Source organism: Euphorbia lathyris, chromosome 5 (assembly GCF_963576675.1).
Source record: "Euphorbia lathyris chromosome 5, ddEupLath1.1, whole genome shotgun sequence".
In the NCBI taxonomy this organism is placed as follows: domain Eukaryota; kingdom Viridiplantae; phylum Streptophyta; class Magnoliopsida; order Malpighiales; family Euphorbiaceae; genus Euphorbia; species Euphorbia lathyris.
The window spans coordinates 53354461-53426549 of record NC_088914.1 but is presented as its reverse complement, the minus strand read 5'-3'; the positions used below and the strand labels follow the sequence as shown (position 1 = coordinate 53426549).

At 34.2% G+C, this 72089-nt stretch overlaps 2 protein-coding genes, 1 long non-coding RNA gene and 3 other non-coding genes across 7 annotated transcripts; all 6 read right to left on the bottom strand.

The window, feature by feature from the left end:
* Window positions 1–20432: 20432 nt before the first annotated feature.
* On the bottom strand, window positions 20433–27611 carry LOC136229751 (ubiquitin carboxyl-terminal hydrolase 27). 2 transcript variants are annotated; one of them, XM_066018645.1, is made up of 10 exons: window positions 27261–27611; window positions 26881–27007; window positions 25102–25202; window positions 24783–25016; window positions 24433–24501; window positions 24185–24313; window positions 23684–23821; window positions 23040–23102; window positions 22615–22899; window positions 20433–20840 (listed from the first exon to the last, which is right to left on the bottom strand). In XM_066018645.1, the coding sequence occupies exons 1-10, from the start codon at window positions 27528–27530 to the stop codon at window positions 20592–20594; spliced, it is 1665 nt and encodes a 554-aa protein (XP_065874717.1). In that variant the 5' UTR covers window positions 27531–27611; the 3' UTR covers window positions 20433–20591. The 2 variants fall into 2 exon arrangements, with proteins under 2 accessions (XP_065874717.1, XP_065874718.1); XM_066018646.1 differs by having other exon boundaries at window positions 27293–27428.
* A 3011-nt stretch (window positions 27612–30622) lies between these two features.
* Window positions 30623–31240, bottom strand: LOC136228859 (uncharacterized). The gene is made up of 2 exons (XM_066017350.1): window positions 31002–31240; window positions 30623–30908 (listed from the first exon to the last, which is right to left on the bottom strand). Exons 1-2 carry the CDS (start codon window positions 31238–31240, stop codon window positions 30623–30625), a joined length of 525 nt encoding a protein of 174 aa, XP_065873422.1.
* Window positions 31241–54993: 23753 nt separating this feature from the next.
* LOC136230400 (uncharacterized) lies at window positions 54994–55827 on the bottom strand. The gene is made up of 2 exons (XR_010689370.1): window positions 55565–55827; window positions 54994–55287 (listed from the first exon to the last, which is right to left on the bottom strand). It is a non-coding gene; the product is annotated as an uncharacterized lncRNA (long non-coding RNA).
* LOC136231742 (small nucleolar RNA SNORD14) lies at window positions 55211–55334 on the bottom strand. Its single transcript, XR_010690107.1, has one exon. It is a non-coding gene; the product is annotated as a small nucleolar RNA SNORD14 (small nucleolar RNA).
* Window positions 55395–55499, bottom strand: LOC136231693 (small nucleolar RNA snoR99). The gene has a single exon (XR_010690062.1). It is a non-coding gene; the product is annotated as a small nucleolar RNA snoR99 (small nucleolar RNA).
* Window positions 55589–55713, bottom strand: LOC136231743 (small nucleolar RNA SNORD14). Its single transcript, XR_010690108.1, has one exon. It is a non-coding gene; the product is annotated as a small nucleolar RNA SNORD14 (small nucleolar RNA).
* Window positions 55828–72089: the final 16262 nt, after the last annotated feature.

Below are 72089 nucleotides of genomic sequence, written 5' to 3'. Positions count from 1 at the left end.
CACTAAAGTGTATAGCCGGTAATATGACCGGTTAATCATAAGTCAATGCGCCACATCAGCATTTTCTATTATACCCATTTAAAAAAGTGGAACCCACTCCTTGTATAATTATTAAAATACCCACATCCCTTATGTAATTACTCAATTGCCATTATCTCCTTCCTTCCATCATTTTATGCAACCATCTCTCTCTCTTTCTCTTTCTCTTTCTCTCTATAGCTCCTCTCTCTCTCTCTCAAACTAGTAAGTGAATCGCCAAGAATAAGGATGATGATTTAAATAATATAGGAAAAAGACATTGCAAGGGCGATTCTTGATGACTATATATCCGTTTTTGCGGATGGTACCAGATTGATGCGTGATGAAGGAGAAACCCATTAACATCCTACTTTCTCTTTAGATGTGTCTAGTGTAGCTTACAATAATACCCATTAATCATACTTTCTTATTATTATATTTTTCCGTTAAGAAACAACCAATTAAGAATAGTTTATTACTGTTGAGTGAAAATGGTGGAGTATCAGCATGGGACCCGCTGGGTCGCCGAATACTATGTCGTTTCTTGAAAACCTTGTTGAGCATGAGTAAGATCAGTTCTTATGGGTCTAATTTACATTTAATCAAAAAAATTGAGAAACCATTTTTGTGAAGAGAAAGGGTTCATGGTACTGTATTACTTTTAGATTTAATCTTATGGAATTAGATTAATCTAAGTAATTAACTAAAACACACTATGCTTATGCAAGTACGAAAATTGGGGAATATGCTTCATTAATGGAACTTGGGGGATTATCTCTAGAATTAGAGAGAGACTTACATAGAGAGAGGGGTTTTAGAGAGAGAAATGGAAAGAGAAAGGGTTGCACAAAATGAAACAAGGAAGGAGATAATGGCAATTTAGTAATTATATAAAGGATAAAATTATTTTAGTAATTATATAAGAAGTGGGTCCCACTTTTTAAATGGGTATAATAAAAATGTTGATGTGGCGCATTGACTTAGGGTTGACCGGTCACAATTACTGGCTATACACTTTAGTGGGAGGTCACCTGAAGGTTGTACAGTTTAGTGTGAAAAAATTTTGGTTGTACACCAAAGTGTGAAAATAGGTAAAGGTTGTACACCACGTAATTAATTTACCCCAAAGATGGGTGAAAGACTCTCTTTAAAACTCATAAGGGTTTGTATGAGTGGCTAGTTATGCCATTCTGGTTGTCTAATGCCATGTACTTTCATTCGTGTGATGAACCAAGATTTGAGGCCTTTTATTGGAAAATTTATTATGGTTTACTTTGATGATATTTTGATTTATAATGTTGATCCGGTAAAGCATAAGCAACATTTGAGGGAGGTTTTGATTGTGTTGAGTCGAGATCTGCTGTATGCCACAAGCTAGAAGTACATCTTTATGGAACCTAAGGTGTTGTTTCTGGGATATGTTGTCTCTGGTGATATATTGCAATTTGAAGAATCTAAGGTTGAAGCAGTTTGACAATGGCCGCTGCCAAGAACTCTCATAGAGGTGCATAGTTTCCATGGATTAGCAACATTTTATTGATGCTTCATTCCTCACTTTAGCAGTATTATGGCACCAATCACAGACTATATGAAGGGTGGGAAGTTTGTTTGGATAGATGAAGCGACACAAGCGTTTCACCAAATCAAAATATCCATTATGTTCGCTCTGATCCTAGTGCTTCCAATTTTTTCACAACCCTTTGAGTTACATATTGATGCTTCCAAGGTTGGTATTGGTGATGTGCTTAGTCAAAGTGCAAGACTAGTGGATTATTTTAATGAGAAATTATTTAGCCCAAAACTTCAGTACAATACCTATGACATGGAATTTTATGCTATTGTACAATCCGTCAAACATTGGTGCCACTATCTTTTCTAGTGGGAGTTTGTATTATATACAGATCACGAGGCATTAAAATATTTAAATAGATAGGACAAAGTGGCCCCTTGCCATGCTCGTTGGGTCTCATATTTGCATCATTTCATGTTTGTGGTGAAGCATAAGGCAAGAGTGAGTAATCGAGTTGCATATACTCTAAGTCGTATGAGTAATTTATTAACTATCATGCGGGTAGAGGTACTTGGTTTTGACTCTTTTCATGGTTTATTTTCTACCCATGCATACTTTGCTGGTATTTTACGAAGGGTCTGAGTAGGCAAACTTACAGATTTTATCGAGCATGATGGATTTCTGTTTCACGGCAATCAATTGTGTATTCCAGATTGTAGTCTACGAGTGAAGATAATTTAGGAACTTTATTATGAAGGACATGTGTGCCATGGTAAGCCCTATAGTGGCTTCAGGCTTTTTACTTTTGGCCTTCGATACGTAAAGAGGTAGACTGGTATGTGAAACATTGTCACATTTTCCAATTATCCAAAGGTATAGCTAGTAACGCAGGTTTATACATGTCGCTACCTATTCTTTCACAACCTTGGGTCGACATCAGCATGGATTTTATTCTCGGGTTACCCCATACACAATGTGGTAACTATTCTTTTTTTTTTTTGTTGATTGTTTTTCCAAGATGGCTCATTTTATCCCTTGTAAGAAGACCACTAATGTAGTCAATGTGGCCCTTTTATTATTTCGTGATGTTTACCGCCTCCATGGGCTGCATGAGTCAATTGTGTCAGATCGTGATACTCGTTTCCTTAGCCATTTTTGGCATAGTTTATGGAATATGGTGGGAACCCAACTGAAGTTCAGTAGTGCCTATCACCCACAGATAAATGGACGCACTAAGATGGTGAATCATTCACTTGGTAATCTGTTACGATGTTTGGTTAGGGATCATTTGAAAAGCTGGGATCATAAGTTGTGCCAAGCTGAGTTCGCACATAATCATCTTGTTAACCGCAACTCAGGTTCTAGTCCATTTTGTATTGTTTATTCTTCTGTGCCTAAAGGTCCTTTGGACTTCGACTATGCCTGACCGTACTCGTCCCTATAGGAAAGATGTTGATTTTGTTACGGGTTTGTAATCTTTTTATGCTGCAATCTATGATAACTTGGAGGAATGTGTTGTTAAATACATATAGGATGTTGACAAGAAACATCGTCATTTAGAATTTGAGGTGGGCGATTTTGTGTGGACTATTCTAACCAAGGATCGTTTTTCTGTTGGTGAGTACAACAAGCTGAATTCCCAAAAAATTAGACATGTCAAGATTCTAGAGAAGATTAATCCAAATTCCTATCGCCTCAAGTTACAAAGTTATATTCACATTGTTGATGTATTCAATGTGAATCATCTTGTTCCATATACAAGTGATTCTTATGATGATGATAATCCAAGGATGAATTCTTTTTACCCTATGAAGAATGATGATGCTGAAGAATTGACTTGCACGTTCTTAGAGAAATTTGATAAATTTTAATTTAGTGGTAGTTTTGTAATTTCTATCAAATTTTGAGTTTCGATTTTTTGAGTTTTCGGAGCCTAATTTGGGTGGAAATGGGTCAACCAGCAAGAATCACTATTTTGTGATGAGGTTTGTGCTTTTTTTTTTGGCAAAATCCATCTGTTTAGACATCCTAAAATGTAAGTTACTGTTTTTGGGGTTTTTTATGTAATTTCCTTTCCAATTCATTTCATATTCTGTAAGTCTTTTCATACTTCATAAGAAACCATTTATGGTTTCATTTTTCCTATTTAAGAAATATTTTCAGTTGTATTAAGACACTTTTGATATTTAATAATACTATTTGTATTTTCCAGCATTATCTGAATTTTTAAAGTTGATTAATATAACGTTCGTTAATGTTTGTGATGTTTTTACTATGTCAGATTCATTCTCTTTTCACCATTACGACGCCTAGTGCGCCGTAATGATAGTAACTTTGCATTGAGCAAAGTTGTTTTGTAATTTAGAACCATTATATGGCATTATAATGAGGTAATTTTTAATCATCCGACTAAAATTAGCCTCTTATAGTGAATTATTTTCCAACCATTCATATATCGAAAATAATTCCCTATAAAAACCTTAAAATTGAGTTTTATGTGTTTTGTGAGAATTATCTACCGATTGGAACTTAAACTTTTTTTATGTAAATATTGTGTTAAATACAAAAAAAAAAAAAAAAAAAAAACTACAAGGAATAAAATCTTATAAAATTCATAAAAGGATGAAGAAAAGGATTCTAATATATGGAATTCAAAGGTAAACGATCATAGCTTTTCAGAAAAATTTAAATATTATGAAAATATGGTAAAATATAACAATATTCTGATGATATTTAAATAATGTAGTATATAGGTTTAAAAGAAAATTAAGGAGTTCTGTCACCGTTGAAATTGAAATATTAATAAGAATCCAATAAAATAATTTGATTTGTATTTTTGTGGGATTTTAATTGCGAGGAGTATGACATAAAATGAATGAAGACAAAGAAGATCCATGAAATTGGGCTGCTAGGAGCAACACAGGCACGTGATCTTGTCCAGAGAAGATAACCTTTTAGGCAACAGCTACCACATATTGCCAAAAATATTCCGAAAATGACCTCAATACTACACCCCAACAACCACATTATTATGATTGTTACTCTTTTCTAAAAATAACCCAAGAAAGTACAAATTCCAAATAAATAGTTTTTTTTGCATTTCTTTGACAATGACCTGCACAGAGTATCATTTTAGGGAATTTCATTTATTTAATATATTATATTTCTTCAAAAAATATATATATATATATTATATAATTAAAAATCGTCAAAAAAAATTTAAAAAAATTCTCCATTTATTGTGATTAAGACCTCGGCATGGGCCGATGAGCCGCCCGCCCGCTCCGAGCCCAAGCCAATTTAGCCGAGGCTGGACACATAAAATTGGTATCAAGCCCGACCCAAGCCCAAATAAACCCACCTAGAAAATGGGTGGGTTTGGGCTATATAAATACCCGTCGGGTCTGGTCCGGCCCGGCCCGTTCTCTCTATATATATTTATAAATTATATATAATATTTATTTACTTTCCAATCAATCTCTTCCTAAGCATTTTGTAATTTTATTTCGAATTTAACTATTAGTTTATTATAATTTTTGTAAGACTTATTAACTATTATGTTTATTATTTTTTATTACAAAAAGTTAGTATTTTATTTTAATTGATTTTTTTTTAATATAGATATGGATTTGGGCGGGCGGGTTTGGAATTCCTTCTTTAGGCCCGAGCCCGAGCCCGAGCCCATGCTGAGGTACCAAAAAATGAAATATTTGTTAAACAAATTAAATCATATACTGTTAATATATATACTAGAAAGTAACCAAAAATATATAACTTTATATGCATAAATTCCAGACTATGGAGTAAACTTCTATTGAAACAAGTTTCGCATAGCCAAATTAAGCTGGATGACATATAAATGCTAAGCCATATGGACCAATAGCAAACAAGTTTCAAATCACACCAACATCAATTCTTGATTGCATACCTGCAATCACAGGATGACAATTAGACCAAACGGAAACTGCTATGAGCTACCATCAGACATTCTCCATTCAAAGGCTAACACGTGTCGTTGAGCTCCATTAGGACATACAATTCGCCAAACTACTAGATTTACCTATGACACTTTATAAACAGAACATATTGTTTGGCAGCAAAAGGTACACATATTCTTCCAACACTAAAACCGTATTCCATACAACCCAATTGACTTTAGCATCGGAATGGAGTCGCCATGTTAGAGATAATATTTGCGACTGGTCAAATAAGTTTAGGATCCTTAATAGTTTTGTTAATTTATAGAATGATTAGAGTCAAATGTAATCATGCTTAATATTAAAAGCTCTTTGAACATCCTGAATTTATAAGGTATCTAGTTAGAATTTTGGAACTTAGTTAAAATAGTATTGATTAACAATTTGAGTCTACTAAAGTTAATAGGGTAAAAGTATGGTATTATAATTGAATGAGAGACATGTAAAATAATAGGAAACTGGAGACAATAATTTTTTTTTCTAACGAGGAGACCACTGAATTTTTTGGATCAAATTAAAGCCTTTAATCAATGTATGGTCGCTCAGGCTGAGGCTAGGAAATGGATGTTGATATGGGCCTGTTCTTAGCTTTTGCTAAGAGGCTTCTACATGGATAAAGTGGGGGGGCAAAACCCATATTTTAGTTGAGTTACTACCTACCTATCTAAGTTACGCCAATATATTATTATTTATTATTTCTAAATTTTATTTCGTGTTATAAAGTTTTTTTTTTTTTTAAGCAAAATATCATTAATGAGCCAAAAGTTGGTAAAAGTTTAACACAAAAAGAAAAAACCCACTAGAAATAATATCAAAGTAACACTGACTAGCAAATTGAGAGGCCGCTCTAACAGAAGCATGAGCTAACCCGTTTGCTTGTCTTCTAATAAAACGAATAGTGTAACTGCTTTGAGATGATAAAAGTGTGCGACATCGTCCAATAATATCACCAAACTCAGACTGATCCAAACTTTCAGAAGTAATAGCTTTAACAGTGGACAAGGAATCAGATTCAAATAGAATTTTATTGTAACCTGCCTCCATGGTCCATTCAAGTGCATTAAAACCGTTTACTTTTGGCCACGATTGCGACCACCCTTATCACGGTCGAGGTATGAAAGGAACGTTAAAAATTAAAGCAAAATTAAACGTGTTTAAAGTTTTAAGTAATGATTGCGTCCACCCATAGCATGGTCGGTACCTCTTAAACGAACACAAAAGCAAATTAATTATTATAAAGTCACGGACGAGACCACCCTTATCACGGGCGTGACTAAGCAAATATATTAAACCTAAGTTCTCAATAAATCTATATTTGTAATAGTTTAGGTTTGGAAAAGGAAATTTTGTGCTTTTAATTGCCTTGAGACGAAAGATTCAAAAACATGCGTGCTTACACCGTCCCGAATACTTCAATATAAAAATTGAGATACAAGACGAATAATATATTTCTTTTACACTAGCTAGTTTGATACTTTGCGTATAAATTTACCATGAAAAGTTTATCTTTCGGTTTAACTAATTTAAAGAGGAATATATGGATATATGTTCTATTTATAAAGAGATTGATTAAAGAATAAATTCAGTGAAATTTTGCTCGGGACTAGCAAAAGTTTAAGTGTGGGAGTTTGTTAAGCCCAAAATATACCTAAAATATCATATATAAATACGTTAAATTTACATTGAAATCGTGCTAAATATATTCATTTTGAATACTTTTACGTCTTTATTTACTTCTTTGATGCAAGGTACTTAATTATTTGGTTAAATTCGAATAGGAGCTAAAACGGAGCTAAAATGGAGGAAAACTTAAAAAACATATCGAGAATACGTATCAGTCAGAAGAACGCTCAAGGAGGACGAGAAGCAGTCGAGAGACGGGGAGATAACTCTCTGTCGCGACTGAGATTTTGATAATCTCAGTCGCGACTTACGAAAGGCGTCACGGAAGAAGAACGAAATCTTCAACTCGCCCTTGTACCCTCTGTCGCGACTGAGATTTTCAGAATCTCAGTCGCGACAGTGAAGTATTCTGCACATAATTCACATGTTTTAATCAGAGAAACGCGTCTGTTCGTTTGGATAAAAGCGACCCTTCACCAACGGACACAACCCATCATTTACAACCCTTCAACAACTATAAATAAGTGATCCATTTCAGAAATTAAGAGGTTGGAAAATAGTTAGAGAAATTAGAGAGTTGTTATGTTGAAGAAACTCTGACTCAGAAATGAGTCAGAAAGTTAGATTTCATTTCTGTGTAAACAAACTTGTTGTACACAAGTTGTTATTAGATTAGTTATAAACACAGTATTAGTTTAGTTTCTAAGGTAGATCAGAGACAAGTTTTCATTCTGGTAGTGGACTGACCAGTCTCTATTCCGAAGATTCAGCGAGAAGGATTAACGGCTGAAGCGTATAGGGTCTGACAAACCTGCGGAGTTTGAGGGAAAGATTGACAACCCGCATCTCAAAGGTTTCGCTAAAATGCTCTCCAAGTTCCTACTTCTCTGTTAACTTGTGAAGATTCACATTTCATTAATGATATACTTATTTATTCAAGGGTAAATTCCAAAAAAAAACCCCTGTGGTTTTATCGATTTTCGAAAAAACTCTTGTGGTTTGTTTTTACCAAAAAAAAGGACTGTGTTATACGCCGTTATCCGAAAAACGGAAAATGGCTTAACACCGTTAATTTGATGACGTGGCAAAGGGGTAAAATGGTCCGAATTAAAATAAAAAAATAAAAAAACAAAAAGAAAATTAAAATAATAGAAAAAACTCCTCAAAATACCCACCATTTTCTTCTCTTCTTCTTCTTCACGTTTTCTGTTCTTTTCTCCCTCTCCCTTTATGTCGCTCCTTCTCGTCTTCTTCCTTTTCTTTCTTATTAGGGTTCTTCTTCTTATTCTTCTACTTCACTTTCCTGGCTTTGGATTCTTGATACTTTCTTGTCTTTTTTTTTATATAAATTCCCTTGATCAATTAAAAAACCATGCCGTTGCCATGGAAGAAGGCCAGAATTTCACGAATTTCCCGTTTTATGGCGAATCTCAACCCAACTAAACCCCACAGTTCCATGGTAGTGCAGATCCTGTTAATTTAAATAACTACCAGTTTAAGACCAAGGGTAATTTAGATCGTCAAAATTCTGCCGGTAGATTTAAAATTGATCATGAATCTGACGAGAGTAATAGAGATCAAAGAGGTGTTTTATATGCAGTTTTCATGGTTTTTCTTGTGGTGATTTTGGCGGAGACAAGGCGAAGAGATAGAGCAAAGAAAAAGAGCAGTTGACACTTTCTTTTTAATCTCAATTTCAAGGTTTTCTGATATCTTTCTTCTTTTGACGACGATTCCTGCGGAGCAGCGGACGACGATTCTTGCCGAGATGACTCGGCGGCACTCATTCTCAAATTCATGGCCATGGCGTCGATTCTCCTGGCCGGAATAGTTGGCATCGTAATTATGGACACTGTAACAGAAGAAAGAAGAAAGAGGAAAGAACAGAAAACGTGAAGAAGAAGAAGACCTGCTGCTGAAACATAGAAAATAAAAAAATTTGATTTTCCTATTTTACCCCTCTGCCACGTCATCAAATTAACGGTGTTAAGCCATTTTTCGTTTTTCGGGTAACGGCGTATAACACAATCCTTTTTTTTTTGGTAAAAACAAACCACATGGGTTTTTTCGGAAATCGATGAAACCACAGGGGTTTTTTTTTGAATTTACCCTTTATTCAATACATTCTTTCTGTTGTTATTTTGATGTTGTTCTGACAAAATGATTTTCAAAATGATAAATTGGTGTTTTTATTAAAACGTTCTATTTCCATCTTATTCATATAAGAACTTTGTTGAACACTTGACAGATTTAGTTTTTATGGATGATATGATCGCTGATCGCGGCTTATCAGATATAAAATACTAGTTTGATTAAGGTAGAAATCTGCTCCGATCCAGAGAGATTTCTACGGTTCAAAGCCATTTAATTGAATAAATTCCTATATTATTACATGTCCATAGTCTTTCCAAAGTTAAAGTTGTTTTCTTTGCTTAATGAAAATAAGTTTTATACCTTCTATTTATTCCAACTACGGAAGCATCTGTCTTGTAATCAAAATCTCAAGACAGAATTGTTCTCTAAGTTCAATATAATATTCTTATCCAATCCTAATTTATCCGAACCAATACAATCAATTAAACGATTTTCTTTTGTTAAACCTAAACACGTGAATAAAACTGAATTAAATAAGGTTTTAGTTATAAAGCGTTCCCTGTGGGTTCGATATCTTTTTATTACTACAAGCGTATACCGTGTATTTGCGGAAATCGCTCAACAATTAGTTTTTGTAGATTATAATGAGTTAGATGAGTTGAATGTTTATGAATTTGATATTGGGTTGTTTATTGAGAAAATTATACAGAAATTCACCTTTTAAAAACTATTTACAAATATATTAAGTTATAATTTTGAATTATGTCAAACTAATAAAATCACTATTTTTAATTTATTTTAAGAGTTAAAGTTTATAAATTAGAAATCTAAAATATATTGTTTAGGGTTTAGGAATATGAATTGGAATTTAGAATTTTTTTTAAGTATATTTTATTTATTATATATAGAAAATAATGACATATTCAGAATTAAGTTTGATAATGTGATATATTATAAATTTATAGTGAGATATGATATTCATATAGATCATCTAAGACCCATGTAACTCATCTAATCCATCTAAATTTTCAACTCTTGCATTCTATTCTATTATGTTAGAAAATAATTTATCTATAAAGGAATGTGAACACTTAACACTCCATATATAAATATTTTGTTCATAAACCAATAAAAAGTACATAACAAAATGTTCCACGCAAAATAAAAACCAAATATTAATATAACTTTTCTAAAGAACCTTTGTTTTGAATAAAAATACTTTTTTTTGTAGGAAAAGAAAAGAAAAAAAAAACAAAACAGAACACAAAACCAACACCCTTAACCAGGAACAAGTTTAGAAAAATAAAAATACATATATATATATATATATATATATATATATAATAAATATATAATGAGCCATCAATAAATTTTTACCCTTTTTAATCACTTAAATAAAATAAGATTGGTTTACTCCAATTTGGTACGGGATGATGGTTTTTATCTAGTTAGTAATTGGTCGAATAATTTTGTTGGTTAGTCACCATAGATCTAAACTTATTAGATTCTAATAAATTTTGAGCTAACTATGAACAACCGAATTCATTTAGCCAGACACTGACTATGTGTAAACCATGGTTAATGATAACCACAACGATATGGAATTTAGAAAAGTTTTGTTTAAATTGATAACTTCTTCTAATTCTTCTAGTTCAATTATATTACGACATGCACATTTATGAAACAAAAAAACTCACAAAATTTATGTAGAAGGAAAACAAGAAAAAAAAAAGAAAAAAACTAAGGAACAAAAATTAAACGGGAACAACGGGAAAAAATGAGGCGATAAAAAAAAAGCCGCAAAAAAAAAAAACGAGGTAAAAATGATAATACTATTCTAGTTGAAATATAAAGATAGATAAAAAATTTGTGAATGATATTCATATTATATAAAAAAAGAGTAAACGTAAAAAAAATAAAAAATAAATTAGCTTATAAGTTGAAAAAAAAATCACTCAATTTATATAATCCAATCCACTTAAAAAAAATTAGTATAGCCCACTGTATTCTAACATAACCCATCCAATCCATTTAATAGTGTAGTTATATGGGTTGGGTAAAAATATTATGAATAATCCATCGAACTCAAATCAGAACTGAACTTATATTCTCTCAATTATGAGATAGTTCAGTTTTTTGAAAGGAAAATTGCATGTATCTATTGCCATATAAGAAATATCAGGATCCAAAATCTCAAATTCAGGTCCGATTATTTTTAGTTTTTAATCTTAATCAAAATTTTAAATTTATTATAAATTTGATAGATCTAATTTCTTCCTCATTCCTTAAATAAATGAGTTAAAATAGGAGTAGTAGTGGTCTCAATCTTGGTACATGAGATTGGTCATGATTTAGGGATACAACAAGTCCCCTTCTTATTTTTCTTGTCTCTTGTCATTTTATTATACTAACAAGCCTGATTTATGAACACTAATTTTATTGTCATTTTCTTATTTAATTATTAGTCAACTTCTCATTTGAAATAACCATCCTATTAATTCTTCTTTCTTTTCCAAACTTACTACTCTTCTTAATTTTTATTGTTTTTTCCCTCGTAATGTCAATTTTTAAATTCAATTCAAGTTATTATTTCATTTTTTTTAAAAATCTTCTACATTTTGCTTTAGTTACCAGTGTTTTGATAAGAAAAAATAGAAATTGCCTAATAAAAAACCCAAAATTCCTACTTTTGCGATTTATTCTATTGTAGAGATATTAGAATATCTAGGGAATATAAGTTGAAGTTAAAGGATAATGCATAAATTAGAATAGTATCCGCATGTGGTGGAGTGGCAAAGGGTCATCCTCCCTTGATCAAATAGAAATAGATCAATATTTGTTGTTGATTTCATTACATAATGTTTTTGTTAGCCTCACAAATTTGAGGCCAACAACTAAGACGTATTCACTTTAAGGGAACAAAACGTTATCATAGATAGACAATAACAAATATTATTCAAAAAAGTATACTCAAATTACTCTGGTCAAAATGAGATAAGATTTATTTGGTATATTCGACTATTTAAAACTTATAAAAGAAAAGATTAGAATCAGATTTAATGAGAGAAAATCTCAAAGCTAGAATCAAAATGATTAGATAACAATGAATCCGAGTTATAAAAAATGAAAGAAACAAAAAGTTAGATTTCAATTGTTGTTGTATTGTACAAAAGATATTTAGGAATACATTTGGAAAATCAGATTTATTGGAGAACCTAAAGGCCGGAAAGGAATGATAGACGCTTAAGCACGGAAAGCCTTCTAGAAACGGTGGGTGGTAAAAACACCTTTTAGTTTACAAAAACCACAATAGGTACTGAATCTTTTGTGGATCTAAAACAGTTTAAAGAGTTCATATATTCATATATGAAATTAAGTTAAGACTATATGTTTAGATACCGTTTATATGAAATTAAGTTAAGATTATATATTATATTTAGATATGGTTTAAAGATATCATAATATATTGGGAAATGGAATTAAGTTTAACTACAAATACTTACCCTGTGGTTTGATAGATTTTTAGATGAGTACATGTAGTATTTTTTTTTTTTTTATAAACACAACCTTGCTGTTTTCGCGCTACCAAAATCAAGGAAAGGATTTTAATTCTGTTAAATTAGAGGGGTAATTTCAAAAAATTACACTAGAATTTTCCAGCTTTTAGAACACTAGAATGTTGGGAGGAAGAAGAAGAAGAAGAAGAAGAAGAAGAAGAAGAAGAAGAAGAAGAAGAAGAAGAAGAAGAAGAAGAAGAAGATAGAGAGAAAAAAAAAGTTAAAAAAAAATCGTTTTTCCCAAAATACTCATGTGCAACATCACTAAGTTTGCTTTGATTTTGGTAACGATGACAATCATAGAGTTGTGTTTGTAAAAAAAAATACTACATGTACCTATCTGCAAATCGGTCAAACCACGTGAAGGTATTTGTAATTAACCCAACTTTATATTTAGATATGTTTTAAAAATTTATACATCGAAGATATGAAATTACACCAAGCCTGTATGTTTAGATGAGGATTAAAAACAATGGTTAATTTCAAATAAATGCTTGTGATGTTATATTTTTGCAGATCGGTACCTGTAGTTTTTTTGTTACGAACCGAACCTTATGGTTTTTAAATTTTCATTTTTTGTTGACTTTACCAAATTTGGCATTGGAAGGTTTTGCGGGTTACAGTTTTATCTGTCAACACAGCACTAGGACTTTCTTAGCAGCAGGTAACGGCATGCTTTGCTGTCGTCTCGACCTGTTCTTGGTTGAAGCTGTCTCCTTCAGAGAAGCTCTGAGTTGGCTGAAGACAACGAGCTAGAGTGGCATCGTTTTGGAGTCGGATTCACAATTGCGTTTATGCTTCTCCTTTTTTTGCGAGAAACTAGTGATGATTCGGTCCTAGACATGATCATCGATGATTGTAAATCCTTTTTAAAAAGACATAATAGAAGTTTCCGTTTGTTTTATTCATAGATCAGCGAACTTCAAAACCCATTCTCTTACTCGGACGGTTGTTTCTAGTTCTGACTGTGGAGTGTGGCTATCTGCGTTTGTAACGTCTTACTTGCCGATTTATGAATTAACCTTTCCAGTAAAAAATAATAATATATACACTTAATTGAAATAGCAAAAGAAAGATGGTGAAAAACATTATCTGTTTGTTATCAAAATTCATTATTACCTTGGTATTGTTCTAGGAAAAGGAAAAAGACCGGACTGGTTGAAAGATTGAGAAATCCTTGTCAGCCAGATAAGTCAATTTTAGAAAAAAAAACAGAAAAAACGTTTATATATTTTTAAATGGCTTAAAGCATTATTTATAGCCGCCTCAGTTATATAAAATATTAGTTTTCTTTATAATTTAGTAACATTTATTTTGATTTATCCTATTTTAAAATGTTGATTTTTCTATTTGATTTATTATTTAAAGAACATTACTTCCTAACTGTTAAAAAACAACAACTTTACTTCCTAAGAAAAACCTATTAAAATTGTGAATGATAAGTATAGTTGTGTTGTATTAAAACTTTAATCCATTTAACCCAAATTTGATCCATAAAAAATTAACAGATTTCTCAAAAATTTAACAAAACTACTAAATTAGAATTCACATTGATTAAAGTTAGCCTAATACATCACCAGTTTCCTCAACTTGTTAATAAGAGCAAATTAACTTTCTGAGTTTGGTTAGTGTTTCATCATCTCCCTAAACTTGCTTATTTTATATCACAAGCTTTTTAAACTAGTCTATAAAAGTAGATTAACTTCTTAAACTTTGCAAGTGTCTCACCAACTTCCTAAACTTGCTTATTCCGTAAAAACTAAATATAAAAACTTATTAAACCTAAATTCTAAAAATACATATTCATCTATTCGAGATGTAATTTTTTCTCTTCTCTTACCTTTCAACCTATTATAAAAGTTAGTGTTGCAAGTTTGAAAGATTGAATAAGTATTATGGTTTTTATATTTAGTTGTTACGGAATAAGCAAGTTCAGGGAGCCAATGAGACATTTGCAAAGTGTAGGGAGTTAATATACTTTTATGGACAAGTTTAGGGAGTTGATGATACGAAATAAACAAGTTTAGGGAGCTGGTGAGACACTAACAAGTTCAGGAAGCCAATATATTTTTATAAATAAGTTCAGGGAACTGGTGATGTATTAGGTCTTAAAGTTTCATCAATTTTGACAGGTCATAAATAAATATTATCAAATACATAAGGGATAAAAAAACTAATATTTTAGATAGATTGGAGATAAATATTACCAAATAATAGGTGACATTATATAGAATTTAGCCAGGACACATGTACTTATATAGGAGCTTTGGGCATAACACATATCAATGCCAGATTCCAAAGTTATTCCAAAGTTATGCTCATAATCTCAATATCAAGCCGTAAAATATGAAAAAGGGAAAGACGCACGAAACATGAGCCAACCAACCATTTATATGTGGAAATGCTATTCAACATTAGATACATAAATAGTTATGAGATATCACAAGGTACGTAATCACATACATAAACATTATACTTTCAAGTCTATTTTAATGGCTTAAGCGTCGAAGAAGGGATGTCGTATTTCGGCCCTTCTTTGATTTTTTTTCATTCTTTCAGGTGCTTTAAGTTCAGTCCGATCGTTATAGATTGACGAACATCAATAGACATTGGGAGAAGATCATTATTTTGGACGGTGCATAGGAGTAATAATGTGACTAAAGGGGTGTTTGGTTGCTCATTTTCATACTCTTGTTTGCCTTTTCATTTTAAAAGGGAGAGTTTTAGGTGTTTGATTAGTTACCTCCTTTTGCCTTTTACATCTGAAAAAGTAGTATTAAGTGTTTAGTTAGTGACTTCCTATTTGTCTTTTACATCCGAAAAACAGCATTTTACAAAAGCAGAGAATTTCAGCTTTTTGAAAAAGCAGTTTTTTCCAACAGCAAACAACAAACAGTAGGTAAAACAAATGGACCCTAATAATGGTTTAAGGCATTGTTAGATTGATAAACTTAAAATTAATGTAAGAAAAGAGGTGAATTAATGTGATTGTGGAGAAATTAGAATAATGATGTTGAAAAAGAGGACAAAGAGGGTCCATTAAGTAGATAGTCGGCAGTGTAATTCACGTGATTGTTTAATCTCAAATTCTTCAATGTCCCTTTTTCAGCATCCATTAATTAATGTTTATGCTTCCTTGCTCTCTCTCTCTCTTTTAACATTATTACAATACCTCCAAATAATGCTAATTATATCTCTAATTATCTAGTTGAAGCAACCACTAATTGAATTCCATCTTTCTGATAGTGCAAATCAAAGTGACAATTTGTGCTTCTAGACATACCACAAGGCTTAGGGGCCCAAAAATCCAACATTGTTCCCTATACTTTCTAAATGTGTAATAAATTCACTTCACAACTAGCTACCCTATTATTAATTAATTGTTCCTACTCCTCCACTATATGCTTCCCTACAAATGAATCATCCTAATCAAATCAAGACAAATCACATTTTCCAATAATTCTTCTATAATTTTCATTACTACTATCACTTAATTAACATAATGCTAAATCCACCCATTAAGATTGCTTTTAAGATTACTTCTCTAAAAAAAAATTACAAAATTGGCCCAATGATAAGACTTTTTTACCTATTTAAATATATGCTACAGAACTAGACTATTTCATTACCTATTTTCCAAAAATATCATTAGTATATATATAACAAACAACACAACATACAATCTTCATCTCCAAATTTCAAGAATCAATCTAAACTCTTGTTGATTTCTAACATCATATAAGTTATTGTTTATTTTAAATACATAATAATTAATTATAATGTTAGGTTATTATACGCAGTTAGATATACTTCACTTAGGGTTCGAGTGTTCACAAATCGCCAAATGTGAACCAAATTGCTAAATTGCAAACACATTTTTATCATTTGCATTTAGTGTAAAACACGATCAAATTACAAACGAACTATCTATATATCGATTCACAAACTACAAATTGTGAACCATGAAAGTGAAGCTTATTTCGCATTGCATTGTATAAAAAATGCAATACATAACATAAATTACGATTCTCATCTCCTCTAATGCGAACTGACGTACTAAATGCGAAACTAAATTTTCAATCAATTTCACTTAATCTTTTCTATGTTTGTGTTTATGATATGATTTTTATAAGAATTTAATAATGAATTTTGTTTATTTTAGTAGAAGTATGTCCATAGAGATCGTTATTTGTTTGATCTCGTGGAATGGCCAATGGAAAAAAAATTACAAGTACCATGACATATATAGGTGGTGAATCAAAGTTCCATAAGGTTTCAAAAAAATCAAGTTGGAGAGGTTAAACGAGAGAATTTACACTTCGGTAGGTGTTGATTCAACCTCATTCAACTTACGAATGTCCATGCAAGCAAAAGTCGATCCAAACAAAGTATCTATTATAGATCGCAATGATGTACAATGCTTTCTAGACTATTGCTCGATGAATCCAACCTATATGATGCCATTATATGTTGATTTGATACACTACGTCATTTTTCCATTCACATGACACAAGTTATATGATAAATATTTGTTTTCGTGTTGTCTGAATGTTTTTCACGACACCATACTAAAGTTATGTCATTTGAATACTTATCTGAAAAGAACCTCAAAGCACATGTGGCTTTACGATGGCACACGTCTGTCATCTAAAGAAAACACGATTTTAATTGAAAAGTTACTTAATCATCAGATGCCACTTGTTATATATGGTTATCATGGTTGTTTGAAAAAAAACGACACACGAAATTAAGTTATGCGGACAACCAAAACACATCTCAAATTTAAGGCGCTCAAATGTTTGACTAACATTTCAGCTCATATATAAACAAAAACCTAGAGAGTGAATTAGGTTTCTCCTTCAGCTCGATGATCCAGGCTTCAGCTCTCCCATCCATCTCTATGGTAATTTTCTACATGTAAATCTCTGTTTATGAGATTGAAACATGAAAATGGTAAGCCATGTTTACTCTGTTCCTCGATGTATTAGGGTTTCATTGTTCCTTAATCTATATTTTCTTTATCAAACCTATAATAACCATTAGATTTATTCTTGCAGACGTGGATTTCAGTTGTTGGAATAAGGATGTATTAATTGTCAAACTTACCAATGTAAATGTTAGATTTTTCGCTTAGATACACTGGTTTACGAATTTATCCCGAGGATCCTTAACTTATTAGAATATTAAACATCGTCTCCAAAATTTCCAAAAACTCCATTACAAAAAAAAAAGAACTCTCTTATCTTCTCATCGTTGATGTTTATTCTTTATCAATGTTACTCCTTTTTCAAAAATTTCTGGATCCGCTAGTGCGTCAGTTAGTTAGTGGTGTTATTGTGTCAAAACTTGTCAGTTTTAATTACGAATTGAATAGGGTAGAGACAGAAAAGAAAAATAGAGGAAATTAGGATGGAATAGGAAGGTAAAATGTCTTTGGAAGGGTATTGAATTCAAAGACAAGAATGAGACATTGATATTGACAGTTAGAAGACCAGATTTGTTCACGTAGAATTACTACAAAATTTAGGTCTTATTCAATTGCAACCTTTGTCTAACACCTAACCCAATCTTGTTTCTATATAAAGAGATCAACTTGAAGAGAACACCCAAAAACACAATTCATCCCAATTACCTCTTAAATCATCATTCTAAGATTATCCATGGCTAAGCATCTTCTTCTTGTGGCCTTTTTCTTGTTTTGCTTTGTATCTATTGGCGCTACAGGTATATATTTCATACATATATAACTCTTTCTCAATAATTAATCTTTAAAATGAGATTTGGTTTTCTGAGTTATTGATTTTGTTTTTGCAGCAAGGAATTTGAAAGAAGTAGAGAAGAAACATGATGATGAACATCCTTCTTCCAATTCCAAAGAGCAAGTAGATTCCAATGAAGATTTAGTAGGGATGGATTACACTGCTCCTAAAAGAAAACCTCCTATTCATAACACCATGCACTAATTTTCATCTTTATTTATATATATTTTTGAGATTAGTAGCTAGCTAGCTAGGTAGGTAGGTAGGTACATAATATTTTGGAAAGGAGAAAATTAATATTAAATCAGGATGAGCAGGAGTCTGTAAATTAGGGCATGTCATTGCAAGCATTACTTATATACAGATGTGAATTGGATTGTAATAGTTTTATTAGCTTCAAATCAAATACAAAATATACACTTTTCTCTTTGCATAAATTATACATCTGATTTTCTTTCTCTTTTTTAATTTGCATAAACTATATAAAAAAAGAGAGTTGCATGGGTATTTTTGTGGTGTAATTGAACTAATTGTTCGGTTTCTGAATCAGAAAAACAGCCTAATTAACTTATACTACCAACAGCAAAGGATGAAATCAAGGTCCTTTTCCAAAACACTGTTAAACAACAGTTCACTGCCACATTCACATATTAATTAATTAATTAAAAACTGTTTCTTTTGTATGTTTTGGCCTATTCTAGTGTTCATCTCATAATTAATCAATGATGACGAGAATCTCTTTTCATCTTATAATCTTCAGTGGAATTGAATCAGGAGAAAAGCAATAGTGAAAAGTATATGTTGGATCCAACAATTTAATTAGTTAATTAATTTTATGGGTATATATGTCCAACTAGAGTGTTGCCGAGTCGAACGAGACCGAGACTAGCCTAAGCTCAGCTCGTTAATGTTTTGACCCAGCTTAATTTAAACTAAATTCATGCATAAAATTAGTAGCATATGAAACAAAAATAAAAAACGTAACTTACTCCACCTGAGTTTAATCTATTTAAAACAAAACAATTGACTGAGCTCTAAGAAGAGTAGTTGCTACTCTTACTTGTGTGGATGACAAACTCACAAGTCGCAGATGTGATGCGTATGGACGATAGATGCTAGTGTTACTTGTGTGGATGACAAAGTAAAGAGAAAATTTGAGAAGATAAAAGCTAATTATTCTTGAGGTTTGTATTTAGAACTTTGAATTCGTAATTTTCAGGCTAACCAAATGTCCAGAATAGCCGTTTAAGTGTTTTTTTTATGGGTATTGTGAGTTGTGACTAGTTGAAAGTTATAGAGTGGAACTAATTAGTATTTTTTTTTTTTTTTGTCAACAAGCATTAATTATTTTATTTTGAATTAAAAATTAATGAATTATATTATAGTAATTAAAAAAATAGAACCAATGCACGAGCTTTTGAGCCGAACTTAATGAAAGCTCAGGCTAGACTCGTTAATGTCTCGAGCCAATTCCAAACTGAGTCGAACTTAATGAAACTCACATTTAGCTCGTTAATATCTCGAGTCGATCTGGAACTGAGCCCTCTCAAATTGAGCTTTGACCAAGCTAATCTCAAATAGTTGCACTCTTATGTCCAACAATGAAATATATTTATAAGTATAGGAACGGTAACAAGTACGTAGGTATATGGGTTTATTTTGAGGTGGGGTTAATATCCTATGGATATAAAGGACACATTAATTTTATTTGTGAAATTGATGGGAGTTGACAATATAAGAAAGTGCCAAAACCAGATGATTGACAGAGGAGAATCAGATGTGATTACAGTTCATATAAGAAAGAAAAAATGCATATGTAAGTTTATGTTAGGTTGGTGATTGGACATAACTCATTTAAAATTAGCAATCATGCTAGTAATTAAGACAGTAGATAAATTTTCTGAATTTCAATTATCAACTATTTCTATTCTATGTACAAGTTTTCAGCTGTATTGGGGAAAAGAAAAGGCTGATGCTGATCCCATTCCCAGCCATTTTTCATATTCATTTTTTGGGTCCAAATACAAAGCAACAGATGTAGTTCAAGGTTATACTATACTATTCGCTCATAGAAGAGCAAGCTAGCTTCTGCACCAAGAACATCCTCCTCTGACACACTGTTTACGTTCGAGTCCGATATACAAAACCACTGGGAACTGAGGGACGGCTTCAGATTTTCACCATTACATTCCTTGAGTGATTCAGATCTCACACTTCTGTAAACAGTGTAATGCCCACCTCCCACCCTTCCAAAGTGCTCCACAACTGAAACAAGACTGTATAACAGAGGTTCCGAAGGACCCTGCGAAACACAAACACCTCGTCTACAGATACAAACAACCTCAAAGAGGAGCAATTAGAAACATTGGCATCTATTCAGTCATCATCATCATCAGACACAAGATGCATTTTTTATATCTTATACAATTTCAACTGGATTTGAAGTCTCAGTACAATTGAATATCAAAACAGACAAAGGCTTCGACTTCCAAACTCCCAGTAACATTTCCATTATTTTCTTTGACAGGCAACTTCAACTTTTTATGACATCCATTGTTATAGCAAGAATCCACAACCAAATAAATATCTGATGCTTCCACAAATATTTGGAATTTCACAGTCAAACTTGGAAAAAACTGTTCATGTAATTCAGTCAGAATTATTCTGAATCATGTTAAATAGACTGTTGTGCGTCTAAAATTAAATCCCACGGTTCTTTTGATGCATGTGTTTAAGTAGGCAAGTACACTAGAAAGACTATATAAGCATCATTAGCAGCGAATTGGCAGTTTTCAGGTAAGCAAGAGAGACATTTAAATTTTAAATGTGTAACGTAAGATGACCAATCATGTGCTAGTTTGATAGGTAACTAGAACAGCTAGTTACTTCAATTTTATTACTATTCTCAATTTGTTCTAGTTTTGTCATTTAATAATTATTTCAAATATAAGGCTGTCATGCCAAATTCCAATCAATCCCCTGAAAGTATGAACCAACAAAATCCTGCGTGGCTGCCACATGAATTGGATATCCTAACCTATGATATATGACCCGATGAAAATCCAGCTTGAGTGACTAAATCAATGAACTAAAGTAAAATGTAACCAAACCAGAACAGATAAAAGAAATCAATGATCAAACCAAATTTGAATACTAAGTTAAGAAACAAATTTTCTAATTTAACAATTAAAGTTGAGTCATTTTCTTTTTCAATTGAGATCTACATCCTGTGACTGTCCTAACAATCAAGAAGAACAATTTTGGATGTCATGAGGAAAACCTTATGGCAGTAGGCAGGAGGTATAAATGATAGATGAAGACTTAGCATCTTAGAAGAACACAGTGAGCTGAAATTGAAAGATTTATATTATCTGCAGCAGTTCAATAGAGAACTTTTGCCTTGGTTCTATCCCTGATTCTAGTTGAAAGATTACGTGTATAAAACAAATTGCAATCTGCATGTGCTTCTGTCTAGAACAACAGATAACTAATTAAAATATGGCAAACTAGTATGTCAGAACTTGAAGTTCTGGCGTCAGATTAGAAAGGAATAGAAGAAGAGAATTAGAGAGAGAAGAGAGAAGAATGAGGGAAAAGGGAATTTTGCAGAATCTAGGAAGAAGGAAGAAAATAACTTCATTAATCTTTTCATAACCAAAAGATACGTGCTCCTCCTCTATACAGAGGATGGACAAAAACAGTTACAGAAACTGCCAACAACTCCACTACTACCACTGCTGCATATAACTGTCCTAGCCTTTAGGGAAAAGAAATAATACAGGAAATAGGAAATAACAACTATTTTGACAGAATAAACTAATTCCAGGACTAATTATCTGAATCAGTCCTTCAACTTCTTAACTCGATACTGGTATGTGACATAGTACTTGGATTCAGACCATTACATTGCTGATCAACTAGTTCATCTAATTGAGACGGTTACTAATTCTATTATGTAGGACAGGATCAGATCACATACATGGTGTATGCAGTTATATATATACACACAGCTAGACAGATTGAAAAAGTTTCTGTATCAAAGAAAGCACAAGCATACCAGCAACAGTTCAGCTTACCTCATCATTAGCTTCCAACCTCACATCTGTGTGCAGGGCATCCGAATATCCTATAAAATCGCACAAACTGGATTTTCCAAGGATGGTTTCCATATGTTCAATATTCCTCTTGTTTGCTGCTAAGACCATTGAGTAAGTACTCTGCCCATAGATAGACTTCAGCATTCTTGTGTCAGATTGGACATTAAAATAGTCGAATGAAGAGCTTGGCTTTTGACTTTGACATTGCAGCTTTTCCAATGTGAATGGAAGCATGTTTAAAATCAAGGGAAATCTGACATGACCCTACAGCATCAGTAGAGCAATATGCTGAAAATCTGGTTGCAACAATTTAAGCAAAAAAATACATAGAAAGTGCAATATCTTCTGAAACAAAATGAGAAAATTTCTACATAGGAAAAAGCCAAGGAGGGAAACTTTAATACCTGAAGTTTGACTGGTTCTCCAAAATGATTTATTGAAGCACGTTGTAAATGAATGCATAAGATCTGCAAGTGCATGACGACACAAATTATTTGTCCAGCAGTTGCAGTAAATTCTACAAAATTCGAATGTTCATTACAAATACAAAAAGTGGCAACTTAATTAAAAAGAAGAAAAGCTTGGGCAAGACATCCAATTTACATGCAGCAAAAGTTTTTTTTTTTTTTTTTTTTTTTTTTCAGGGCAACCCTATTCTCGCAAACAGCTGAAAAATGTTGAAATGCAGGGGCTGGCTTCTGAAAACTATTATTAACCATAGATTACATCATGCTTTTCCGGGTAGCCATCTCATAGTCCAACTAAGCAATTCTTATTCTTTAGTTGGGTTGGGAGCATGAATTTCATTATTATCTGAAACCCCACCCACCAATAGATGTTATATCAAAACATGTAAAATACTTCAACTGAGCCACCAGATTTTTCAGTTAGCATATTCCTAAAAGCAATCAAATCTAACAGTTCCGTATGTCATTACTGATGCAAGCATTACGTCAAACCCCATATTCACCTTCTATGTAGTACCTGTACATCAATTCCAGAGTACTTTATGTTCTGTCATAAGAAGCATATAGATAAGAGTTCTTACCTTTGGACAGCGAGCAACAGTTAGCTGTTTTAGGGTGCATACAAAATTATTTGACCATGGCAGACGTTCCAGATGAGGAAGACTATGGCAGGTACAAGAATCTTGCATAGAACACGTTCTAAGTGTTTCAATCTCTGTCTAAAGCACATAGTGAAAAAAACAATATCAGTCTGTAACACTAACATACATATCACACAAATATTTCAAACACAAAGATCAGAAAAACTGAAGCAGCAAACTAAGGCCCAAGTGAAGGGACAGCAGGTTCATCAAAATAATAAATAAACGATGATGAATAAAGGATCAGAAATTGAAAAACCAGACCAAGTACAGTATTAAATTTGGCCAAGTTAGCTGAAAAATATAAGAGAAGATGAATTAATGGAGAAGAAGAAATCAAGAAAGGCATATTGAGGTCTTCTCGCATGCACCAAACCTGTTGCATGGGCGCCAGCAGGCTGACTCTCAACAGTTAAGAATAAAATAAAATTGAAGGATCACCTCTTTTGCTCCTTGTAAGGATAAAAACTTTATTGCAGCAATGTGCCAACAGTTGCTGCAGTTATAATTCTCAACTTGATCAGCACTAACGAACCGCTTCAAACAATCCTCCAGAGTGCATCCCACCATCTAGCGTCATGTTTCAAAATTTAAAACCTTAGGCACTTGTTACAGAAAAGAAGAAAAAACAAAAAACCATACTATACAACATGAACAATACAACATATCGAACCCTTTGCTTAACATACAATTGTACCGCTATTTTCAAGCACCGGCAAAAGTGGCAAACTGTGAAAGAATTGGAAATTCAATGAAATCTGCCCAAAAAAAAGTGCAATTAAACGTCACAAGGCATAAGATAGAAAGGGAAAAAAAGAAGCCAAGCATACACCTAGAAAAGTTATTGTAGGAGAAAAACTCTATTCCCCATGGGTTTATATGCTACCCAACCCATATCCATGCAAAGTATTTACCAAGCATAGTAACTTTCTTGTGCTAATACAGTTTCAAATACTTATACAAGGATAAAGGAAGGGGGGAAAGTAAAACACATTACAAAAGTTGCAAACAAAAATTGTTCAATGGACATAGCACAAACCTGAGATGAACAAGTTTGGCAAGTTAACCTGCTACTAAGAACCCCATTAAATGGTCCTAGGAACCATTGCTGCCACCTTTCTTGTTCATTCATGAATTCCATCCTCTTTGGAGCAAGAACCCTAAAATTGGAAGAAGAAAAAGCATCTGCTAGAGAACTCTGATTTGGAGTATAAGAATCTGAAAACTCCTCTCTTAAAGATGATAATAGATGAAGAAATGCTTCTTCAGCATCCTAAATACAGACAGGCAGACATCATGAATCAGTTACTCGTACATAATTTGCAAGTCTATATATAATTTTGAAGATGCAATCTGACCTGTTGACTAGTTAAACTGAAATTTTGAATAGAATCAGCCATTGCAAGCATCACTTTCCGTGGACTCACTACATTTCTCCTTTCACCAAATGCAGATAACTCTGCAGAAATGAAGCAGTCACTAAAACTAGTGCAACAATAAAGCCAAATATAACCACAATCTAGAGAATATTACAATATACTAAAGGAGAAACATCTAAAGCTGATGTATCATCTCCAGAAGCATCTAAGGCTGACGTACAACTACTTATATGAGGTCTATCCAACCATTGTAATCACCATTATGAAATCAATGAATATTCTATTTCATCCTTTCCCTCTCTTTTCTCTCCTTATTCTCCTTCTTCCTCGCCTCTCTTCTCTAATTCTCTGTGATTCTCTTCCTATTTCTATGTTTCTCTCTTCTTCCTCATTCTTATCTTCCCTGTATTCTATTTCTGCCTTGACCTTGTATTGCCAGGAATCCTGATCCTGACAGATAGGTATAAATTATTAGGTTGGATGGAAAGCATTTGTATTCTAATAAAAAATGAAATTCTAACTCAGTTTTGTTGTAAAATAGTCATTTATGATATTTCATTGTTCTTTTTAACAGGTGTAGTTTAGTCTACAACTAGGGCTGTAAATGAACAGAGCCGCTCATGAGCGGCTCGGTGATCGGCTCGATAAAAGCTCGGCTCGACTCGGCTCGATTTGTAAACGAGCCGCTCGTGAACACGATTTACTGGCTCGGTTCGTAAACGAGACAAGCTTGAGCAGGCCAAAGCTCGGCTCGAAAGCTCGCGAGCGGGCTCGATTAGAACATTTATGAACAAATTTTAGTTTTGTAGAAAACTATATAGCTTTGTGTTAGTTCACAAATTTCTAAACTTAATATTATTTCATTTGCTATTAGATGAGTTCGTTCACAAACATAATAAATGAGTAATAGACGAACTATTTGTAAGCATCTTGTTTATTTATTCACGAACTTTGCTTGTGAGCTTGTTTATGTACACAATTGAAGAGTTATTTGCGAGTAAACTTCACAAATATAATTAACAATTTACTCACAAACAATTCATGGTTAGATAATTTTCTTAATGAACCAAGTCCAAAAGAGGATTTTGGGCTCGAAGCTCGACTCAAGCTCGTTGAGCAAGCCAAAGCTCGGCTCGGGCTCGGCTCGGTAATTTTATAGCAAGCTCGGTTCTGGCTCGAGCTCGTTAATTTTATAGCGAACAGAGCTTGAACAGGCCAAAGCTCGGCTCGGCTCGATTACAGCCCTATCTACAACTGTTGGAGAAGGAACAGGTGTTCTATTTTATTGGGTTTGGTAATCTAATTTTCTACTCTTTCTTTTCTTAGGCGTCACCTCGGATTCATTTATCTCCACTTTGCTGTTGTGTATTTCTTTTTGTTGCTTTGGCTTTGTTGGATCACTGAGATTTTTGATCTGCTTTCAATGTTCTTTCTTTTACACTATATCAGTGTCAATGCGCAATCCACAGGTTTAAAAGGAATCAGTTGCACAGAGGAGAGACAATTGGAGCTACTTTAATGTCCGGGATGAAATTTTTAAGTCTTTTTTCAATCACACGTTTCTTCATTCAAGTAGGCCTACAATACTTTATGTGTACACAAAGAAAATAATAATAATAAGGGGAGGGAACTATAAAAAATAATATATAGTACATCTCAAGTTATACGCTATACATACCAAATAAACATGTACAAACCTAACACTCAGACTCTCAACTTTCTCCATCACAATTTGAACAGGAAGTAATTTGTGCATACCTTCTAATAAAGCATCCAAAGCAACTGTAAGCTGCAAACTTTCAGTCCACTCTTCATTGGTTGATAATTCACGTTCCTTTATAACATTTTGAAGAAAAGGTTGGAAATATGAACAGCTAGCCAGAGCCTGCTAATTCAAAATCAAATAAGATCATAACAGTTTCTCCAATAAAGAGTAGGAAAACCCTCCAATTTTAAAATTGCTATAAGGAAATAGTAAAACAAGTTTTGGCTAAATTTGTAATAATGTTCAATCAGAAAAATAAAAAGGCTGGGCATTCCAAAATTTTGTATTCCTGTTACATTATCGCATTAAACTAAGAGTAGTAATTGGAAATGCAAAGTATATAAAATAGCCAGTAGCTAAAGAGTAATCGTACCTGTAAAATGACATTTAAAAAGCAATTATTACCATGATTTTGCAAACCAGGAACTAAGTAACGCTTCTCGAAACGATATTGTTTAGAGGAGAAACAAGATAAGCGAGTTAGATTCCCAAAGTTACGATCTTTTATTAAAGCCAAAACAAAACCAGCAACCCCGATAACACCAGCTACCGATATGTGAAACCCAGAAGCCGAAACCCACTTCCCACCGTGCTTGAGATTGCAGAGTATTGTGTTTATTGATTTATCTACTTCGATTTTCATGGGAGAAATAATTTTCGGAAGACAAAGCAGCCCAAAAGAATGAACAAAAGAGGCTCGAAGGACTAGAATCCCATTTTTATAACATAAATAAAATAAAACGCTTCATTTATCGGGTGTTATTCTGATATGGTTGCATTAAAATCAAGTGGTTATTTCGATGCGTAAATCATTTAAAAGGTGAAACAGCTCCAAGAATAGGGATGACAACGGGTAGGGTATGCACGAGTAGTGTCAATCCTAAATTCTTATCCGTTTATTTTTTAATTACTCGTACTCATCACATTATCCTAACGGGTATATGTTTTACATCTCATACTCGTCCCATTTAATTCACGGGTACCCGCGGGTATCCTTACCCGTTAAAAATCAATAAATAAAACAAAAAATATTACAAATTTAACAAAGTACAAATTTAATAAATCATCCATCTAAAAATTAAACGAATAGAACCTTAATCAATAAAAATAAATTAGCTTAGTGGTATCACTTAATGGTCAAAAAACGAAAGGTTGGTGTTCAAATCTCACATCTTACATCTAAAACACAATAATATTTGGGTAATGGTTTTGATCTCATACCCGTCTCATACCGTTTTATACAAGGTACGGGTAGTCCCATTAGGGTCGGGTAGTACCGGGTACCCACGGATAGAGTACCCGTTGTCATCCCTATCTAAGAACAGTTCTAAATAAATTTTCTTTTATTTATTGTTGGCAAATAATGAAAGACTAATTTAAATAGATTGTTTTAAAAACATACTAATGATGATTCTTCGAAGAGATTGAAGTTTGCTGACTCACGACAATACAATTCAGCAAGTGAAAGTGGCAACGATGTACAATCATTTTCTGAACATCCAATAGGGCAAAATGCGGCTAAAAGAGCACCGAAAGGAAAAAAAATGACCGACTCTTCTCAAAATATTAACGAGGAATTCTATAAAGATTTACAATTGCAAAAAGTTGAACCATCATTTCCTCATTCACAACCTACCTTATTTCTCTTCCACACATCTATTCTACCCCTAAAGTTTGCTTCCACTGCCTCTTCCAAGAAATTCTGATCTCCCCAATTTCATCTCCTTAATTTGTTAGTTATACTTTTGCAATTTTCTTGGATTTAAGGAATGTTTCTGCTTAAAACCTTTTCATTTAATGCTGGTTTGTCGACGCTTGTTTAACGATCTGTAGTCCTACGAAACTAGATCAGAGAACAGTATGTTCTACAGTTAAGCAAGGAGGCAGCGAACCTTGACTGTTTGAGTTGCAGATGCACATGGATCTATTAGTTCTTATCACTATTCATCTATCTTCATTCCTGCTATAATAGATCGAAAAAAAAGTTTGTTTCCCAATTCAGAAAATGGTGTTAGAGCTTGCATATATGAGTTTTAGTTTATGCATGTTTATCGATATGAATTCCTGCGAAAATAGACCGAAAACGGGTTGTTCTACAATTACAAGGTCGGCGGCAGATCTTGATTGTCTGAGTTACAGGTGCGCATGGATTTGTTGCAAAAAGACCTTGCATATTTGAGTTTTAGTTTGGTACATGTCTATTATTTTTTCTCCATATGATTTTTGTTTCATTCGATGTTTTTTTATTACAACTATAAGCATTTTTTTATGTTTCATTTCTAACAAAGTCAAAAGTTATAGTTGTTGTTCAAGTGAACCATGACCTCTAAAAACATTTGATACACCATGGATTGCATTGATTGACCAATCTGTTTCTATTGACCAATTGGCTTATTTCTTTTGTTGAAACAATCTATCTATATTATATATAATAGCGGAAGTAGAGAGAATTTACAAGAAATGTTTTAGAGCATTTTTTGCTTAGTTGGCATCGTAGGAACAAAAAGAATAAATGAACTTTTTAAAAATAAAAATAAAATAAATGAGTTAATGATCTTTTATTATTTCTATATCATAAGTACTATATTAACACATTATTTATCGTCAATTATTAGCGCATTAATTAAAGTAATAAAAGAAAGCATGAGTTATAAGAAGATAAAAAAACTCTGAGCGGAGGAAATCCAAAAGTCACAAATAAACCTATATATAAAGCATGATATATAGTATTCCATCATTGTATTCATTGGCCACCGAAAATCAAAGATGTCCTTTTAATTTTGATTGTGTATTAGTTTTGTCCTTAATCTTATAATTTTGTTCTTACTTCAAATAATATAGTCTTATAATGTTGTTCTTACTTCATTAAGAGATTCTGATTTATTTAAAAGCGGTTTCCATTGATAAAGTGTATTAATAGCATTTTTTCAAGAATTGGGAGAATTTAGACTTTGATATCTCCAATTGAAGAAATCGGATTGAAATAGAAGAGGCATGGACAACTCAAATCGGAAAAGGCAATGTGTTAGAAATTACAGGAAATCGTTATGTTTCCGAAGGTAATTATTCGATTTTTCTTTCATATGTAGTAATTATTTTGTTCCCAATTGTGTTGGTCCACACCCCTCGCTGCCTTATCTATGTTTTTAATTTGTCTTTTTTTTTCAAAATGACTAAATAAAAATTTGTATATTTTTATTCTTTTTTAGTTTAAGTTGCTAGGTATAATCGTTTCGATTGTTAATTCTAACTAAAATATGTATTTTCAGCTTTATATGAACTCAATTGTTAGGTTTAATTGGGGATAAATTTCACTCGTGGTGTACAAACTTTACCCTAAATCACACTTTGGTGTACAGACTTCATTTTATCACACTAATATATACGTACTTAGGGGTGACCTCTCACTATGGTATACAGCCGATGAAAATGACCGGTTAACGCTCAGTCAACGTGCCACCTCAACTTTGACCGGTCAAAAAGTCAAAAAAATCTAACCACTAATTTAAAATTACAAATATACTCTCTTTTTCTTTCTTCTTCCTTTCCCTTCCCCTTTTCCTCTCCCTTTCTCTCACTAACTCTCTCTCTAATTTTCTCTCTCTGTCTGTCTCCAATGGATCTTCGTTGTTTGCCGACTCACGAAGAACTGATTTTAAAATCAAAAGATTTCCGATTGTTGAAGCTTTAGTCGTTCTTAGCTTCATTGAACTGTGAGATTGACTAATCTCTCCCTCATCTCCTAATTGATATAGTCAATGAAGCAGCGGCACCAAGAACAATTACAATTACATGTACATGATGACGGCAAATAGGAAGAACAATTACACAGACAGGAAGATCCGCCGCAACACGACTTATAATTACAGCATAATATCGAGAAACAAGAACAGCAACCGAGGCAATCAAACCAGCTTTTCCAGCTTCCTTTTGGATCAGGGTCAGGTAAAGGTTGTTGTATTTCATTTTGAATTGATGAGCTATCTTTCGCATCCCTAGCTTTTGTCTCTCATCTTCCAATCTGTGCTAGAAAATTGCAAATGGTGAGATCTTCATTTTATAAGATTCATATATGTATCAATTGTTTGAACTAATTTGAATTTGAATTGCTTACACTTGAAATGCAAAAGAACTCGTGCTTTTTACACTTTCTTCTGAATTTTTGGTAATTTTTGCTGATGGAATTTTACCAGTTGGCTCTTCAACTCTGAATGATAGATCAAGATCTGGTTGCTGTTTTGAATCCCTTTCACCAGTAAGAGCATTGGAGGAAAGATTGAGCCTTTCAAGGTTTTCAAGGATTGAAATAGATATGGGTATTCTTCCTTTAAGCTCATTACCGGAAAAATCCATATGGGTAAGATTAAGAGGCAGATGTTTTGGTATATATCCAGTGACATTAGCATTAGAGATAGTAGCAGACTTGAGATCATAATGAGAGAAATAAGATGGAGAGAGTTAGTGAGAGAAAGGGAGAGGAAAAAGGGAAAGGGAAAAGGAAAGGAAGAAGTAGGAAGAATGAAGAAAGTAGAAAGGGTATAATCGTAATTTTATATTAGTGTTGAATATTTTTTACTTTTTGACCGGTCAAAGCTGAGGTGGCATGTTGACTGAGCGTTGACCAGTCATTTTAACCGGCCATATACTATAGTGGGAGGTCACACCTAAGTACGTATATATTAGTGTGACAAAATGAAGTCTGTACACCAAAGTGTGATTTAGGGTAAAGTTTGTATACCACGAGTGACATTTACCCGTTTAATTGGAGTTATATTAATTTTCCAAATTCAGAACCTGGTGAAGTCCACTGATTTTTTAAATCTCGATTTATCTAACTCATATGGATTGAATTTTTTATTTTTATGTATTTTTGGTACGAACATGTATAAAATTTCACAAAATAGTTGTTTATTGAAGTTTGAGACACATTGAAGAAAATAATTAGAGAGGTATTGAAACATTATACTTACAATGAAATTTATTTCAATTATAAATCATGTTTTGTCATGATTGTCATTCTATGTTTCTTTGTCAGTTTCAGCGATAGATTCTATATCTATATTATATATAATAATAATAATAGAAGCAAGGAGAAATTAATTAGGAGAGTTTTAGAGGCCTTTTTAATTAATTGTCAAAATAATAATAAAGGAAAATTATAAAAATTATATCTAACCTAATATATATCTAATAAATATAATAAAATAACTTACAAAATATTCCAATGAAAAAAATTATATGGCAATAAAAAATATGTAAGAATACGTTCAAATTCTATTCATTTAACTTTAATAAATAATATTAAAACCAATATTACTAAAAAATATATATATTTATATTTAATAGATATAATAAAATAACTTATAAAATATCACAATAAAAAATTAAATAACAACAAAAAAAAATATGTAAGGATCAATTCAAATTTCTTTTATTTAACTTTAATAAATAACATTAAAACCAATGTAATCGAAATTTTTTTTATAACGCATTGACAAAAAAAAATATGTAAGATTCATTCAAATTTGTGGGTTTGTCAGTTCTTGGGTCATGGGTGATCCCGCTCAAGCTCTGTCTCGTCCCAATTTTTATCAAAAACAAAAAAAAAATATTCAAATTCCATTCATTTAACTTTAATAAATAATATTAAAAGTAATTGAAAAAAAATTATATTTATATTTAATAGATATAATAAAATAACTTACAAAATATCCCAATGAAAACAAATTATATGACCAGTGGCAGATCCAGGATTTGATGGGGGGGGCAAAACTCTACGTAAAAGAATTTTAGACAAAAAAAATGTAAAATTGCTCAATTTTTGGTGACGAAAAATTCAAAATCGTTCAATTATCATGCATTATTTTCATGATTTTAAAAAAAATATAAATTTTAATGTTTCCGACTCGTAATCATCCATTTTCGGGATTCTCGGATTGTTACGCATCAAATATCCCTAATGTTTTGGGTCAGGAGCAATTTTACCCTTAACATCTAAAATAGTGCAAGTTTACCCCTAATGTTTGTAGCCAAGAGCAATTCTAAAAAAGGATATAATGTTTTTTGTAATTTAATAATAAAATTGGAGATTAATATTTATAAATTCGGTGAATTTTTGGAATTTTTTGTATCTAATTCGTACAAAAGACAATATATTTTTAATATTTTTTTCTTATTTTTTTCACATCCCAACATATGTTTGTGATTTGTTAGTGATAAAATAATGCATGGTGTGAAGTGTAGATGACAAGATTCATGACCGAGAAGACAGTTTGATGAATTATTTCTCAAATTGACCCAATTTATCAACGTTAGGGGTAAAACTGCTTTTGGCTTCCAACATTAGGGATAAAATTGTACCATGTTAGACATTAGGGGTAATATTGCTCCTGACCCAAAACATTAGGGGTATTTTTACAACTTAACCCTTATTTTTGGACTAAATTTTTTTTATGGGACGAGGGGGGCAAATGCCCCCTTTGACCCATCTACATCCGCCACTGTATATAACGATAAAAAATATGTGAGGATCTATTCAAATTCCATTCATTTAACTTTAATAAATATCATAACCAATAGAACTAAAAAAAATTATAACACATTTAATTTTTTGTTGTAATAATTAACACAATATTTAAACCTCCAAACTACTATATAAACTAAATAAAATTTAAAAACATTTTTATTTCAAAATCATGGATTTATCAAAGATTCTTGAAGGCACGAGAAAAAGAATTTTGAGGAGAGCTAGAATTTGATTGAAAAAACATCGGCACAAAGTGTAGTAAATATTTTAAAATTGCAAGATTATATAGAAAGAGTATTATACAAAAACGGAGAGCAAGGACCCTTGCAAACATGTCAACATGGCCAGTAGATTATGACTTCAACAACTTCCAAAACTTATTATCAAGCAATTATAAAGCTATATATATTAATTTATTTACAATTTGTAAATTTAAATTATTTCAAAACAAAATATTAATATCACTATATGTAAATGATATAAATTTAAAAAATATTAAAATGTTGTACAAAAAAGTTATCCACCCGCGCAACGCGCGGGCACAATACTAGTTAATTAGTTATGCCTTTTGTACTTGCTAACGTTTGTTTGTATTTGGTACTGTATCTAAGCCTTTTTGTATGAAATAATCAAAACCGTAAGACGATTGTTAAATAGGATGAGCATTATCTTTTCATTATGCTTCTTTAGACTTCTAATTAATGTATTAAAATATAAGGTTGTTACAAGTTTTCCAAATAGGAGATAAGCATTTTGACATGAACATTAATCTTAAAAGGGTATGAACATAAAACTAAAACTTTTTATCATACTTTTTTTTTTAAATTTCATGTTGATCTGATGACCATTGAGTTTATTGAAGTCTATATATAAAATTAGGGTTAATACACATATTTGCCCCTGCGTTTTCACGGAAAAACAGATTTATCTTTAAATCAAATAAACCCACAAAACTATCCCTGAATTTTCCATAAACCTGCAATTATACCCTAATCTGACGGAGCTGTTAAACGGCGATGACATCAAACCTTCTTGTCTCCAAAAAAATTGGATGACGACAATCAAAATTCATTTGGTTTCTTATTGTTTTCTATTGCTATTGCTTTTGGATTAATTAGGAGGTTTAGACGCCATTTTATTAGGTTGATTGAGCTTTTATGAAAATGAATTTTGACCAATCTGTTCTTCTAACTTGCTTTTAATCGAAATTGAATGTGCATATTTTTTCTGTTTGTGATTGGTTGTTCTTTTCTGAAGTTTTTCTGGAGATAAGAATGTTTGATGTCATCGCCATTTAGCAGCTCTGTCAGATTAGGGTATAATTGCAGGTTTATGGAAAATTCAGGGATAGTTTTGTGGGTTTATTTGATTTAAGGGCAAATCTGTTTTTCCGAGAAAACACAAGGGCAAATATGTGTATTAACCCATAAAATTATGAAAATTGGTATACTTATTTTTTATTGAATGACATTGAGTTTGTTGATCGGATGGTCATTGAGTTTATTGAAGTCTGTATATTAAATTATGAAAATTGGTATACTTATTTTTCTACTAGGTTTTTTCGTTTATTAAACTTTGTTCCCTGTAAATTAGATTCTTTATATGAATTTTAGATGGATATGTATAATTTCTACAGGGAGAGGGAACATGAAACAGGGAACATGAAACTTAGTTCAATGTGATACAAGAATTCAAGCTTGTTGCGATAATTTAATTTGTCAAAATAAGTTATATTTTTGTCATAAGAAACTTCTTGTTACAAAGTGTTTTGTCACCATTCTAGTCACAATAAGCCCGTCTTAATAAGTTTTTAGTGACAAAATTATATTACCTCATAATTAGTTTTTAATTATTATTACAACTATAATTTGTCATTAATCTAGCTATTATGACAAAATTTAAATAACCGTGAAATATGATTTATTGTGACTACATAATGTAGTAAAAAAAATGTTACATACACACACCCCATATGCAAATGCCCATTGGGCTTGCAGCTTGTACAACACAGGCCCAACCCAACCCGTTAAATCGTATATCTTATTATCTATGTATCTTATATTAATCCCTGACACATCTCCACATGAAAATGCCCATTGGGCTTGCAGCGTGTACAACACAGGTCCAACCCGTCATGTGTTTTTAATTCTACAAATTTATGAGGTTGCCAAGACTCGAACCCTCGACTGTTTGGTCCAAGCAACTCTAATACCATATCATGGAACCGTTTGAACTAAAAGCTCAAGATGATTAAGGCGTAATCGTATATCTTATATTAATCTCTGACACATTCTAATCCCTAAATAAATATGAAAATTTGTAAATTGATTTACGAAACAATAGATTAGTCTAATTTGATAAATATTACTGTCATAATTTGGTTTTGTTTTTCATTTTTTTACTAATTGTAATTTTGTCATAATAAGTACATTAATTGCGAAAACAGTTATTTTATCGTATCAATGTTTCGTTACATCTTTATATATTTATGACAAAAATGACGTGACAATTTGTTTTTATCATAATACGTATTAAGTTCTACTTTCTTGTGAAAAAAAATTTCAACAAAATATTTTTTTCTCACGATTTCTTTTGGTTTTTTTATATTTTCTTACTAATTATTATTTGATCACAATAAATACATTAGTTGTGATAAAAAAAAATTATTTTTACGTATGAATTTTTATCACAACCTTATGTATTTATGACAAAAATGTGTGACAATTTTTTTGTCATAATATTGATTGACTAGTGCTTTATTGTGATAAATATTTGGACGAAACATTATTTTGTCAAAATTTTGTTTGGAATTTTCACATTTTTTTACTAATTATTTTTTGTCACAATAAGTACATTAATTGGACAAAAATTATTTTGTCAGACGAATTTTCGTCACAATATTAGATATTTGTTGTAGTGATATAGAAAGAAGCGGGAAGCTACATTGAGACGATTTTCTCGAAAAGTTTAAATTTTCTAATATCTTTTCCACTGTCAAACTGGTCGGACTACATCCTTTTACTTCCTTTTTCTCATGGAACTTGTATCCATGTAGTCTTTCTCTATTTTATGAATTTTGATTTCAACTTAAAACCCTTCAAAGTAAAAAAAAAAAAAATCGTTGATGAGATTTGATTGTTGATTTATCATTTATGAAATGATTCTCTTTTTTTGTGTGTTCGCAACTCATGCAGGTTTGAGTTAATGTCTGGACAAGTATTTGGTATTAAGTTTTTTATTTCTTCTTTTTTGCTACCTTTTTAAATGATTTTGGTGGGTGGTCCTAACAACTATAAATTGGATTAAAATTGTGAAAAAGAAGGTTATATTGAAGTGGATATAAAACTAATATTTTTAAATGTACTGTTTCTTAATTTCCCGATTACCTATATTTTCATGTGGGTGATGATCATATTAGCCTAATTGTAATTTAATTCGAAATTGGGTTAAATTTGAACTTATAGCTATTAACTTGGTTAAAGTATTTACGTTATAGTAATTTGCTTATTTGGTTTTCAAAAAGTTTGGTTAAAGAAAGCTTTAAAGTCCGATCTTTTAAGAGTTAAATTGATATTTTGTTTGTTTTTTATTTTTAGGTACATTTGAAATGCATGAATTAGCTAAGAATTAATCCATTATAAGTGATAGATTAGACTCAAATATAAGATGTAAGCATTGTGTTTCTCCTTTTCTTGACTTTTTTCTTCTAAAGAGGTAAACCAAGTGCCATTCTTAACCTTATCATGCGATTTGGGTAGTTATTTTTTTGTCATTTTGTTTGGATTAGGTATTAAAGATTTTTTTCCCATTTTGTTTAGGAGACATGCCAAAACAATTACAATAAACTACCTTATATATTTTATTAAAATGCAACCATTAAGTTGTCTATTTTGTATTTTTTTTAAACAAATTTATGTTCCAATTTTTAAAGTAAAACAAGTTTTTTTTACTTTAATTATTTTTTATATATAAATAAGTTCATTGCAATTAATATATAGTTTATCTAGGTGCAAATGTAAAAATTTAAGTGTTTGCATTATTTCATAAATTATTTAATTATTTTTGTTTCTATTATGTTTTTCAATTTATATTAATTTTTTAGAATATTAATTTTTTTATTTTTATTTAGAGATTTTATTCGATTTGAATATTTCAATATTTACATTACTAATTAATGCAAAACATAATTTTTTTACACTGTCTTCAAAGTCCATATCAATTTTGTTGTTGTTGAAGTTGATTGTTCAACAATTAATGTTAGGATTTTTTGGAACTTTTTTCCCTTATTTTATAATTCTTATTTTTATTTACAAATTATTTTATAGATCTTAATAATTAAAATAAAACAAAAAAAATAATTTGAATGACCATCAAATATCATGACATGTTATCTTTTTTGTCCTCATTAAATAATATTTATGGATGAACTTTTTCCAAAATTTCTTTACATGTTGTTTAATACTTTTATTTTTTTGTTGGTATACATTGTTTTTTTCTTTTTTCTAATTGTTTTAAAAAGTTATTTATGTAAATTTAAAAATATTATTACACTACTATAATTAATTATTTTGTTTTTTTATAACAAATAATTTTAAAATATGTACTTATTTGTTCATAATATTTTATTCAATAAAATAGAAGGTAATGGTAATTAAATTTATAGTAAATTAGAAAAAAAAAATGATTCACATACTTGATACACTACAAAAAAAAGGACCTTTAGCAACGAGATTTTGTCACTGTAGCGGCGGTGTTAACCACTCTATAATTATTAGCGACAATTTTCCAAACTGTCGCATAACCGTCCAGAATGCAGGCGTTGCAAAATTAGCAGCGATTTTATCTAAGCATCGGGGTAAGGTTTTGTAGCGACGGTTTATATTTTCCGTTGCTAAAAATATAAAAAGAATTATGAAAATGAACATCTTTAACAACGCTTTTTCTACTGTAGAGGCGGTTAAAACCGCCTCTAGTGTTATTTTTTATAATTTTCAGAATTTACTTATATTATTTGAAACTAAAAAATCATATAAAATCAATTAGAAGTTAATAAAAAAAAAACTTAATTAATAATAAGTACAATCACTTACAATTATAAATATTATTTATAATAATTGAAAAATTCAAATATTTCTTCATAAAATCAAGTTTAGTTTCTTACAAACATGTCTAAAACAAAAGATACAACATTAACATTAACATAACTCAACCCATGTAACTCTAAAAAGTTAAAATCTTGCTCTAAATTTGCTAACAATGTTCAGATGCTTATTCTCCATGTAGTTGGCAGGATATTTTCCATGAATATGCATCAAAACTGCAAATGGTGAAACGTCAACTTCAACTCATGCACCTGCAAATATCATTTACTTTATTCTTAGTAACCAATGAATGAAACCAGAAAAAGTTGAACATAAATTATAACAGACTGCAATCACACAACAAAATTCATAAACAGAAACACATCCTGAATGTCATACACATCTTTGTAAATGGACTCCAAGAAGGTAACATGTGCCTATAATAAGGGGTGTCGGCTAAAAAATTAACTTTCTTTTAGTACTGACATTCCCTACAACATATCATTTATATGTTATTACTAGTATTTAAATCATAGACTTTTTGTATGGCTTTGTTAAACTTAGTTGTTTAGATAGTAGAAACTTTGCTAATTCATAAGAATCTCATTCACCTGCGAACATAAACAAGAAAATCCAGTGATCAATAATAATGTGATTTATTATAATATTTTCAAGAGATAATATATTATAAACAATGCTATGAAAATAAATTCCAATATAAAATTCTTATTATACAACAATATGATGGTAAGGAACCTGACACTTACTTCATCAAGAAATTATTAACAGAGATTAAATGTAATTAAGCTAAACCAATGCATTACAAATTGTAAGTTCTGGTAAACCAATATGAAGGTTAGGAACTTGACACTTACTTCATCAAGAAATTACTAACAGAGCTTAAATATAATAAAAAATGTAATTAAGCTAAACCAATGCATTACAAACTATAAGTTCTCATAAACCAATATGATGGTTAGGAACCTGACACTTACTTCATCAAGAAATTTCTACTAGAGCTTAAATGTAATAACAAAGATGTAATTAAGCTAAACCAATGCATTACAAACTGGAATTTCTTTGTCATAAAGAGTTACTCAAAATCAATACATTACAAACTGTAATTTCTTTGTCATATTACTGATACATTTCTTTGTCAGTTCTTAATGCATTGGTTTTTAAATAGGAGAAAGCAATTACTTCAAGTTTTGTCCAATCTTATCGATGATGTACCAATACATATGAGATTACATGATTGATGCTATTTTTTTCCCAAATTAGAATTTTCCTATGAACCTTGAATTGAATGCTCCAAAATTACAGAATATGCCAACACAAAAAAAATAACATTAGAAAGAAAAATAACACCAAAAATTTGAAGAATTTGAATTATAGAAATGAGCATGGAATTGCATGGGGTGGTAGGAAAAGAAAAATTGATTCGTTCAACATACCAGAATTCTTGTTGTTCAATATGCCAGAATTAAAGTAAACACAAAGTTTGATAACATCCGAAAATTACCCATATGGGCAAAACCTAAAAAATCCATAGATACATGGATCAAATGGCGTAAAGGTATAGCCTTTAGACCATATCTGCCAAAGTCAAGGACGTGGCGTACATTAGAAGCTAATGTTAAATAGCGGGTCTTATGGATACGCCACGAGGATCTGACATACTACAAGGATAAGTATCTATCATCCAAGGCAGATGCGCCCGCGCCGCCACACAACCGTTTTCCTAAAAAATGGCGGTAATCAAATGACATTAATCAGTCTATTAAATGCTCTAACATCCGGACATAAAGAATGTATACTTAATACATTCAATGGCATTAAATTCAAGACTGTTCATTAACCACTCCGATAGTTACAGAAATCATGTATAAATACTTAAATCATGAGGTATTCAATGTACACTTTAGGATTCCCAACTTTGTGCTTACAGTTTATTCTTAAAATATTACTGACTTTAGCATCGGAGTGTCTTCGACCAAACCCAACGGTGCCTCACATAGGATCAAGGATTTTCTCCAAGTTATCAAAGTTCTTATTGTTGTTGATACTCATTTAAAACATACCTTAATTCCACTGAATTCTAACACAAAGCTTCGTAGATGATTGAGAGAGATCTAGCTAATCTGAGTATAGAAACAATATAAATAGACAGTATGATTTAGCTAATCCGAAAATCACAAAATTGCAGATTTAGCCAATCCAAAAAATGCAGAATTGCAGATTGCATATTTAGCCAATTAAAAAAAATGCAGATTGCAGATTTAGCCAATCCGAACACACAGAACCATCCAAACAAAGAAAATCCCATAACTAAGTTGAACTTTCACAATCAATTTGAAAATTCATTGATGCTACTTAAAGTCATGAAACTATATTTTCATCCAATAGCTAAGAGGTAACAAAATATGATAAAAGAATACATAGACTATAAAAAAAGGCGGCCCGGTCGCACTACGCGTCCCCGCTGAGCGAGGGTCCGGGGAGGGGTCCCACCACAAGGGTGTACTGGGGGCAAGCCTTCCCTTGCCAATTTATTTGGCAAGAGGCCGCTCCTAAGACTCGAACCCGTGACCTCTTGGTCACACGACAACAATGTTTACCTTAAATTAAAAGAATACATAGACTATATAAATATAAAATCAGATGCACAATAAATAATACCTTAAATTAAAATATGGGGATGTCTATCAACTTCATTTTATGCCCAAAATATAAGCTTAGAAGCATACACAAGAACATACTAGTAAAAACTTTTGAACATTTCAACATATTTGACATACCCAGGTAGCTACTCAGAATATAACAACTTCACAATGGCATGATGGAAACATCGTGGGAAGCTTGACACTTTCTGCAAAACGGTAAATGCAAAATCTTTTCCTCCATCTTTTGATAGCATCAAAACCAACTTTTCTAGCACTCTTGCATTCTTAAGTAGGAACTCAATAAATTTAAGCACGGACTTACATTTAGCATCTTGCCTCGAGAGGCCAATAATCTCAACAGTTTTCAAATGCAACAGTAAATAATTGACAACAGTTCCATTTGAATTCTAATAGTTCTCTCCCGAAGTATTCAAATCTGAAAGATCTGCACTCTGCAACAAACACCATAATAATCGATTAGATTTCAAATTAAGATTGGTTACAACAAATTTTACCTCGTAAACATCCAACTTTATGACTAATCTCTCAAGCACATGTGAGATACTAAGTGCACACAGAATTCCGGGAAGGTGCCCAAAATTAGGAGCATCCAGAGTCAATATTTTGTTGTTAAACCATGGATAAGATAGACCTTTCATCTTTACATCTCATAGAATCTTCAAGCATAATGAAAATGAATTTTTTTAGAAATAAAACTAAAAAACACAATTAGCTCTCCAATATTTGTCTATTTTACCTTGATAAAGGAACTTCCTATTGATAGTTCTCTAACATTTTTAAGCTGCGCAAGGATCTGCTTGGCCATATGTTCATGACACCACTTCAGGTACGGAGACATCTCAAACTCAAGAGCAACACAAATTAAAGATGGAAAATTCATCACTTTAAATATGCCATTACCCAAAGCATATAAGTATAATTCCTCAAGATTTGGACATGAATTTCAATTGAACTTCTTTGCATGACTTGTCTTAAGATTAACTTTTTCAAAAACTTTGAAGCAATAATAAGGCGATCAAAATTACAATTCTCTAATTCCAACAAACGCGGCAACTGACAACCATGTACAACATTTGCAATTGTTTCATCAGCCAAACAACCATTAAAATTCGCCTTGACAGATAATTCCTCAAGATTTAGGCATAAAATTTCAATACAACTTTCATTCTCTACTGCAATAATCAATATTTTCAATGATTTGGAAACAATTAAATAGTCACCTCCACCTCCTCCCCCAATCGGGTTTATTACCTCGGTTAGAATCAACAGAGCTTGGATTAATCCAAGACAAGGAAATAAGATGATTGAAACCAATGGCAATCGCCTGAATTGATTCCTCGATAATGGAAATCACTTGAAAATCAGATTGATGGATGATTAGACCCAAATATGAGATGAAACATAGAAGATTAGAGTCAAATTACAGACAGCAGAGATTTAGAATTGAAAATTGAATAACTGAGTTAGAACCAAACACTTCTATGATTTGTAGAAAACATAGCTTACAATAGATCCAGATGAAATAAAATGAGGGAAAGTGATGGAAACCGCATGAATAGCAGTGAGAGATAACTCGAAGCGATCTTCAAGCTGAGACGCAGATGACCTTTGTTGTCGGGAGAGAGAGAACTTGGGGAGGGACCGAGAAGAAGCTGATTTAGGGTTTATGAGAAAGAGATATGTAGGGTTATATAAAAAAAATTAAGAGCCAGAAGAGAACGGTGAAGGTTTGGGAGAAGAGGAAAGAAGAGAAGTAAGCAGGAACAGCAAGAAGAGGAGTGATAGAGAATTAGCGTTAGGGTTAGAGATTTGTTTCTAAAGGGTTGGGCCTGATAAACATTTAGCTCAAAACAAGTCTCAAATTAAAATAGAATTGTAACTACATTTAAACAAAGTGTTGATATTAAAGTGTTGAAAAATACTATTTTTTTTTTGTAGTGACACTACTTTCAAAAAAGTAATTTTAACGCACTCCATTTAGTCATATCATGTTTACTTATATTTTGATTTTTTAATTGAAACATATTCACACATCAAATTTGACTTTAACATATCTATTTGGATATGCATTAATAACATATCCTTTTTTTATGACACTATCCATGATATTATTTTTTTCATTAAATGTTTTGAATGATTAATGTGCATATGAAATTTTTTTCTTTAATTAGTAATGTGGATATTTCTATATAAACACTTTTTCCATTACATATTAAAACACATCTTTTTATTCTTCACTTAATATACTAAAGTTAAGATTTTTCTTTCTTATACATTTTTTGATACTAAGATAAATTACATTCCTTTACTTGTACTTTATTAGAGAGCTTCTATTTTTTATTTTTTTAGAAAAAAATGTAAATGTATTTAATTTTATACCACTTTTAAGAAACAAGTGTTTATAATAACCTTTAAATATATATTTATTTACTAAAAAAAGATTATTGAAGTTTGTACATTGACTAAATAACAATCAAGATTTTTTTTAACATGTCTATATGGATACGCTTTCATTTTATGCATTTTTTAGTCTTTACTTACTACACTTATTTTAAAACTCTTTTGAAGTATGGTATTCTTTTAACAATATTTTATTAAGATGTGTTATATATATATATATATATATATATATATATATATATATATATATATATATATATATATGTGTGTGTGTGTGTGTGTGTGTGTGTGTGTTGTCTATCACCTCTTTCTACTAGTGTTCACCATAAATATCAATATTCCAATTTCATATTATACTATTTTTTTATTTAAAATAATATGTATCAGCGTTTCTTCTTTTTGAGAATGTTTTATAATTAAATATAATATATATACTTTTATACAAGAAATGATATCTTCACTTTCAATGTAAAGACTTCCACAGTTACATTCAATTTTTACTTATAATTTAATGGTAAGAGAATAATAAATCTTAATTTTGTAAATCTCTTTCATTTTTTTTATCAATTCAATTTTAATATCATTCTTTATATATATATATAAAATTGTATTCTCATTGTTAACATAAACACTTATTTCATTATCTAAAGTTTTTTACTCTTGATTTATTCATTCACCTTATGCTATATTTCATCAACAATTTCTATATCTACCTTTAATTTACAACTTTTAATGTTCAACTATTTTTCGTTTTTTTAAATGTTCACTATGTTAATTCCATTTGCCACCTTCTTACCTGACATTCTTACTGGATTAATTAAACTTACCACCATCATACTATGTGGAAAGTGGAGCAATAAAAAATAAAACTTTTACATGTATGAGTATGGCTTATTTGATGCACGAATGTTTACTAGCACTAGCAATCCAGATCCATCCAGATCCATCCAGATCCATCCACTACTACAAACATAGCTGCACTTTTTTTAATCTAATATTTAATTGGTAAGTTGTTTAACATTAAATGAATAATTTTTTTTAATAACATATTGTAATTGAAAAAGTAGAAAGGTAGGTCGATATGATGAAATTGTTTTATCATGAGTAAAAGATGAAATTCCATAGACATAGACATGTTAAATCAATAGGTTCTACCTACCATTCAATAAAACTAGGGTGTACTATACTCATTTCTCAAGACATGAATAACATAATATTACTTTTTGAAAACCAATAAAAAAATCGAAAACAACTTCCACCCTTAGGTCTCCCATTTGAAAAGAAACCATTCACAGGAACAAGTTTCGAAAAAATAAACAGAGAGAGAAGCTTACCTGACAGTAATTGAACAACCTTAAGAGAACAAAATATTTTAAAAGCTTGATGGTTCCAAATTTAATTCTAGAAGGGACACAAAAGTTTGATAATGCAACCTTGAAGAACCTTGATGAAAACCAGTCAGCGGCTGTTTGAGACAATTAAGAGAAGAAACCCTTTTTTTTAAGGATGGGAATAACTTTGTTTTTTTGCAAGGGTTTATTTGGTAAAGGTAAAACCCTTAGCGGTAAAATATATAATTTAATATTTTCAATAAGGTAAAAAGGATTAAATTATATATATATATAATTTGCTCAAAATAGGGTTATTACACATGTGTCTGCAAATTTAATTGGTACCTGCAAATACTCTTGCAAACAGCTTTAAAGAACGACATAAAGTCTCACCTGGTATGAATAAGATTTATGATGTTGAAACTGTATTTTAGATTCAAGTTATGAACTTAGTTGACGATCCATCTAACATATCATTTAAGGTGGTTTACATTTTTAAGGATACTCTCCTCACACCTAAAAAAGAAATTCGAAGTCCAGATTCAACACCTTCTACTAATTTGAAGTCTCATTATTCTTTGCCACAATGAACAAAAAGGAATATTCAGTTCATACCTCACACCTAAAAAAGAAATTCGAAGTCCAGATTCAACACCTTCTATTAATTTGAAGTCTCATTATTCTTTGCCACAATGAACAAAAAGGAATATTCAGTTCATAGATCAACCATCAAACGTACAACAACCATCGATAGAAAATTCAAAGAAAAAAAGACGAAAGGGGTATGTATATAAATATTTGTGCTTTAAAAAAATAATTTTAATATTAATATGTTCTTTTATGAGACCCCAACTTCATCAAAAAAAAAGAAGTAATAATACCTCAATAATTAACCTTAAGGTTAGTTTGTTTACTTTCTGTTAAATTCAATTATTTCATCCAACAAGAACCAATGACAATTTTAAAAATGAAATAGGCGAACACCATGAGGAGAGTGACAAAAAGAAGTATTTATGAGATTACGAGAAAAGATATTTCGTTCATGGATTCTCACTCTTTTAGATTTGTCATTCTTTAGCATGGACGAAAAGAGGCAGAGAGATGGTGAATATGCAGTTTGGTCAACAAAGGTGGAGAGGGAGATACATAAGTGACTTTATATAGTGTGAGTGTTTCAAGGTTGAGTATGAGTTTTGATGATTGTTGTATGACGCCGTATTTTATACATATACATATTAAAGCAGAATAAAAAGATATACTCACATTATAATGACGTATTTGATACAAACGACAATCATACATATCGTTTATCATTGAACTTTTTCTTTTTCATTTTGTTAAGTAATTTTCATAAAAGATTATATTATAAAAACTTCACTTTTTTCTACCATATTATTTAATTATTTTCTGAGTTATTTTCCTACCCGAAGAGGGTATCTTCTAGTTAATAATTAAATATTAAAACCTAAACATTATCAATATTTGCAAAATTAAAAATTCAACATTACATGATAATTAAACACTTGACTATATTGTAAGATAGATCTATTTCTCATCCACAATATTCGTCGTATATTTTATAAGTAAATTATTCCATAGAGTTTATCCTCTATTTAATGGCTAAGATCGTTCTAGTAGGTAATCATTCTTCGAAGCATTAATACTTTATAGTACTCAAATGTCTAATTTATAACGATCTCAGTTTTGTACGATCGAGTAAGGATAAGTACGATGAACCTCATACAACAAACTTGACTCCGTCCATCTTAAAAAGATGATAGTTTTGAATTTTTTTTCCTATGGATAATTCCCCTTTGATTATCTAATAATAACCTAAGAATAAAGCTTTCAATTTATCAATAAGCATAAAGAATTTGAAAATATTTGAACATCGACAGGAATATATCTTTCAATCAAGCCATTCGGCCATTCCTCTAGAACAAATTAAATGACATAGAATGCATATGGTATGTGCAATAAGTATATTGGAAACTATCCCTTTGATTGAAATCTTGTTGGAGTAACATGGGTTTCCCCAAATACCTAAATTGTAGTAAATTTATAATGAAGCATCTATTCAGTGCACTCACTCTTATTCATTATAAAAATTTATCGTTTTTCTAGAGAAGTTTTAGAATGCAATGATAAAGTAATAAATCCATTAGGAAATATAGATGTTTTTAAAGAAATCATGATAAAAATGTCTTCAAATACATAAAATTTTCACATATGATGTCAATTTTTACCTACAAATATAAGTCTTTTTCAACGAATTTTCATCTCAATTCAAGAAACGTAGGACGAAGCACATAATCAAATAGACCAAGTTTTCTTGCAACAAGTATCACAATCATCTGCGCCAACTTATCGTAGAAAATACGTTGGTAAAAAACATGAAGAAGGTACAGAAAGTATGTATAAAGACTACTTTGCTAACAAACCGGTTTATAACGAAGATTTTTTCCGTAAAAAGTCTCGCATGAGTTGACCATTATTCCTACGTATAGTAAAAGCCTTGGATATACGCCTCGGATATACACATATTTATCTATGAAAAGGCCGATGAACGATGAGATGAATACATCAGAATTGCAAAGTGCACTTATATGAAAAGACCTAATATTGCTGATATTCATCACTTGTTCCAAATGCAAGAAACCCATAAATTTTCTAAAATGCTTAGGATATAGCATAAATTTGGTGTTGCTATATCAAACAACAATCACAATGTATTGAACGGATCGACTTTGTTTGTTTCGTGACAAAATATAACATTACACTATGGATAATAAAACCTACAAGATGAGACACTACATCAATTGCATTTATGAAAAACTTTCCACATGAACTTGAACCTAAGGTGACCTTTAAACAAAAATACAAGAGTGCACGAAATAATGTTGAACGAGCATTCAAAATTCTCCAAACCCATTTTGCGATAATACATAGAACAATTAAGCTTTGGCACCAAACTCCAAAATTTTATGGAGGCTTATATAATACTACATAACATGATTTTCAAACATGAACAATAGTGATCCTCCAAAAATATTTAAACCATCTAATATTAAAAACCTGCAAGAAATATATACACCAAATTTTGCCATAGTTCTATAGAGCAAATCATATCAATCTTACGACATTATAGAATCACTAATCTAAATAGTTAATCATCTTAATAAATATAATTTTTTTTCATATACAATCCCATACAATTATGCATTTTTAACTTTTTATAACAATATACTATTTTTCAATCCGTTTCGAGACTAAAACTTTGTTGTTGTCATTAAACTATTTTTCAATCAAAATTAATTATTAAAAGTGTACTTTTTTCGATTAAAAATTATTCATTACTTTTTTTACTTGAAAATAAATAATTAATTACATTTTTAATATAATATTAAGTATTAAATTAATTTATTTATTATATAAATATTTTTATATGGTATTTACAAATATTGAATAAATTGTTATGTTAGTCAAAATTATTAATAAGTACAAATACCCTTAACGTTTACAACCAATAGCAATTTTACCCTTAACATTTAAAATGGTATAATTTTACCCCTAATATTGACAACCAAGAGCAATTGTACCCTACCATTAGCAAATTAGATCAATTTGAAAAATAATTCAAACTGTTTTCTCAATCCCTAATTTTGTCATTTGGAATTCAAAATGAAGTCTTTTTTTCAAAACCAAATGATATGCAATTAATAAAAAATAAAATATTAATATTTTATAATATGTCTAAAATTAATCAAATTTACAACATTTGGAATAAAATTTATCTCTTGAATGTAAGTTTATGAATAAAAATACACTATTTTAAATATTAGGAGTAAAATTGCTTATGAACAATGTTATCAGAACCGGACCGAACATCAAACCGGATTGATGACTGGGTCACGGGTCACTTGGTCGGACCGGATGGCTCGGATTGGTCGAACCGGATGACGTAATAAATAAATAAATAATATTTATATATATTAAGTATATATAATTAATTTAAAATTATTTTTTATACATTATATATATCTAAAATAAATTATAAACAACGTTTGGTTTGTTTTTTTTTTATTAATTTGAGTCTTAAATATATAATGAATAAATTAAGTTCAGAATAAATTGAAATATATCAACGTATTCTATGTCATAATATCTTTTTAAAAATATATTATAAATTTAAAACGGACAAATAATGAATGAGAAATTGATGCTCAAAATGAATGACTTGAAATGGTTTGAAAGAAGATAAAATGGAATGAAGCATTCACATCCCACATAGAAAAGAAAGAAGAACCTTAACTAGTTTATAAGTAAATAGGCTTTACAAGCCTTTAACCAATTACTAGGGAAAAGGCTATCTCACGCGCAGGGGGTGCAATCAAATAACTGTCGGGTTAGGGGCGCACCCGGACGACGTGGGCGACGCGAATGCTGAACCGTGGTAAGCTACAATTACTTGGGGACTTTTTGCTATTTACATCATTTTTTTTCCCGCCTAATTATTCTCAAATTAACAGCCTGAATTAATTCAAAAACTGAAATTTACCAACCCAACCCCGCCTAAAAATTAAATTTACCAACCCAACCCCGCCCATTTTCCCTTCAGAAACCCCGCCCATTTTTTTCGTTCCCTTCAGCCGCGAGAGACCCGGGGTCGCACCGGTTCCCAGTTCCCGATCCAATCCCGGGTCTCTCCGGTCTTTTGCACATCGATATACTCGGACCGGCTTCCTCACCGGTTCCCGGTCGGACCGGCCGGTCCGGTCCGAGCCTGACAACATTGCTTATGAATATAAATATTATGAGTATTTTTACACTCATCCTATTATTAATTATATATTAATTAAATAAATATATAGTATATTACAGTAAATAGATGAGATTTTTAATTATTAGTCCCTCTGTTTCATATTATATGTATTTTTAGAGAGTTGTATAGAAATTAAGAATATTGGAAAAAAGATTGCTCCTTATATATTGATTTCAATATTTATTTATTCTATAAGAAGTCCATTATTCTAATTAATTTCCGTAAATGTGCAGAAAAAAATGACTTAATATATTCTAATCATATAAAATGACATGTAGTATAAAACAAAAAAGAATCTCTTGAAAGAGATGTAATAATATAAAACAGAGGTAGTATGTTTTTTCATGTTTTTTCATTTAAAACGCAAAAAAAAAAAAAAGAATTAGACACCACTAGTGTGGTGCTCTTAACATAATAACATTATGAAAAAATCTCTAATGGTTATCTACCCCATTATTTGAAAACACATCCAAAATAACTATTAGAGCAACTGCAGTGGACGAGTTAATTGTGTAAAAGTGATACAAAATAATGGATTATTGCATTGTAGGTACCTGCATCACTTCAAGAGAGAGAATTGGCGCATCAGAAAAGTGATGCAGAAAAGGAGAAAAACCATCTTTAATCTCATGTGTGTAGCATCCATCCACCAGCGGCTGAGATCGCGCCTCAGCTGGCGCGTGTGCGACACGCGCGCTTGAGGCGCGTCGCAACCGTAAAAATGGACTGCGTATTATATTTTTTTTTTAAAATTTGAAATAGCAGGCGGCGCACATGGGGTTGTTGGTTATTGTTTTTTTAAAAAAATAGAATATATCCGTTGTTATGTATTGTTGGTTTTATTGTTTTTAATATATATATATAACGGATATAAAAAATGGTAACCTTTTAACAACTCATTTTTTTTTAAATTTCATTATAAACACCCTATTCATTTTATTTTTTCATATGACCCAAATCCTTACACAACAAATAAACTCACCTAAATCCTTTAGAAGCATGGATAAACGTCAAGGCAAGAAAAAATCCTCGGAGAAAAATCGTTATTCTGATTCGCAACACCCTAATCCTTTCCAAATGCCAAATCGAAATACTTCGAATATGCAAATATCTCCCATGAGGAGATCTCCGCAACCCGGATTTCCTCAAAATTACGGTAATTTTGTGCCAAACCATCAAAACTTCAACCATCCCGAGGTTCATTACGCCAATATGACCCAATATAATGATAGTCAACCGATGAACTATCACCTCCAAAATTCGGGTTATATTGATCCGTATCTTTCATTCAACAGTTCAAGAAGTTCAGTTTTCGGATCGCAGTCGCCAAATCTTGACTCGCCAAATCGGGATGTTGTCGATCTTGATGATGAAAACGACGACGACATAGAAGAAGAGATTGACAAATCACTTCTCGGTGAACATGTTGCCGAGCCAAAAAAGAAGCAAAAACAATATAAATAGACGCATGAACTAGAAGACTTATTATGTAAATGTTTTTTATCAATTTCTACAGACAATGTTGTTGGTTCGGCTCAAAAGGAAAGACAATCCTGGACTCGAATAAACAATATGTTCAACGAAGGGAGGCCCAGAACTTCGGAAGCACTCACAGGTGGTAAGGGTAAGAATAAATTTTTACGAATCAGTAGAGAAGCCAATAGATTAGTTGGTTCATTTATGAAAGTGCAGAATTTGCAATTAAGTGGGAAAGGGGATAATGAACGCGTTGAACATGCTCGATCTCTATACCGAGCGAAATGGAACACAGCATTCACCTATATCCATTGTTGACGAGTTTTATGCAATGAACCTAAATGGCAGAACTATATTCTGTCGAATGGGGGAACCGTTGGAGGTGAAGAGTTTGCCGAAACAGAAGAGAAACGTGAACGACCACCGGGAATTAAGGCGGCGAAGGCGGCGGCTAAAGACAAAGGCAAACAAAAGGCAACATCATCTGTCATCAGTGATGATCTATCTCGTGTTGAAAAATGCATAAAGAAAAAATGCTAGCGGCGAAGGAAGTGTCACGGGAAAATGACGTTGTTGCGACGCACATTATTAGTTTTTAATACACATTATTTCAATACACCAACACATAAACTAAAAAACATATTATTTCAATACACCAACACATAAACTAAAAAACACATTATTTCAATACAACACATAAACTAAAAAACACATTATTTCAATACAACACATAAACTAAAAAACACATTATTTAATACAACACATAAACTAAAAAACACATTATTTAATACACCAACACATAAACTAAAAACTACATTAATCCCTCATATCAATCCCAACGAACTGCTCGGTCTCAAAAATCTCTACAGCTTCATGGATTGTGACGATATAATCAGATGGAAGACTTGCCCATGGTGTTTCAACACGTCCTCATACTTCACTGCAATTATTTTTCTACGCACTTGCTCGTTGGAGAGAAATAGATGCACAACGAAGAGATTGCCAATTTGCACATAAAGAACTTGGATAAGCATCATGAAGCTCATGAAATGCAGTAGACGGTGTCACTTTTAGAAAAAATATTACAGAAATATTTTTTCTTTGTGTATAATTTGCTCTAAAAACCCTCGAGTTTTCAAACAACAATCGTGAAAAATATGCATTTCATGCATCAAGTGGCATAAATCATTTCATAAATATTTGTACGTTTGCAGGAATAGTACCCCCACATAGACCGTCACACAATTCAGATAAAGAAAATTTTATTGGTATGTAATGAATGTAGTATAAGAACCAACACATGTGCATTGAGCTCTTGGGGAACTCTCCACTTATTGGAAGTTTGAAACAAGACATAAACGGGAAATCGAGATGAAACATTTCCGGTGGAATAAATGTTTGTCTGTAAGAGCGGACAACATCATATTGATATTCAATCATCTTTTTGAGTACACTCAGATTGATTGAGGGTTGTGATGATGATATATTCCATGGGGAAGTTTGATGGATCCATTTTCACAAGTGGGTGATACTGGAGGCTGAGATAAGTGAGTCTTATAGAAAGCAAAAATCCCACTATCCCATGTGCTATCCTTGTGAATCATTACAGAACTCACTATCTCATGTGATATCCTTGTAAATTATTACAGAACCCATTATCCCATGAGTTATCCTTGGAAATCATTACAGAACTCACTATCTCATGTGCTATCCTTGGGAATCATTACAAAACACCAATATCTCATGTGCTACACTTGTGAATTATTATAAAACACCACTATCACATTTGATATCCTTGGGAATCATTACACAACACCATTATCACATGTGCTACCCTTGTGAATAGTTACAGAACCCTTGGAAAGGATTACATCTATAAATTTCAACAAGTCATATGAATTTTCTCAATACAAAATATTCATCTATTTCTTGACAAACACCTTATAAAATGTCCAATTTCAATTACGATGACTTCTATCAAGACAACAAGCAACTTCTGTAAATTTGTGGAACGAAAGAGATGATCTTATTGAGCAAGCTATCACACAAGCAATTGTCGAACCATTGGCACCAATTCGTCGTCAGCGACATATCAACCGTAATCGTAAAGGAGCCGACCATTTATATAAAGATTACTTTACTGATGCACCGGTATACAACGACCAAATATTACGAAGAATGTTTCAAATGAGTAGACCATTGTTCATATGTATAATCGAATCATTGGAGAACCATATAGTCTATTTTACACCGAGAGTTGATGCATTATGGAGGATGGGATTCACACCCATTCAAAAATGCACCTCAGCGTTACGTATGCTAGCTTATGGAGAAGCCGCTGATCGTGAAGATGAGTACATCAGGATTACTAAAACCACATCATTAGAATGTCTATCAAAATTCTGTCGGGCCATTGAGATTTTCGGTCCAGTATATATGCGTAGACCAAATGCTGATGACGTTAAACGCTTATTCTCTATGCACGAGGATATCCATGGATTTCTAGGTATTTTTGGGAGTCTTGATTGCATGCACTAGTTTTGAAAGAATTGTCCTATTGGATGGCAAGGACAATACAACCGAGGGGAAGGCATGCCTATAATTATGCTTGAAGCTGTTGCTTCACAGGATCTTTGGATATGGCATGCATCCTATTGTTAAAGACGAGCAAAACACATATTATAGGAATTATCCTCCTGAAATTTTTGAAGCGAAAGTCATTGAGGACATTGCACGAGAAAACCCTCCGATTGTTTTCGAAAACCTAGTTAAACAGAAATTGGCAATTTACAATAGAACGACACATACTGTGCTAACTAATAATCGTTAAGCATATATTACAACGTCATGGAATGAGAGATCTCAACCAAAAATCCAACTATTCAGTTACTTAATATTTTATGTGTTCTAATGTTATTATTTTTTATCATCACTTAATATTTTATGTGTTCTAATGTCATTATTTTTTTATCATCCATTTTTTCGTGCTTTTAATGTAATTTCCTCGTTTTTAAATCTTGTATTTTATTCCATTTTGTATTCTCGTGTTTTATTTCAATAAAAAAAAATATCGTTTGTAATATTTTTTATTTTTGTAATTAATTATATTTTGTAATTATTATAGATATAATTTATATTTAATTTTTTAACCAATTTATATATTAATATAATTATTTAAATTGAATGATGAAATGATTAGATTAATTGTTTGATGTAAAGAAGTAATAATTTATTTAAAATATGTAAGAGTTTTATAACAAGTGGGTTACAAATTGATATACAAATTAGTTTAATAGAAAAGTAGTCGAGTGTATTAGATTTTTTTGAAAAAAGAGGGATTTTTTTGGATATAATACAAAAATTGTATCAGCCATGGTGGGTGCTCTTATACTTGCTCTAAACTAATCACTGTTGTCACAACAATTTGGGAAAGGTTGTCTATAGTTTCGGAAAAGAAAGGACATCAGTTTGAACTTTTTATAATAATATCATTTTTATTGAATTATTATATCTAATTTATACCGGTAGTTCATACTTTCAAAATAATTAATTTAAAATTTAGCCTAAATTGTTGACATTAACATTAATAAGCAAAAAAAAAAAAAAAGGTAAAATATTAACAAAATGTTATGTTGAAAGAATCAAATAGAGAACATTATAAAAAGATTGATGGAGAAAAATAGTCTTGGTAAAATAGTGGTAACCGTAGGAGATGCATAATGTCAAATTGCCAATACAGCAATAATCTTCATGTTGGTCAGAATAACTCTAAAAAACGCACAAAAACGACACTAACTATCGTTAGATAAATACAGCAGTAGGAGGCACTCAATGTGTAACAAAATGACTGAAAAATTAAGCAAATGCATACAGAATTTTGCAAATCCGTTTGTAATAGCCATTAGTTGGCAGAGATCCAAACTTTTAGGAACGGCCGTTAAACAAACATGGTGAAAATGAGAGCATATAGCTAGAGCAAAGTTAACCACAAAATAAACAGTAGTGTCTCAGACATCCAAGGAAGGATCTAGCAGCATACGCTCTCAAGCCCCGCAAAAGGCGAAAGCACTTAGGCGGCCACTGCGAATGTTTTGAGAAACAAGCCTTAAGAATTATCATCATCGACATCATTATTCAAATCATTCAAAACAAAAATCAGAATCAAGCACAAATAAATTAAATTAAACGCATATTCCATCCTATAATGATCAGCAAGAAGCAAAACAAAAAATGCTGACAAAGTGAAAAGAATGGATTCAAGAATATGAGGGACTTGTTCATCCCTAAAGCACAATTGATCTGCTAAAGAGGCAGACAAGTCCCTAATAAATAATAAATTAACGAAAGAGAATCAAACCATAAGTAGATGAGATGAGAAGAGAGGCTCAGACATCCAAGGAAGGATAAAAGCAGCATTAGCTCTCAAGCCCGGCGAAAGGCGAAAGCACTTAGGCGGCCACTGCGAATGTTTTGAGAAACAAGCCTTTGGGTCTATCATCATCGCCCTGAATTCCTTCTCAATTCAATCAACTACAGAACTGAACCATCTAAACAAACTAGAGACACGAAAATGAAAATAGCACTACTGATTAATCGCAGTCACGGAGACGATCTCTTAAGAAGCTGTGTGAGACGAACATTATATAGGGAGCAGGTTTGGGATTTTAGGTTTTCAAGAGTTTGATGGACGGCTGTGATTTCTTGGTTGGAACAATCTCGAAGAATCACTTTCGATTTTGGGCCGCCCACCTGCGCACTATCGGCCATCTAATAATTCCAGGAACCCATCAGACCCATGTACAATATTTATGGGGTATTTTATAAGTTGAAGAAATTATTTACTTTTTCCTCTTCAGAAAGAAAAATATATTATTTCCGTTTCTTTTAAGCAAACATTTTCGATTTTTATAAAGTAAATATGATCTCATTCAGGCTAACATCAATTTCACCCACTTCTTTTCTCTTAAAAAAAAAACTCTTAATATTTGATATCAAAATTTTATTTTATAATCTGGATATATTAAGAATTTCATTTTAGCATACGATATTTACCAAAACGACCGCGTATTCGTAGTGGCGGATCCGTAGTCAAACCTACGGGAGACCCGCCATCATGCCTCGATCCGCCCGCCGAACAGTTAAGTCGATTCTCAATAAAGGCAACTAATAACCCATTAATGAGCCAACGGTCATACTTGAATGAAATTAGTAACTGCCATTAATGAGGCATTAATGGAGACTCTCTAGTTTCTAGGAGTTACGACTACATGACTATAAATAGCTTGCATTCCAAGCTATTGAGGTACACACACTCTCGCTCTCCTAAACCCTACTCTTTCAATACAGTTTATTCTTTTACTATATATTGACTTTGGCATCAGAGCTTCCCCCGTCGAACCCAACGACGCCCCCCGTAAGGAAGGAATCCGGTCGAAAGTTCATCACCAGATATCAATTGGTGCGGTGAGCGTGGAAGTTCTAATGAAAAAAAGGACTCAGTTCACAACCCAAATATGGCAAGTGGGGGGTCTAACCCCACAACCGGAGCTACAATACCACCCATACCACCATCAATTAATCCCACTGCAAACGCTGGTCGCGTTGATCCCAATGCACCAATCGTCCATGACGAAAGGGGCATGTCGCCAGAATCCTTTTGGGAGATTTGCGCAGGTACCATAGTGAGAGAATATGGACCCATTATGGAAGGCCGATTGAGGGCCTATCTAGAGAACCAAGATGTAGGTGGACCCACGATAGGAACTATCCCCTCATTGAATCGTCGTCAACCGCCGAGACCGACCGTATCACAATGGCAAAACGCCTACGTTGGACCCAATGCTCACCGAGATTCGTCATTTTTTCTCTCTCAACCTGTGGATTCAACAATCGTTAATCCGGAGCTCGCTAGCAACCTGGCAATAAACCGAAGGTTATTTCCCGATATACCGGAGGGAAATCGTAGGAACGATCAACCTCCCCCGAGGAACACAACAAACCCAGGGATCACCATTGGCGGACCTCAAGCTCCTCCAGTACAAACTGGAACGTCGGCGGGTCAGGGACGAAATAACACTGTGGCGGATCAACTGGAAGACAGGTGTGATGGTCATAGACATAAGAGACGAACCAGATCCCATAGGAAGGGACGATCCGAATTGCGTCCACATCACAAGCGCCGAACTGGATCCCCCCGACGTGGAAGATCTCCCCACCTCCCGAGCGGATGGAGAACGAACGCCGAGCTGAGTCGCCTCACCAGGTCATTCAACACCCGCCACCAAATCAAGGAGGAGGCGGACGGTCTCCACCAAGAGGGTGGGGTGGTGGCGGAAGACGGTCACCATCAAATCCTTCATCAGAATCCAGCTCCTCTTCATCGCAACGAAGCAGGTCTCGTAGTAGGAGACGCCCCAGGAGGGATCAAGGTTATATCGCGGATCAGATCAGGGTAAAGATACGTAGGCAAAACGAGGAGAATGCTAGGCACAATCCATTCGCCAACCGAGAATCGCCCTTCACTGCGTGGATTGAAGCCGAAGAAACTGATAGGAATTTAAGATCCCGAACATACCAGCCTACTCTGGCGAGGATAATCCCGAAGCCCATGCAAGGAAGTATCGCATGTTGCTTGGTCTTAACCATGCAAGTGAAGCACTATTGTGCATGATGTTTATCACCACGCTAAAAGGTCCAGCATACGATTGGTTCCAATCCCTCCCCCCGAGATCAATAAACAATTGGGATCAGTTGAGTAGGGAATTTTGTGCAAAGTTCGCAGGATGCATTCCGCCAGTGGTTAAATCGCGAAAGCTCTTTGAGCTAAAGCAAAAAGAAAATGAATCTCTTCGAGAGTATGTCGACAACTTCAATAAGTTATGCATTCGCATTGTTGATGTGGATCTCTCCATAGCAGTTGAAGCAGTGGTAAAAAATACAACTTGCAAGAGCTTGCAGGTGGATCTAATCAGAAATAAATCAAAGAATATGGCGGAGTTGATGGAGAGGTGTAAGGATTTCATGGAAGTTGATGACATCCGTAGAGAGTCAGTGTCTCCTCCAAAAAGGGGGAAAGGCGAATCCCGAAAGCGGGATAAGGAAAAAGAAAAGCCCTCTGACTCATCCTCTCGAAATAGGTGAATGAGCTCTAGGAACAAACCAGCATATATGCCATATTTTACGCCGTTAAATGCCTCCAAAAGCTAAGTGCTAATGTGGATAGAGAACAGACAGCACAAACGGAGCATTTTATACCCCCGAACCAAAAGGGGGAGAGTACACCAATACGGGGAGAAACCCCAAGAATTATTGCAAGTACCACAGGAGGAACGGTCATGAGACAGGTGCATGCTGGAAGCTGGCTAGAGAGATTGAAAGGCTTATCGAGAGAGGAAAACTGGACAGGTTCGTCCAGAATGACAAGAAAGGAGATGGCGATAAATCCAGAGATGAGCCGAAGAAGAAAGCTAAAGGGGTCATTAATGTTATCGCTGGCGGACCGGGATACCAGTCTACGGCAAAGAAGGCAAAGACCATCGCTCTAGATAGAGCATCACTCAATCGCCTCTTTGCAGATGTTGGTCCAGTGATCCCCCCCACATGCAGACGCTCTCGTCATCACTATGATGGTGGAAGGATGGGAAATGAAGAAAGTGATGATAGACACTAGCAGTTCTTGTAATGTCATCACTAGAGGAGCATTCGCTAAACTCAAGGTTGATCCTATTCAGGTAGAGACCACCATCGTAGACATCCTGGGAGTAACAGGTCACATAATCCAGACAAAGGGACAAGTGACACTGGAATGCGAATTAGCAGATGAAGATCAGGTATGGATGGGAGATCTGGAGTTCTCCATCATGGACGGTCAATTAGCGTACAATATCATCTTAGGGTGGCCTTTTATCTCAGAAGTGGAGGCTCTCATATCAATACGCCATTTGACGATGTACATCCTTACTGCCAAGGGAGGCGTGATGATCAAGGGGAACCAGAAGGTTGCTCAGGAGATATACTCTGCATCCTTATCAATTCGCCCCCAGTCTAAGGATGATGAAGAAGATGAGCTTGTTACGATGGCTCTGGGAGATACAGAAATGTTCCTCATTGCAGATGGTAAGCAGGTACGGGTCGCCAAAGGCCTAAGAGTTGAGATTAAGGAGGATGTTACGAAAGTTCTCCGCGAATCGGAAGACGTGTTCGCATGGAAGGATGAGATCCTCACAGGGGTCAGTCCAAATATGATCACTCATAAGCTCAATATCGCCGAAGATACGGTCCCAGTGGCTCAGAAGAGAAGGAATCATGGGCCAGAGAGACAGAAAGTGTGATAACACGGGGAAAAATCCTTGATCAGAGCACGTCCCTGTGAGGCGCCGTTGGGATCGGCCGGGGACACTCCGATGCCAAAGTCAGTAAGGAAGATCAAGAGAGCAAACTGAATTGACAAAGAATAAGTGAATGTGTGTCCCTTGATAGCCTAGGGATGTAGGCTATATATAGTTGGGGAATTCGTAACCTCTAGGTAACTAGAAAGTCTCCATTAATGCTCATTTAATGGCGGTTACAAGTTACTCTTAACCTGGTGGTTTAAGACTATTAATGATTCATTTAATGATCTTTATGGCCGAGTTAGCGGTTAGCCGTTACTGTGATGAATCAGGTGAAAGAGGAGATTCGCCTCATAGGTTCGCCAGCGGATCTCACTGAGCTGAACCGTGGAGATCCGCCATCTGGTTCTTCTTGCGGCGTTCTCAAGGTGAATATCCCTTTTGGTCCTTGGGATAATATTCTTTGATCCGTCAAGGCATATGTACGCTCTCCTTGAGAGATATGGCGGGTCTCTGCTACTTGCTCTCATTGGGCGTATCTCGCCATGGTCCACGTGGCGTGGCATAGTGCTAGAAACTCCTTCTTTTTCCTCATTATTTGCATATTCTCCCCTGCATTAATTATCATTAATGCCACATTAATCATGTATAAATATCTCTTTTAGAAGGAATAATGGTTTGCCATTATTTCTATTAATTTTCCCTTATTCTTTATTCAAGAATAATTTGGTTTGTTATCAGAAGCCCCCCTAAAGGTATAAAAAGCTCTTTAGGGCTGTCTAATCGTATTCCATGCTATTGATCTTTTAAGTGTTCAAACTTGTCATGAATTTTCCGAAGGTTTCAATCTTGTTATGAATTTTTCGAAGGTTTCAAACTTGTTATGTCTCGAGGTAGGTGGCCAACCATATCCCTAGAAGCTTATGATAAGCTTCATGGATTTCTTTCCCTAGGATCCAATATATGGAGATTTTTACGTTGTCTGTGAACTCTGACCGTTTATAAGGAGATTCGCCTTAGAGATCCGTCCGTGGATCTCATATGGCTTAGTCTTGATAATCAACTTGCTACCTATCTTTGAGTGATCTGTCCAAGGCAACTTAGAGTAGGTGGCCAGCCATACCCTTGTATGAAAACCTTTGTGAAGGCTTGAACCTTGGTGAAGGTTTGTGTGCTTGGTATTCCTTTTGAGGGAATCAAGCTACCGTAAGCGTTTGATCTGCTTCCTCTCTTTGAGGTGGATCAATCTGCCATAGGTGTAGAAAACTCCTCTTTTTGAGAGAAGTTTTGAAGGATGTAAAGATCTCACGTCTGAGAAATGTTTTAATCCTGGCGGTGATCAGGGCTTGATCCGCCGTGTTTTATTTTTCTATCTTGGAGGAAAGTGGACCCGCCCTAGATGGGGCCATTTATTCCTACCGCATAGGATTATGATTCGCCTTAGGGACTTCTTTTCTTCAGTTCTGCCATATTGAGGAGAATGACCCGCCCTTAGGGATCAGTAAGAATGATCAGCCATTTAGGGACCTTTGTGCATTTTGTGGAGGCGAGACTTTGTTATTTCTATGATGAAGATGCGGATTCATTAATTTGATGAAAACGAGACTTCATTAATTGGATAAAGACGAGGCTTTATGAATTGGATGAAGACGAGGCTTCATTAATTGAATTGGATGAAGACGAGGCTTCATTACTTGGAGATGAAGACGAGGCTTCATTACTTGGAGATGAAGACGAGGCTTCATTACTTGGAGATGAATCCCTTTGCTTTCCAGAACTATTTTTACTAATGCATTATATCTTTTAGCAAGTAATTTTCTAGAATCTGGTTTACGATTTCTCCGATTGTTTAGGGTAGGTGGCCAGCCGTACCCCAATGTGTGAACCTTTGTGAAGGTGTAGAAGCTGTTCTATTCCTTCTAGAGGAAGTAAAGCTGCCCAGGGGATTAACTTGCTACCTATCTTTGAGGTGAAGCGATCCGCCCGTAGGACTTGTGAACCCTTCTTTGGGAAGGGAGTGAGAGAGTGTAAAGTCCTTGCGTCCAAGGAATGTTTTAACTCGTTTATGGTGTCCGACCGAATGGTGTCCGACCGAATGGTGATCGTCTAAAGATGGATCCGCCCATGAGAGTGTTCTCCTATCTTTGAGGAGGAAGTTGAGGGTGTAATGATCTCATGTTTGAGACGATTTTAACCCGCTTTTGATGGTGGTCAATCCTTTTCCTGCCTTTGAGGAGAGAGTTGAGCTTATTTGAAAGCTCTTGAGGGTCTGTGCTTCTTACCTTTATGGAAAGGGGATCCGCCCGTGATGGGATCAATTGTCCTATCTTTGAGGTAATTGATCCACCTGTGGAACTTATGATTCGCCAGCCACTGGACGTATATCAGCACTAAAAGCTAGGCAAGTGAATATAAGAAGTATGGCGAGAAAGAATAAATTATAAAATATAGGATACTATAACAGTTTAATGCACATATAAGAATATGTAAAAATACTGATTTTAGGCCCATGGTTCCGTCTTTTCTGAGCAACTAGAACCACATCCTTAATGATGTTTAACTTATGAGTGATCATATCTGGGCTTATTCCTGTACGGATCTCATTCTCCTATGCAAATAGGCTTTCAGACTCAATGATGTTTAATCCTTTGGCGATTCGTACCCGCTTTCCATCAGCAATAAGGAGCGTTTCTGTGTCGCCCAAAGCTGTAGTGACAAGTTTATATTTCTCACCTTCGTCCTCTTTGGATTGTGGGCGAATTGATAGTGACGCTGAGTAGGTCTCTTGAACCGTCTTTTGGTTCCCGCTAATCATTACTCCTCCTTTGTTGGTGAGAATGTACCTATGGTGATGATATTGCAAGAATTGCCCGTGTCTACCATTACCCGCCTCATTTCATCTTCCATCCTTCAATTGTCAACGCATCTGTATGTGGAGAGATTACTGGACCTGTTTCTGCAAAAGGAGCAATGGAGGGATGTTTTATCTAGAGCGGATATTTTTTGCTTTTTCCACGGGTGGCTGATACCCTGGTCCATCCTCCATGACATTAATGACACTTTTGAATTTATTTTTGGGATCTGTCTTCTGCTTGTCATCTTGTTATTTGTTATTCTCGACAAAGCTATCTAGTTTGCCAGCTCCCAGCAAGCTTCAGTGTGGTGGCCAACCAAAGGGTGGTAATAATCTTAGATTGGGTACCCCCTCAAATTTGACCACTGGAATATTTATATTACTTGTACTAAAGTCCTGTTTATGGAGGAAGAACCCCGATTTTTGTCTTTCTCACGATCTCGATTGTGAGATTCGCCTTTGGTTTTATGTGATGGAGATAACGATTCGCGGCGTATGTCATCTACCTCCCTGATTGCTTTGCATCGTTCAATTAGATTCGCCATATTGCGGGGTTTTCTCCGGATCAGATCCTCCTGTAAGCTTTTACATGTTGTATTTTTGGCCAATGCTTCTGCAGCTGATCCACCGCCGCCTGAACCGCCTATATGTAATCGGTCATGACCTCCTTGGTTTCCTACGGGGACATGACCAATGTCTCCTGGTTGGGAGGATGATGGTGGTGGGCCGGTACTCCGGGGTGTATCAATAGGCCTCTTACTACGTCAGCGTGTTGGAGAGGGAGGTGACCTACCTCTGCGAGAAGAGCCCTGTCTTCGTGGCGAAGATGTTTTACGATGCTTCTCATTCGAAACTGACATTTGCACAGTTTTGTAGTTAGCTCAAGACATGAAAGTTTTGTTTATCCAATTTGGCAATTCATCAACCCATAATGGCCTTAATAGTTAGGGACAGTTACATGATGATCACAAATTGATTTAATATGTTCAATTCTCTTACGTCGGTAAAAGAAATTCTAATAATGTCAGATAAACAGTTTTTATATGAATAAACACATTCTTGTAAAAAATGGAATGAAATAACTGTTTGACAAAACAATATTCAAAAATATGAATTTTTGATATTAAAAGTACTAAATAGGAGAAAAGCCATATATAGATGGTGAATTGTACAAGGAAAACCAAATATGATTTTTTGCAATTTCTTCTAATAGTTATATGCATGTTCACCCAAAAGACCGACTAGATCTAAATCCTTTGCAATTACATGAGCAATTTTATGATATTTTAATATCAAATGACAAAATCACATTGAATGGATGATTTTTCCTTTTGTAAATCCCAAGATCACGGGTCTTATACATGCGTTTGTACTGGTTCAATGATAATATCATATTACACTTGTCATGCATAAAAATATGAGGGCATAGTAAGCATGCAAGGTTTAATGAAAGATTTGCGTCTATGACTTCACCTTTTACAATTTATTAGATTTATCATAATAACATGGAACGATATTCATAGCACTTTATAAGAGTGAGGGATCTCAATTTTCTTTAATAAAAAATGGAATAAGAAATGGGAGGAAACTTATCTTTTTCATCATAAAATTCCAGATTTAATGTAGAAAACTCTTTCCCACCAATATATGGAGAACCGTATCTTTGGATAGATTTGTTGTGCTGATTGAGCCAAAGTTGGAGATTGTGATTTCTATTCTGTTGACTCCATTGTTTTGTTCTTTGTGAAACTCTATACAATCAAGATTTTGTGATCTTCTGTTTGTTAGAGATCCACCTTCACCGCACCAATTGATAACACGGGGAAAAATCCTTGATCAGAGCACGTCCCTGTGAGGCGCCGTTGGGATCGGCCGGGGACACTCCGATGCCAAAGTCAGTAAGGAAGATCAAGAGAGCAAACTGAATTGACAAAGAATAAGTGAATGTGTGTCCCTTGATAGCCTAGGGATGTAGGCTATATATAGTTGGGGAATTCGTAACCTCTAGGTAACTAGAAAGTCTCCATTAATGCTCATTTAATGGCGGTTACAAGTTACTCTTAACCTGGTGGTTTAAGACTATTAATGATTCATTTAATGATCTTTATGGCCGAGTTGGCGGTTAGCCGTTACTGTGATGAATCAGGTGAAAGAGGAGATTCGCCTCATAGGTTCGCCAGCGGATCTCACTGAGCTGAACCGTGGAGATCCGCCATCTGGTTCTTCTTGCGGCGTTCTCAAGGTGAATATCCCTTTTGGTCCTTGGGATAATATTCTTTGATCCGTCAAGGCATATGTACGCTCTCCTTGATAGATATGGTGGGTCTCTGCTACTTGCTCTCATTGGGCGTATCTCGCCATGGTCCACGTGGCGTGGCATAGTGCTAGAAACTCCTTCTTTTTCCTCATTATTTGCATATTCTCCCCTGCATTAATTATCATTAATGCCACATTAATCATGTATAAATATCTCTTTTAGAAGGAATAATGGTTTGCCATTATTTCTATTAATTTTCCCTTATTCTTTATTCAAGAATAATTTGGTTTGTTATCAAAGTGATAGAGGAAGAGATATCTAAACTGAAAAAGGCAGACGCCATCGAGGAAGTTATTTACACGCAATGGCTGGCGAATGTAGTCCTGGTTAAAAAAGCAGGCGGATCATACCGCATGTGTATCGATTTCATGAACCTTAATAAGGCTTGTCCCGAAGACAACTACCCTTTGCCTTGCATTGATATTCTAGTTGACGGAACCGTATGACATGCAGTATATTCCTTCACAGATGTGAAGTCGAGTTATCACCAGATCCTCATGGAGCCATCAGACAGAATCAAAACTTCCTTTGTAACTCACCAGGTGACTTATTGCTTCAAAGTCATGCCTTTTGGGCTTAAGAACGCTGGAGCTACTTACCAGCGGATGATGAACAAAATATTCGAAGGAAGAAAGGGTGACAACTTCTCGGTTTATGTGGATGACATGATCATTAAAAGCACCACCATGGAGAGGCATGCAGAGGACACAAGGGAAGTCTTAGGAGTCCTTCGTCATCACAACATCAAGCTAAATCCTGAGAAGTGTACTTTTGGGGCAACCTATGGAAAATTCCTGGGATACATGATCAGCCAGAAAGGAGTAGGACCCAATCTAGATAAAATCAAAGCTGTACTAGATATGAAGGCGCCACAAAATGTCAGAGAGGTGCAACGCCTTAATGGGCGGATCATAGCACTTGGTCGATTCATCTCATGCTCCGCTCGTAGATGCCAACCTTTTTATGAAGTGATCAAAAAACAGAAAGCATTCGAGTGGAATGAAGATTGTAAGCAGGCCTTCGAAGGGATCAAACACTTCCTCTCAGAACCGCCTCTAATGAGCAGACCTTTGGAAGGTGAGAATCTGTACATGTATATATCTGTTACTGATAAAGCAGTTTGCACAGTCATGATAAGGGAAGAAGACGGCCAACAATATCTGATCTACTATGTGAGCAAAGTCCTAAAAGATGCCGAAACTCGATATTCAAGGTTGGATAAGATGACTTTGGCAGTGGTCACCACTTCGATTCGCCTGAGATCTTATTTTCAAGCACACATGGTCATCGTTCGCACCAACATACCCATGAGTAAGGTATTACAAAAGCCAAAAACTTCAGGGAGGCTGATGGAGTGGGCGATCCACCTAGGCGGGTTTGATGTTCGTTATGAAGGCAGATCCGCCTTGAAAATCCAAGTCTTGGCAGACTTTGTGAACAAATTCACCGAAGAGGGCACAAACCTTCCCAAACCAAAAGAGGAGGAATGGATGATGTACATGGATGCCGCTTCTTCAGCGGAAGGCGCAAGAATAGGCGTAGTAATCAAGGGACCTCACTACATCAAGTTACATTATGCTGCGAAGTTAGAGTTCCCTGCAACGAATAATGCAGCAGAATATGAAGCCTTGATATTGGGCTACGCCTGATGAAGGAGATCACGCCAGAGCGAGTTGTGATCTATAGCGACTCTAAGCTAATGGTCAATCAGGTGATCAAAAACTTTGATGTAAAAGATGAAACTCTGGTCAAATATGTAGAAGAGGTCAAAAAGCTATTAAACCATCTGGAGATCAAAGAAACCAAGTGGGAGCTAGTTCACGTATTGCGAGAATCAAACACAAAAGCGGATCACTTGGCTAAGTCGGCTTCAAGCAAAGATCAGTGGGCGGACCTGCAGTGCCCATTCAAGGTAAAAGTCAGACCGACATTCGCCCCTGAAGTCATGGCTCTTCTTACGCCTGCCGTGGGAGATTGGAGATCGCCGATCCAGCAGTATCTCACAAATGGGACTTTGCCTCAAGACAAAGAAGAAGCCAGACGGACGGTAAGAAAAGCGACATACTTCTCCCTAATAAATGACCAGCTGTACAAGAAATCTTTTGGACACCCCTGGTTAAAATGTGATACGATGGAAGAAGGACAAGAGATCGTTAAAGAATTACATGAAGGTGCTTGCGGAGCCCATGAAGCATCCGCCTCTATTCTGAAAAAATCCAAGTTATTCGGATTTTATTGGCCTACGGCGGAACTCGATGCACAGAAGTTGGTAGAGACGTGTCATAATTGCCAAGTCCATGCAAATGAGTCCCACACGGCTAAGCACCTGTAAAAGCCCATTATCGAAGGACGACCTTTTGCCATCTGGGGAATCGACATTGTCGGTCCTTTTCCTTCTACCAAGAGATAAAGGAAATATGTGGTAGTAGTTGTGGACCACTTTACGAAGTGGGTAGAGGCCAAAGCTGTCTCCTCCATAAATGCAGAGCAGGTGGTCAAGTTTGTCAGGGACAATATCATCGGAAGATTCGGAGTCCCCCACACGATTATCACTGACAATGGGACGCAGTTCAATTGTGGAGAGTTCAGGGCATTTTGTGAAAGTCAAGGCATTCAGAACAGGTTCGCCTCTGTTTACTACCCCCAATCCAACGGGATGACTGAAGTCACAAATCGAATGATCATTAAAGGCATAAAAAAGAGAATGGGGGAGCATAACAAAAAGTGGGCGGATCAGCTAATGAATGTCCTATAGGCATACAGAACCACTCCTCGAACAGTAACAGGTGAATCACCATTCGCCCTCTCCTATGGCGTAGAAGCTGTGATCCCCATTGAGATTCAGGTCCCTAGCGATAGAGTCTTATTCTATTGCGAAGACAAGAATGACCAAAGGTTGAGGGAAAGTCTCGACAAACTGGAAGCAAAAAGGGAGAAAGCGTATGTACGAATGGCCGCCTACAAACAGAGGATCGCAGCCTATCATGACAGACACGCCAAGCTCGTGGATCTGAACCCAGGAGATCTAGTGCTTCGGAAGGCGGAAAAAATTCAATCCATGGAGGGCAAAGGAAAGTTTGGAATCACCTGGATGGGGCCATACAAGATAGTCACCAAAATTGGACCCGCCACCTTCAAAATCAAGGATATGGAGGGGAACACATTGCCACGGACGTGGAATATTCAGAACCTCCGCAAATATTTCGCCAAAGAATAAAATGTAACCAAGGTCTTGAGTACTCTTTTTCCTTTAGTAATGTTTTATTCCATGTGGTTTTTCTTATTAAAGGTTTTAACGAGGCTCACACATAAGACCAATTTATTGTAATAAGGCGAATCGCCATTTAATAAAGAGAAATTTTCATCTTGCAAATTCTATCTTAAGTATTTTCTTGCAGCAATATAAATATTCCAAATTCAAAAAGGGGGAGGCAACAAACGCATCCCCATGGTAGAATAATGCCATCATGGCATAACTACCTTCTCCTCAAAGATAGGAGAACAATACTCTCTGTGGCAGATCAATTTACCTCAAAGATAGGAAATAATTGATCACCGTCAGAGACCGAGTTAAAACATTTTTCAGACGTGAGATCTTTACACTCTCAAATACTCTTCCCAAAGAAGAGTCTCAAGACCTGGCGTCAAATCGATTCACCTCAAAGATAGGAAGCAAATCGATCGCCTAAGGCAGCTTAACTTCTTCAAAAGGAATAAAAGCTTCAAAGCCTTCAAAAAGGCTCACATTCCAAGGTACGGCTGGCCACCTACCTTGAACCAGCAAAATCCTAAAACCTAGAAATTTACTTGCTGAAAGATATAAAGCATAAGGTAAAGTTAATGGTTGAAAAAGGATTAATCAAAAAATTACAATTGTACTTAGTTACATTCACAAATAAACTAAACGTTTACAGCGGCATCCTCCTTAGCGTCTTTCTCTAAAGATGCACTCTCTAGAGGAACCTCATTCCCCGTAACGACAATTTCTGCCTGAGGAGCCGTATAATCAATCACCGCGTCATTGACTTTGTCACCCGCCTCTTTGGATGCTTCACTGAGATCATCCGATTCAAGGTCGACAACAGGCTTGCTCTCCTCGCCTGACCCACTCAGCTCCTTCCGAATTTGATCACGAATGAAATCCTTAACATTCGGTATCCTCTCATACTTAATGCAATCCTCAACCTCAGGGACCACGTATTCTGGATCCACGAAATCAATTCCGGGCTAGGTAAGCTTAACATAGGCCATGATCCGCTCGCCGTAGTAATAAGCGCGGTTACCCGCCATAATCTCCGAGTTCGATAAGGCAGCTTTATGGTTCTCAGCATCCTCCTCCATCTTCTCCTTCAGGCTGCGGATCTCCGCGTCCTTGCTTTCATTAAGGGCAATGGCGGAGGCAGCATTTGCGCTGGCAACGACAACTTCTTTCTCCAGCCTTTTTATGGTGGCTTTATCTGCCACCCCTTAAAGTAGATCCGCCTCCATAGCACGCATGTGCGTATATGCCTGGCGAAGCAAAGGACGATTTAAAAACAAAATCTCCCCAAAGGAGATCACCCTTTCATCCAAAAATGTAAAATAAGGAAAATAAATCTTATCAAAAGGAGATCCCTTTTCCCCATCTTGGCATGGGCTGATCCGGAGAACTTGTTTTGACTCTCTTGCACTTTACTAAGTTGACCAAGGGCTTCATCAAGGTCATTGATCACCGACTCGTTCCCTAGGGACCCTTTATTACTGTACTTGGCAAGCCAATATCCTCCCAAGTCGGGCTTAATCACCTATGCAAGAAGAAGAAAGGCCAAAATCAGGATCCATGGTAGAAGGGAGAAAAACGGTAAAGTAAACATACCTGCTCCAGATCCATCCTAGGCCTCCCAGCTTTCATGGCATCCGCCAGTAACTTCTCTCCACCAGCAGCGGCGGATCTCCTCTTCTTAATGGGGGGATCCGCGGCACCCTCCAAAGGGCGTTTCCCAGAGCTCTTACTGGGATCCGCCACCTGTGCATCTTTCTGGGCCTCAACTCCTATTTTTTACGCTTCTCTACAAGGGCGCGACTGGCCTCAGACAAACCCCTGACAAGGGAACAAAAAATAATAATCAAGGTTCAAGGAAGAAACAAAGTTAGCTTCATCAAGTTGGGTAAACTTTACGTAAGTACTCACATCCCCCACACGGCGGACCAGGGGAATGTCATTCATCATGAATTCCAGAGCATCGGCGTACGTCCAAGCATCCGTCTTGATGCTCTTCAGGAGATCCGCATCTTTCTCATCACTGTCTATCAGTATACGTAAGTCCCCAGCCATGTGTTGATGATTAGCGTTCCAATTCAACAGGAATCCCAAAGATTCGCCCTCTTTCACTTTAACAAAGAAAATTTTTTCATCCCAGAGATGGACGTTTGACATATTGTCGTAAAAAGGTGAATAACTCTTGAATTTGGAAAAAGTGTAGAAAGATTTGGTTTGACGCTTCGAAGGTTTGTGAAGAGATCGTAAGACACGAGGATTACAGACTACCCCCAGATTCGAAGCTAAGTAACAATGTAGAGCTATGTCCAACCAGCCATTTGGATGCAGCTGGCAGACAGTGATCCCAAAGAACTCCAAAATGTCCCCCATCATCCGGGGAAGAGGAAGGCAGAATCCTCTCTCCACATGACTACTGTACACGGACAGGAATCCCTTAGGAGGACAGGCGGGTCGCTGATGGGCAGCCGCCAACTCGGTCTCGTAATTTTTAATCCACGGATAGCGATCCGCCAAATCCGCAAGATCTGCGGCGCTCATGCGAGACGAAGTAATCTCTGCACGAGGCTTCTTTTTCCTAATCGGAGTTGAAGGGGAAGCTTCCATCCCCGAAAGGGTCCTAGGATCTATCGCCGAAGCAATATGAGCTATAGCGGTGGAAGGGTTCTGGATTCTAATTAAACGAGGGCAGCGATTCCTACTCTCCCTCACCGTATTGCGCAACTCAGATAAATCGCAACTAGGCGTACTTTCAGAGGAATTAGAACTCTCGGAAGAGGTCCAACTAAACAAAGGCTTAGAGGAAGTGGTCAAATCAAAGAGTTCAATGGTAGAGCCAAAAGAAGAACTCATAAAAAACCCAGATGACAACAAGAACATGACGAGAAGGTTCACTTACATGGAAATCGGAAGCTTTGAAGATTCTTGACGCCGGAAAAGCTCTGAAAAAACTCAAGCGAAATCGAAAGGAAATTAGCAAATGAGGCAAAAAGAGAAAGAGAGAGGTTGAAGAAGGTACCGTCACTTACCTCGAGCTGTGCGTCCAGGACACCTGTCGCATAGTAAATAGCCTGGAACAGAGCGGTAATTAATGTGACTCGTCATGACGGCGCGCCAGGAATTGTAAAAGCCCTAAAAGACTTTAACGGAACTTTGGGGGGGCTTCTGATAACATCGAGATATTTTCTACGGGATCAAAGAGGATATTTACCAAAACGACAGTGTATTCAAACGATCCGGAAAGCAATGGCGTATCGAGCAATCCATCCGAGTGGCGGATCACCTAGATTCTGCTACACGCCATCCGTAGTCAAACCTACGGGAGACCCGCCATCATGCCTCGATCCGCTCACCGAACAGTTAAGCCGATTCTCAATAAAGGCAACTAATAACCCATTAATAAGCTAACGGTCATACTTAAATGAGATTAGTAACCGCCATTAATGAGGCATTAATGGAGACTCTCTAGTTTCTAGGAGTCACGACTACATGACTATAAATAGCTTGCATTCCAAGCTATTGAGGTACACACACTCTCGCTCTCCTAAACCCTACTCTTTCAATACAGTTTATTCTTTTACTATATACTGACTTTGGCATCGGAGCTTCCCCCCGTCGAACCCAACGACGCCCCCCGCAGGGAAGGAATCCGGTCGAAAGTTCATCACCAGATATCACATTTTTATTAAATTTTTTTTAAGTTGTGCGCAATACACTTGCACTAAACAAAGGAAAATTACATTAAAAATAAAGAAAAACTTCCGACCCATCTTACCCATATGATTCGAACTCATAACCTCAACAGTCATAAGTAAGCTCTCAATTCCTCTATTTTTTGGAAACCGATTTTATATTGTACGTAATAAAAAAATATAATTTCTAACTAAAATTAATTTATTTTGATCGATTCGGTTAATTCAATAATTTTGATTAAAAAACCGAACCGACTGAAATTATCGAAATGTTAGAAAAGGTAAAACCAAAACTGAACCTAATAGACCGGAAAACTAAATCGAAAAACCAAAATTCATCGATTCGATCGGTTATTTCGATCCGGTTCGGTTTTTTAACACCCTTAGAAGTGGGGTCTTTCACTCATCCATTTTGGTTGAGATTTTTATAGTA

Excerpts from the sequence above, each read along its gene's own strand:
- LOC136229751 (XM_066018645.1), bottom strand. The coding sequence starts at position 27,530 with ATGAAAATCGAAGTAGATAAATCAATAAACACAATACTCTGCAATCTC. Across the intron at positions 27,008-27,260 it reads TTTTAAATGTCATTTTACAG|GCTCTGGCTAGCTGTTCATA; the intron begins GTACGATTACTC and ends TTGAATTAGCAG. Across the intron at positions 25,203-26,880 it reads TTTGGATGCTTTATTAGAAG|AGTTATCTGCATTTGGTGAA; the intron begins GTATGCACAAAT and ends TCATTTCTGCAG.
- LOC136228859 (XM_066017350.1), bottom strand. The coding sequence starts at position 31,240 with ATGGATTTTTCCGGTAATGAGCTTAAAGGAAGAATACCCATATCTATT. Across the intron at positions 30,909-31,001 it reads AGTTCTTTTGCATTTCAAGT|ATTGGAAGATGAGAGACAAA; the intron begins GTAAGCAATTCA and ends TTTCTAGCACAG.